Source organism: Tauraco erythrolophus, chromosome 3, assembly GCF_009769465.1.
Source record: "Tauraco erythrolophus isolate bTauEry1 chromosome 3, bTauEry1.pri, whole genome shotgun sequence".
NCBI classification, from domain to species: domain Eukaryota; kingdom Metazoa; phylum Chordata; class Aves; order Musophagiformes; family Musophagidae; genus Tauraco; species Tauraco erythrolophus.
Window position 1 is genome coordinate 79,725,692 of NC_141467.1, and position 70,838 is coordinate 79,796,529.

At 41.2% G+C, this 70,838-nt stretch overlaps 3 protein-coding genes across 6 annotated transcripts; 1 reads left to right on the forward strand and 2 right to left on the reverse strand.

The window, feature by feature from the left end:
- Positions 1–15,136: 15,136 nt before the first annotated feature.
- On the reverse strand, positions 15,137–19,919 carry UQCRB (ubiquinol-cytochrome c reductase binding protein). 3 transcript variants are annotated; one of them, XM_086609477.1, is made up of 5 exons: positions 19,875–19,911; positions 18,653–18,749; positions 18,504–18,575; positions 16,557–16,723; positions 15,137–15,378 (listed from the first exon to the last, which is right to left on the reverse strand). In XM_086609477.1, the coding sequence occupies exons 2-5, from the start codon at positions 18,663–18,665 to the stop codon at positions 15,301–15,303; spliced, it is 330 nt and encodes a 109-aa protein (XP_086465603.1). In that variant the 5' UTR covers positions 18,666–18,749; positions 19,875–19,911; the 3' UTR covers positions 15,137–15,300. The 3 variants fall into 3 exon arrangements, with proteins under 3 accessions (XP_086465603.1, XP_086465602.1, XP_086465604.1); XM_086609476.1 differs by lacking the exon at positions 18,653–18,749 and having other exon boundaries at positions 19,875–19,919; XM_086609478.1 differs by lacking the exons at positions 18,504–18,575; positions 18,653–18,749 and having other exon boundaries at positions 19,875–19,919.
- Positions 19,920–23,650: 3,731 nt separating this feature from the next.
- Positions 23,651–39,321, reverse strand: MTERF3 (mitochondrial transcription termination factor 3). Its single transcript, XM_009977366.2, has 7 exons — positions 38,985–39,321; positions 36,651–36,803; positions 35,447–35,636; positions 30,415–30,562; positions 29,097–29,168; positions 26,168–26,329; positions 23,651–23,864 (listed from the first exon to the last, which is right to left on the reverse strand). The coding sequence occupies exons 1-7, from the start codon at positions 39,313–39,315 to the stop codon at positions 23,670–23,672; spliced, it is 1,251 nt and encodes a 416-aa protein (XP_009975668.2). The 5' UTR covers positions 39,316–39,321; the 3' UTR covers positions 23,651–23,669.
- Positions 39,322–40,219: 898 nt separating this feature from the next.
- Positions 40,220–68,226, forward strand: PTDSS1 (phosphatidylserine synthase 1). Of its 2 annotated transcripts, none has more exons than XM_086609479.1 (13): positions 40,220–40,398; positions 45,711–45,802; positions 47,354–47,398; positions 49,494–49,618; positions 52,890–53,048; positions 55,549–55,700; positions 57,705–57,846; positions 58,747–58,859; positions 60,383–60,448; positions 64,769–64,868; positions 66,052–66,120; positions 66,651–66,720; positions 68,073–68,226. In XM_086609479.1, exons 1-13 carry the CDS (start codon positions 40,220–40,222, stop codon positions 68,183–68,185), a joined length of 1,425 nt encoding a protein of 474 aa, XP_086465605.1. In that variant the 3' UTR covers positions 68,186–68,226. The 2 variants fall into 2 exon arrangements, with proteins under 2 accessions (XP_086465605.1, XP_086465606.1); XM_086609480.1 differs by having other exon boundaries at positions 68,076–68,226.
- Positions 68,227–70,838: the final 2,612 nt, after the last annotated feature.

Sequence of the window (70,838 nt, forward strand, 5' to 3'; positions counted from 1 at the left end):
TTTTCCAGAATCAACAAATGGAACCAAAGAGAGACACATGCAAAGTGCAAGGAGGTTAAAAGGCCTTGTATTGGAGCAGGAGGTGGCTGACCAGACAGCAGAAGAGACCTGGGAGTAAGCACAGACTGGGTGACCACAGTGACACCCACAATGTACCCATGGGGATGGGAAAGCCAAGGGCTCGGTGGCAAATTCATGGCGCTGGGAACTTCTCACCTCAAGTGCTACATCCAGCGCTGGGCATCACCTTTTAAGAAAGATGGAAACAAAATAGAAAGCCCTGAGAGACCAACAAGGGTGTTAAGAGGTTTATAAAACCTGACCTGTGAGGAAAAGCTGAAGGAACTTCGGGTTGTTTAGTCTGGTGAAGAGAAGATGGATGGGACTGGAGGGAGCAGGATAACAGCTTTCAGAGATTACAGTAAAGAGGATGAAAATCTGTTGCTTTCATGTTCACTGAGAGTGGGACAAAGAGTAATAGGTTTAACTGGAAGCAAGGGAGATTTAGATTAGATATTAGAAAAAACTTCCCAACTATAATCAAAAATAAGCTCAGGAGCAGGCTACCTATGTGGGCTGGAGGAGCACAGCCATTAGAGGTTTTTAAGAACAGATTAGATGAACATCTGTCAGAGGCAGTCTGTTACAGCTTGTCTCACCTCAGCACCAGGGAGTAAGCCACACAGCCCTACCTTGCTGAGATCGCTTTATCTTTTCCTGCAGTAACTTGCTGGACTTTGGCAGGAGCTGAGGGAGCTGTGTCGATAGCTCTTGGTCTGCTACTCGGGAAGCAGAGCAGCTCTCGGTGGGAGGAAAACCCAAACATCTACCTGGGACACGAGTAACGTGAGCACGTAGTAGATGGCACTTTCACAGGCATTAGCTACAGCTGTATGTCTTTGCTTATAGAGCAAAACATTGCAGAGCTCCATTTAAATTCAAGCTGTCCTTGAGCTTCCTTGCTTAATGGAATCCTTAACATATCTCCTAAGGCACCTGAAGGCAACGATGAAGTTCTCTAAGCCTCATTCATAGAATCATAGAATCACAGAATCATCATAGAATCATAGAATCATAGAATCATAGAATGGTTTGGGTTGGAAGGGACCTTAAAGATCATCTAGTTCCAATCTCCCTGCCATGGGCAGGGACACCTTCACTACATCAGGTTGCTCAAAGCCTCATCTAATCTGGCCTTGAACACTTCCAGGGATGAGGCAGCCACAACTTCTCTGGGCAACCTGTTCCAGTGCCTCACCACCCTCAAAGTGAAGAATTTCTTCCTTTTATCTAACCTAAATCTCCCCTCTTTCAGTGTAAAGCCATTGCCCCTTGTCCTATCACTACAGGCCCTTGTAAAAAGTCCCTCTCCAGCTTTCTCAGAAGGTCCCCTTTCTCAGAAGTACCGGAAGGTTACTAGAAGGTCTCCCCGGAGCCTTCTCTTCTCCAGGCTGAACAGCCCCAACTCTCTCAGCCTGTCTTCATAGCAGAGGTGCTCCAGCCCTCGGATCATCTTCGTGGCCCTCCTCTGGACTCACTCCAACAACTCCATGTCCTTCTGATGTTGGGGGCCGCAGAGCTGGACACAGTACTCCCTGATTTTTATGCAGGTCTGGTACTCGAAGGTGACTCTCACAGGGACCATCTGACATCACAGTGCTGAGATTATAAATTGAGTTAATCTCCATGACACAATTTCTACTTAAAGTGCTAGAAAGTAAAATATCAAAGTTGCAAATAGCAAAGTCAACCTTACTGCTTAGTACATCAAACCAATTGGGCACACGGTAACTCATAGTCTTCCCATTTCCCTGCCTTTTCCAGTGTGATACAGCCTGTGATAAAATGTGCTTTAAAAAGCAGATGGTTAAACAAGATGTGCAATCTGCTTACTATTATAGCTTCTGCCCTGAGCTGTGAATCAGTGCTTCTTCACTGCAACAGTCCGGGGTTATTCCAGCATATAGGTTTGTGTTCTAGGAAACAGTAAAAATTGTCTACTCAATGATAAATAATTGCTTCTTTTTTAGAAGCACTTGTTATCACCTCCCCATACTGAATATTTTTAGTACTAGCAAAGTGTCTCCTTTTCAGCTCCCTTGAGACATCTGCTCTCCATATGGCGGACTTGCCTCTGCTTCCACAGCCTATTTCTGGGAAGAAGACTCCTGATATGACAAATTGGAATTATTTCCAGGTCTTCAAACACTTCACTAGTTCCTGACTCATGTAATTGAGCCTAACAAATTCTACACAATGTACATATTTTAATCCCTCTTGCCTACCTAATTTTTGTCATATTGCTTCCACTGTCAGCAAGCTGCCCTTAAAACATCGACACGAGGTTGTTGGTGGCAGAGAGCCACTTCGGAGCCAGCACCGGTGCTGAGCCCACCTAGGGTACATTGACTCACGGAGCTGTCCTGCTCCTCTGCTCCTCAAAGGAAACCCACAGGAAGCAGCACGGTCACCCCATCCCGGCTGTGATGGTGAGGCTGCTGGCATGGGAGCACGGCCCTGTTGAACATCAACACCAGCTTCTCAGCACCCCGACTCATGCAAGCAAAATGGGGCCATCCCATCACAATGGGCCACGCTGTTTGCTTTCTGTGGCTTCTAAACCTCATTCTGTGGAATGAATCTGCAATCACATGGAAGGGGGACAGTATGTTTTTTTCTTTGATTTGGCAGCCAATGCCAGAGGATGGATCAAGAGCTAAAAAATAATCACTCGTGTTTATGTGTTGTGCATATAGCTATAGTTACCCGCTTATTCCCTATTGTAGCCTGTGATGTATGTGTACTCTCTGACCTCACACTATAAAACACATGCATGATTCAAATACGTTTCCTCATGCCTTACTATAGGAACTGTCAGTTTGAATTTTTCTAGGAGTTGTTACAGTATGAAGACACACAGAGTTCTGTCAAGTAATTCGTTCCACACAACGTGATATTGCAAGTAACAGTGGAGGAAAACCACACAGCTGAAATTTTAAGGGCAAGACCTTCGCAGAGAATCAGTGGACAGCACTGAATACTGGTACCTCTGACTTGTAATGTTTGCTTATTTTATTAACACTGAAAGTATCCCTTCTCCTTCCGTGCTCACAGAAATCAGGGAAGTGCCACACCAATCCATGGGAAGAAAGCTGCGTGCGTGGGCAGGAGCAGCACCAACGTCCCGCTGAGCTGCAGAGAAGTGGGGAACACTCCGCATCAGCGGACCCCCCATCGCGCTGACTCCCCGGCGCGTCGCCGGTCTTAGGTAGTTCTGAATGAGCTGCACTTTTGTCTTGAAAATTTAATGGTTTAAAATTACCACACAGTATTTTTTCCAAGATCTATAGCTAAAACTCCTAGGATATAATACGTAGCCATGAAAAATGCATCTAGCCATACTATCTTTTCTACGGTACATATTAAATTCTTCTTAAAGAAATAAGAGAAGTCAATCATTTTGGCAGCTGAGTGTCACATTCAAAGTTCCTGAAGAAAAGAGAAGTACTCTGGACCCTACTGAAAATACTGAGGACAAAGTAAAAACAGAGTAATCCAGGTGGAAAAAAAAAAAAACAATGAGAAAAATCCCCGATGTTTATCTTAAATTTTTGGTTAGTGAAAAACTAACCTACCTGTCTTTTTATCCCTTAAGTAAGATCTACTGAGCAAAGATTTTGTTTCATGCAAATTAAAATAATATGTGTACTTGCTGTTTTGAGACAGCTCAGAAATCCGTGTTTTATGGAGAAGCAAATAAACTTTGCATGTGAAGCAGCAGATAGGGCACGTTCAGCAAGCATGTTATCGCTTAGCTTCTGCATATAAGACAGTTTCTGCAGCTAAACGATATTAAATGTTTTAGTAATTCATTGCATCATTAAGGACCTAGAGGGCAAAGACGTGTCAAACCAAGCATGCCGCTTTGTCTCAACTTTTCCTACATCCAAGGTTACAGCAGGACAGTTCAGTGGCATGTTCCCAAACACTGAGCCACTGCCAACATTTTCTTAATGGGATTAAATAGTGCCTTGTTACTGTACAAAGACATGTTTTAAGTATCCTTGGCCATTTATTTGATGTATGATTCTCTTTGGCTGAAGTATTATCCTGGATTTGTGAATAGTGAAGTCTTTATTTCACTACTTGCTGTAATTCTTCTAAAATTTATCCAATTAGTGTTAGAGATATTAATAGAATGGAGAAGCAAGATAGGTAATTTAGAAGTTTTTCCCTTCTGTTACGATCTCTTTCAATAATTAAATAAATACTAGGAGAAGCACAGCACCTTGATGTATGTACAATTAAAAAAAATATTGAATTGATAATCGACTGTCTGGAAGGACTATCCTGAGATGACACCCTGCCTTGCAGAACCAGAAGAAGGAGTGTATGGACGGCAGCAATACTAACCACAGCTAAAACAAGGCACAGACGAGTCAGGGACAGGGCTCAGAGGCTGGGATGGGGATGGGGATGTGACTTCTGCCAAAATGAGCCTCTGGCATCTTTCTGCTGCAGGCAGTAGAGCAGCAGGGATCATCACTCCAACCAGTGCCATCCTTGGGCTGTGATACAGGCAGTAGCCACAGTCACAGCAGATTAAATATGCTGAAAATATTTCTGATTGCTGCAAATTCTAAATTAAAACTAAACTATAGTTTAGTAACTATTTTATAACTAAAGGGCAGTTTTCCCTCCCTTGAAGCTGGCCACACAAAAGTCCACGGCACACTCAGGCTTACCAGGCTCCTCTCCTCCCAGCTCACCTGTCTCCCACGAAGGCAGCAGCTCAGCCTCCCAGCCCAGCGCGGCACAGCCTGCTTTCCCTTGTGCTGCTGAGCAGCCGGAGCGAGCCCAGGCACCGAAGCCCTGCACCTGGTACAAGCCCAGCAGAAACACGTCCCCTGCTGCAAAGACCATGTTCAAGGTCTGGTGTGAAACAGTTGGTCAACCGCTTCTTTGAGCCCCTGTAACAACAGTGTGCAGAGGGGACTATTCCTTGCTCCATCACTCCTCAAGTGCACCTCATCTTCAGGTGAGGACACACCCCTTCCCTGGGCAGTAATGTCCAGCCTGGTGCAGGACAGCACGAGTCCCTGCCACAGGGGCAGCGGAGACTTATATCAGGCCAAGCAAACCATGCAAGTGCTGCCTGCTGTGGAGGTGGGGTGGAAACTAGAAAGCTGCAATCAGATGTTTTGTGTGCAGATGCTATCTCCAGGCAGGTGACCCCCATGCAGGACCTCAGCCGGCAGCGCTGGAGATCTCTGCATGCCCACAGTGGGTGGCTTGCCAGATAGCAGCAGCGTGCTGAAGCCTTATGACAGCCACAATCTGCATTAATGCAGGCATGAGCTCTTGCTGCAGAGTTGTTAACCACCATAAAATGTGTTCTACAATAATTTTTGGGAACTCAACACTCACTACAAACATATTGTGACTGGGACTCTACACCGCTTGGTTCCTGCAATTGTTCAGCAGTTGAAGTCCTTCACTCGTTTAAACGTTGATTTATTAAAGACTTGATTTTGATCTTATTTCACAGCTATACAATTCCACTGCTATGATGTCATCCCAAATGTCTTCAAAATACAAAGCATAAATGTGGAAAAATTAGGAGGATTGCCAAAAGGTGCATGGACAGAACATTCATATATTTGATTCTGATGCTGAAGACCATAAGCCTGATTCTCCCTTCTTGAAGTCTGGTAGAAACCACACAAGTATATTGCAGTTACGTTGGTAAATATGACAGGATGATTAAGATGATGACTTAGATCACAGATCAATGTATTCTGTCTTTTCTGTCTTTTGTTTTATTCTAAAACCCTTTCCATTTCTGTGTATGGTCACTAAGGGTGAGCACTGGTGACTAATTATGCTTTATAATGAAGCAGGGCTGCTCAGCGCCTTCCCACAAAGGATGCGAGACAACACTACCCAGGTCTGCCCTGCTAACAAGGACTGCATCTCTCCAGGTGCAAAAGCCACCACTGGTAGAATTAAACCAAATTTATGGCAAAAATTAAAACATTTATATTTTAACATCTCCAGACTTTATTAGGTGTTCTTTATACAGTCATCTGGTATGTTTAAAGAGTGAGCAATCATATAAAAGGAAATATGGTCATAACTGATTGAAGTAATAAAACCCTGAAACTAAATAACATCTCATAACTCATTACACAGCATATATTAGATTTCATTACATCAGTATATGACTTAGTAGTAAATTCTCCTGTTGGTCATAAACCTCTAAAGTGTTGTCATCCTGAAAAATGAAATTAAAAAAGAGAAGAAGACAATGCCAGGACGCTCCGGCGACGCTCGTACTGTTACAGCACAGCCCCACCTTGCGTCGGGGTGAGCTGGCCCTGATGGGCGATATGGGGATGGGCAACACGTTTCTCCCCGCTGCTGCCATCATGTCCAGGACAAAACTGCCCCTCGACAGGGGGGACTGGCATTGCCACACATTTTTGTGTGGCTGACCTGCTGCTGCTGAAGCTACATCTTTCTCTGCACTGGGCAGCTCCTGGGAGGGCAATGGGCAAGCGCACCCTCCCAGTGCGCACCCCGCTCCGCTGCTGCTCTGTGCCTGCGGTTGGCAGCTCCGCCGGGCTGGTGCTGGTAAAGCAGCAACGTGCTGGTGGTAGAAGCCAGAGCCGTGGGCTGAGTGCCTGTGTTCCCCCTGCACGGCACCTGGCAGCGTTAGCTGCTGGGCTGTCGCTCACCACCTCGGGCAGGTCACACGGAGGAATCACTACCCACCCGACCTTGGAGAGGCATCTCATGAACCCACGTTACCCCATGGAAACAGCAGCACAGGGCCTTTCCAACCTCCCCTCTCTCTCTCAGGCTGAAGCATCTTCCAACACTTGGGCTGCTGAGTTCCAAAGGCTCTTCAGGGTGCTGCTACCTTCCAGTGTCCTTCCAAGGGCTGAGGAGAGGGTTGCTGGTGGCCTGAGCGCACCCCACGAGGCCATTGTCTGGCTTGTGGGCGTGAGGGGGTAGCACCCAGCCTTGGGGAGGAAAGGAGCTGGGGCTCATTCCTGACACCAGCTCACCAGGCATCTTGCTCCCTGTGTCCACAGCTCCTCTACACTACCAACAGCAAATACTTTGCAGAAATTACACAAAAACACCTCTTTGAGCTGGGGACAGACGCCAGTAAGTGTTTGAGTTGCTCAGCTACAGCATCAGGGACCTGCTCCCTGTCTCCTTGCAGCCCCTAAAGTCTTGAACTCTTGTGCTGCAGCACAGCACCGACACCTCACTGGGGCTCTCTCTTCCAGCTGCACAGCCCAGGTCCAAGCAGGGGAGCAGCCCTGGGCCCAGGTAAGTTGTTTCCCCCCAGGACCAGCAAGGCTACAGCTTTTCCCCAGGTCCCCCTTCCTGTTTGAGTGTCAGGGCTGGCATCTCCTGCCTCAGGACGAGACAGGCTTCTGCTAGCAAGGTGGGCAGCAGGTCCCTCACCTTCTCCCAGCTGGGAGATGCTGCCAATGTGATTTCTGAGCCGCACTAGGACCACCTCACAGCAAGCTCCTTTCTGGGGCGGGCTCATCCCCTCCACACATGATGCCAGACCTCAGGAATAAGGTAACCTCCAAGTCATGTCCATGACACCAGCCTTGAAAGCCAGGCATAAGCAGAGGCTATCATGACTCTGGGTGTCAGATGTCAGGATCTTCTCTTCAGTTCCCCAAAAGGCTTTTTTTTTGTTTTATTTTTATGGTTTTTTATGTTTTTTTTTTTTTCCTTTGAGAACCAACCTTCCCTCCTCCATTTGAGTTTATAATTACACAGAGCAACCGATGGGCATCTGTGCCATTTGCAACATCTGGGAGATCTTAAGGCAGATCCCAGTCCAAGCTGCACTGATGTAATTGTTTTGCTGGGTGAAGGATGATAACTCTCCCCACGTGTGTTTATAGTCCTTCAAAATAATCCAATGGTTTTTTTTAAGCTCACTTATGTCAACACGTGCTTTATTGTGCCTTATGTGTTTTTAAAGTGCTGGAGGAGAAGTCACCTTTCAAAGTATAACTCTTCGTGTTCTTTTTGAAGTAGCTTGTTGAATCACTATAAAGTATCAAGGATTTAATGGCTGTTTAGGGGGTGTCCAGCCACACCACTGGGTTCAATATACATACGAAAAGCTAAGTATAAAAATTCATGAAAGAGATCCCCCAAAGCTCCAGGGGTGGATGTGGCTACACCCTCCTTTCCATGAGAAACAGCAAGAGCCTGTGATCAGAGAAGAAGAAGGCTGTGCAAAGCCAGGCGCCCTGTACCCCAAGCTCCGCACCAAGAACCAGCTCTGGGGAACAGCTGTAAACCTACAAGTTGTCCAGCAGAAGATGTTGCTCCCACCAGAAGTTGTCCTCAAGAGCTGGGCAACAGATGGGGTGGATAACAATACTCTTTGGGGCAAGTCAGGTGAACCTGGGCTACCATGTGCAAACAAACTACAGATCTAAACATCTGATCTGTCATAATTGTATCACCAGCCTTATAATGGGATTAGCAAGCTGTCCATAAGACAGCTGTACTTCTGAAAGGAAATATGCTTTGTTACTTTTTCCCTGGAGTTTCTTTCATTCTGGTTTTTTTTTGGTTTGGTTCTGTTTTCCCCTTTTTTTTTTTTTTTTTTTTTTTTAGGAAAAAATAAAAGCATCTCAGGCTGCTGCCAGTGCAGACCCAGGTCCTGACTTTGCCCTGCCACAGCCTAAGCACTCCTAGGCAGGGATGACTGCCTCCATAAATCTCTGAAATGCTGATCTCACCCCTCCTGCGGTACCTCGGCTTTTGCAACGTGCGGAGCAGAGCTGAGCCGAGCCAAACCTCACCTGGCAGCAGAATACATTTTGCTTTTTATCAGAGCCACCTGCATGCTGGCATGACAGTTTCCTGAGCTCCAGCAGGCAGGCTGGGCGCCCAGCATTGCTGGAGGTTGGCGTAGGCACCGATGTAAAAATCAAAGTTTTCTTCTGTCTTCTTCAGGGTGAGAGACTGCAGCTGAGAAACATTTAGGATTCAGAGAATTTTTAGTTAATTGAAGTAAACCAAACACATCTAGCTGCTTTCATGACTATTTCATAATAGTATCTTTTTAAGCTAATACTCCACCAGGGAACACAACTTGCAGACAAAAAAAAACCCACAACCCTCTGAAGTGCCTTGAAGAGATCTGAGCTTTGGACTCTGAACTGTGCTGCTTATAAACAATCATTTCAATCTGCCGGGGCGCAGCGGGAGTATGAGGCTTCATAAAAGAGCTTAGGTGTTGTAATACTGAGCGCAGCAGCGCTTAACTCCACGTCTCGCTATCCAGCCTCCCCGTGCAGCCCAGAAGATTTAGACACAAAGAACCAGATCCGCACAGGCCAGTGGGGAAACGCTTTAGGAACCGCTGAGGACAGCACAGCCCAGCTGTGCTGAGGTACCTCTTTCTGATCGGATTTCAGACCCCAGGTCCCTTCCCAGAGCAGGAACCGAAGCAGCACACTCTCATAAAAGAGCAATTCCAGCCCTTGCTTAGGGTTTGGAAGAGAAAGATCCAGTGCTCCTCTTTCGCTGCAGAGATGTGAGCGCCCCAAACCCAGACCTGCCCTGTAGCTGTTGGGGCAGCCTCTTGAAGCCCTTCTGGTTTCCAAAAAAAGAAACAGATGAGGTCGGGCCAGAGGAGACAGGCACTTAGGTCACATCCAGGCACTCTAGAGGCAGGACAAGAACAGCTTGGGCTCCACTCATGATCTGCTTCAATGGATGATACTTAAATACTTTTTAGGGAAAACTCAAGCCTCAGTGAGTGCCATGAACCTGAGGTTCCCGAAGTTAGGTCACACAGGCATTACCCTCTGCAGTGGCCTGCAGAGCACCTTGGTCTTTGCCAAACCACCACATACCTCTCTTTCCTCACTGTCCTACTCAGTGGTTCCATTTCCCAGAACGTGTTCAATCTCCTGTTTTTCTTTCTCTTCCTTCCCAGTGACCATCTTTGGTCTGCACAGAAATGCCCCAACCTCACCTCATCCTCACCACACACCCCCAAAGCAGGCAAAGGGGATTGAGGTCAACTTATCTTTCCTACATTTCTTCCAAATCCCTGCATATGGTTTCCTAATCTTGGGTCTACCTCAATCCCTCATGCACCCTGTGTTGTTCACTCAAGCCCTTGGTTTATCTCCTCAGTCCAGGTGCCAGGGCTGGCTCAGGGTTAGGGTACCACAGGAGAGACCTGAACAAGGCAGAAGCCATGAGTGAAGACAGCTGGTGGGCAGTAATTGCCCGGGCAAGTGCCTCTAGGCAGGTGGAGTCAGGCATTGCCCTTATTTTGAAGCAGCTTGTAAACCAGCCTAGCAAACAGCTCTAACCAACCTAATGGAGTCACAGTTTCTCCCAGTGTGGCTAATTACACCTTTCAAAGCAGAACAAAGTCAGCCAAAACAACTAACAGCCCCACTGGCACTCCAAAAAAGATGTTAATTAGAGAACTAAAGCATTGGCAGAGAACAGAACTGTGAATCCATACCTTTTTGGAAACAAAAAGGAATTGAGCTCACTGCCTGCCAGCATAAGCTAGCATTAAAGCAAGCAGAAGGTATTGAGGGCTCCTTCTCCAGACATGCCATGAGAACACCCACCTTGCCAGGGAAGCTGAAGAGCACATGATTTCTGGCACTCCGGGGCATCAGACTGTCATCTAGCCCCAGCACCAGCAGCACTGAGGTCCTGGGTGAGCCAGAGACTACTTGACACTGAAGGATTTACAAAACTGTACCGAAGGAAGCTTGCAGCTCCGCATGGCCTGCAGAGGAGTTTGAGGAAACTGAGTTTTGGGACCAGGCCCAGTTCTTCAAGGATACTTAGATGCTAACCAAAATTGTTTACAATGGAGATAGTTGCTTATAGATATTTTCAAGGCCCTTTGGGCCTTAGACCAGCTAAAAGAGACTAAGAGAAGTGAAGTCACCCAAGGCGTTCAGGTCAGCTGCATACCAGGTGGGACACCAGGTTCCAGCCCCAGTCTCACCCTGGAGCAGGAGCAGCTCAGGTTGTCTCTGCCTGTTCTAAACTACGAGGGCAGCCCTCACCCAGCCAAAGTTTTCAGTCCACAAAAACTGACTGCAAGAGCACAGCAGCACTGTGGGGAAATCCTAAAGATAATCTTTGACCTTTGCTATCTAGAGAGAAAATGCTTCAAGTAGGAATGTGTTTACCATATTAATGCTAAAACAGTTCCATTATAATGACAAGCATGATGTTTCATCAAAATTCTTAGGAGATTTATATCCGCTGTAGCTCTCCTTCAGATGGAAGTTGGATGTAAAACAAGCATATGTTTCTTGTTACAGTGCTGCAAAAAAATCCATTGTTTCTGGGTTGACCGATTCAAAATTTAAAGAAATCAATCTGCCATAACAAACACGATCTTCAGCAATCAAAATGTATTCTTGTATTTCACTATGTATTTAATAAAAGAACTTTAAGTGAAGCGCAGGTTTGCTTAAAAGTGATGAAAAGTAATTCGAGCTAAAAGCATCATCAAACTGCAGGATTAGCAATATCAACTCAGACTGTCTCTCTCCTAATTTGACATGCATAATTTAGATGTGCCAAAGATGTTGTGAACTCAAACTACAAAAAGACCTCAGTAATTTATGGAATCTGTATAGAATTTACATCCAAAAAACTACATGAATGAAAATCAAGCTTTCAAAGTCAAGTTAGGAAGTGCGAGATGCTCCGTTGTGCATTATGATATGACCTGAAATCGCAGGTTTGCATTTTTCCCTATAAGAAACCCCCTCTCATTCAGGAACTCTTTTCAATCCTCTTCAGTGCACAGCTCAACCTTGCCTTCTGCACTTTGTACAGGTCACAAACATATCAGCTTCTTGATAAACAGTTCTGCACTCACCATCAGAGGAATAAGGATTGTGAGGTCTTTTTCAAATCTGTGAAAATCCCTGTGAGATTCGCTCCTGGTACCACAACCTGTAGTATCCATTGTGTGTGTGGATTAATACCAACACTTTCACCTAATATTTTCAGAACAGACCTACTGAACCTAGACATACATGTGACTACTCTGCACTTCTGCAGATGTAGCCCCCGGCACCATATATTAAGCATTTAGCAAAGTACTTAGTGAGTTTCTGTGAACCAAGTGCCTTGCTCAGCATTACAGAAGAAACTTGTTGACAGCAGCGGAAAGAAAACCCAGTTCTCCAAACCACAATGCTCTTCTCTTCATCATCATACTCTCTTTTCAACTCTGGCAATTTGACCCCCTTTACTATTATCAAGCATTTCCTTAAAATGAGGCAATTTTGCAGACAGCAAGCTCATGGCTGCACAGTCCTGGATCATTCACAGAGGAGCACCCAGCCTGCATGAGGAATATGCCAGGATCCCACAGAGAGGAGCACAGGTGGAACAGAAGCATTACAGGGAAGTCACAGATCTGAAAATACCTAATTTTTGCAAGTCCATTCCTTCTCATCCCAGATACTTTTAAGGATAAACACAAGGATTCAAAAATGGGAATGACACTGACCCTCCAACTTGCCACCAGCAGGATTCAGGTCTTTCATACAAGTAAACTCCTGTTTCTTGGATGAGGCTTTGAGCAACCTGGTCTAGTGGAAGGTGTCCCTGCCCACGGCAGGGCGGTTGGAACTAGATGATCTGTAAGATCTCCTTCCAACTCAAACCATTCTATGATTCTTCTAGCTACAGGTTAATGCCAGTAGCTCAGTGTGCACAGAGGGGAATACTAGAGGGTGAAATATGACGTCTTCCAAGTTACTCATCTATTAGCCAGCAGCACAAACATCCAAATCTCACGCCACATATTCTAGCTTAGAGTTTAGTCTCCAGCACAAGCTGCTACAGCTCCTGCTACCCAGGCAACAGATCTCTCTCTCTCTTACACCCATCTCTTTCCTCTCTGTTTCTCACTATTTTTAGATTCTTCTAAACATCTCAAAGAACATACGCTCATCTCTGCCAAAAACCAACAAATATATTTCCCTTACTAATATCATTCTAAGATACAACTAAATAGTATCCACTGAACTTTTTCAAAATACTTCAACAGGAGACTACTGCACATTATGATAACTTAAAAATGATCAATCCAAGTCAGAACCATCATACGTAAATGAAAGCTGTCAACCAACCAGTCTCAGTGAACAGGCAAGCTCTTAACATGGCTTCCATTTCTCTCTTCCCCTTGAACTGCTACAAAGATCACTTGGAAAGTCTCTTTTATTAACTTCTGCTCACCTCTGACTCTTAAAATGCTAAATTTGGGTGTAAAGAGGTCAGTGATTTCAGGTGTGTCAGGCCAATTGGAGCATGGCTGCTTTGCATTCCACTCAAAGGTCAGCCTATTTTTAAGTGCCTGTTGCCAACAAACTCCTTTTCTCTAAACCAAGTAATTTTTGAGAGACTTTTGAACCATGTCAATCTTAATTCAAGCCTATCGTCAAATAAGCAGATGCTGTCCTTCTACAAAATCCTAGCTTTTGTAGAAGTTTGATCAGCTATGCTTTTCAAGTGCTACTTCCAATTAGACAAATAAGTCTTCTAATATTATTCTAACAATGAAATAGTTCTAATTCCATTAGAAAAATTAAGTATTCTAATAATTCCATACAGAAGTGTGAAGCTTCAGGCCTTACTTGTCTCTTGGAAGAAAATAAGAACGTTCTCAAAAATACATCAAATTACGTATGCTTCAATCATAAGATTTTACTATAGGAGATAAAAGAAACCTCATATTCTTAATACAATCTCCCCACAGACTTTTAAGGAATATCAGTGATGTAGACATTTTTGCAGCATTTTGTTTTACCGCATTAGGTTGTGAAGTTTTGAAATAAGTATTTCACCCAGGGATCACTGTATCCATCCTGCAGATGTAAGCAACTGAAGCAAGCAGATGAAGAACAGAGTGATAACCAAAGCTAAAAAACTGTTTCCATTCTAACTTCTAATCCAGTATTGCATTTATCTGGTCATACCAATTCAAAACTACAGCCATAGTTTGCTCCATATTTATGTGATTTTGGTTTTTTTTCTAAACCGCTCTATTTGGTCAACAGATTCTTGCATTTGGCAGACCAGCATGCATAACAAAAAGCCTCTTAGGACTACCACACAAGATTGTGTACTTCACACAGAGGGCTATATGATAGGCTTTGAATTTCACATGAAATAGCGAAATCTGTCTCAAATTAACAGTACCATTAAAACTATGGAAGACTAAACTTCAGCAAGCAAGGGCCAGTATCTTCTGGATACAACTGAGTTCTTTCTGTTTTTAAGCACAGTCTGAACTCCATGTGTATCTCTAATGTCATTAAGCCTGATAGTTTAAAATACTTGATACCAAACACTGTAAACAACAGCATGCTTTAGGCCATGAAAAAAACATATGAGAAATTATGCTGTTGAAAGCACAATAGAATACCATTTTTACCCTTTAAAAGGACAAAAAGTCTCAAGAAGCTGAAGTGAGACAGTCATTATGGTTTATAGGAAAATCAACTTTTAAGTATTAACAACATATATGGTATAGAATCAATCATAGAATGGTTTGGGTTGGGAGGGACTTCAAAGATCATCTAGTTCCAACCTCCCTGCCATGGGCAGGGACACCCTCCACTACACCAGGCTGCCCAAAGCCTCATCCAACCCGGCCTTGAACACTTCCAGGGATGGAGCATAAAAGCTAGCGAAACATTTCCTGATTTTGTGATTAAAGAATCAACTATATTTTCCATTATTGTAACATGTATGTACTTAGATGCACAGAACATTACATTCTGCTATCTCATGATGCCATTGTAACATCAAGCACTGGTCCAGTATTGTTGTCTCCAGGCAGAGGTGACGAAGGAAACAAGCAATTCTTTTAAAATTTAACAGAGCAGCTAGCACCAACAGCCTTGCATGTGTCTTACCTAACCTTTCAACTACAGAAAACAGCTGTACTATGAAAAGAGTAAGAATCAAAAAACTGGAATGAAGACTGCATACCACTGAACAAATATGTAATGTATATGCTCATAGGAAAGATCTGAACGTTAGCTTGTTAACATTTACAAAGAACTCTTCCAAGTAGATTTTATACTTTGACATGTTTATTTTAGTTGGATGAACAGATTCAACGAACGAGTTGAAACAGTATTCCTCAGCCTCACATTTGCCTCCCTGTAGACTTCTATAACCAAATGTTTAAAAATATCAGAAATATGTGGCTATTTGCATGAAGCAGTTCAATAGTTACTTCTTGTTCCATGCTTCTCTTTCAAGTCTTTCACGGATTACTTCTTTTAGGTACGGCTCAAGATAACGCTTATCCTGAAAAAGAAGAGAATATATTTCAATTTATATGGAGGTCCAGAAACATCTCAAGCCATTCCTACACATTACTTGTCTCTCATTCTTCCACAGATTTGATTAAAACCCAACCTAAGAAGAAAAAAGAGAAATCAAACATTACTTACTCTGAAAAGGTAAACTTTGTATCTGCCAAGCCTGCAATGACAAGTTATTCACTACGGCAACATTAATTCCTAATGCCGTGCCAATATTAACAAGCAAAGTGATGCTTCCAGCTATACCTTTAGAATCAATGTTCTTCTGGCAGATACCCAAATGTGAAAGATCCATTTTAATTCATTCAAAGTCCAACTATAATACTCTGGAGAAACTAATTTTGAACTAAACTTCTAAACAGCACTGTAAACTTGGATTCGATGGAATGCCTTGACCGCATTTAACACTTATAAACCAAACTGCTCCTTAAGGAACTATGCTATCAGTTATTCAATGCAGCAGTTACCTAAATATGACCAATACGACCACAAGAAACAGTCTCTGCTTATACAGAGAAACGCAATACCCTTATGCTATCCTATAGTCAAAAGTTTAGTGACTAGACTCCTTTCTGCTTGATAATTTGCAGAAAGCCAAGATGGACAGTAATGCAAAGCCAGTGAATCAATCCACCACAAAAAAAAGAATAAATTTAGTTACATCTGAAAAGGAAGGTATAGTTTCTTTTTCAAATTACAAGACAACACTCATTTTAATGCAAGGTTTCCTTTAAATTGTTCTTCCTTGGCACCTTTGTGAATAAAAAGCTTTGAGTTGAGATTTTTCTACAAAATTAAGAAACTTATTAGGAAAGCAAGAGACTTTTTACAAGAATTTCCAAGCTAGCTCCAGTGTGTTTCTTTATCTGATACCTTAGAAGAAATATTTTATCTGAATACAAACAACGTGCTATGGCTCTGAACTGCAGTTTAAGCTTTTGTCATATTGAGCAAAATTTTATCGTTTCCACTGAAAAACGGAGATTTTTAAACAGCAGTCGAAAGATGTGTTTTCCAGAGGTAGTCTACGAGATACACATGCATTTACTTGATATAAAGAATATGTAGCATGTATATCTTTAGAGACTGAAAATCCCTAAGACCAGTCATAGCAGTGCCATTTAAGACCTCCACCTCGGAAACACCACTCTGTACGCATACCTCTTCATACTTCACCCACTGGTCTTTTGGAAGGATCTGATGTTTCAGGCTTAAGTCGAGTGCTCGCTTTATGCGAAATATTCTTTCATTGTAAAGATGTTCTGGAAGTCTCTTCAGTGCTTCTTTTACATCGTCATCTTCATACAATGTATCATCTCGCATTAATCCTGTACCAAGAAGATTTTACAATATCGTTGAACAAACGTTCTTAAGTAAGATTTAGGATTGGCACAGGTGTTTCTACCTAACATGGGCAAAACATTTCCAATGCAAAATTATGAAGAAAAACCAAGCCAATCTAGGAAAAGAGAACCACTAATTGCTCACAGCAATCAAACTCTAGACACTGGCTTACACATACTCTGTTTACTTGTTTTTACAACTTTTCTTAAGGAGGAATGGGGAAAATGGGTATTTGATTCAATGTGCTTCATAAGAGTATATATATACAGAACAATAACTATTCTGGATCTGAAGGGTGGATTTACGTTCACCTAATTTTATATCTGTATTTAAGATGACTGTCTAGGTAAAGGGTTTAAGAGCTCTGAATCCATTAGAGTCAGTCAACTACAGATGTGACTACTTCAGTACCGAAGAAATATTCCTTAAACTCCACTGTGCATAGATCTCCATTGACTATATTAAGCTATAGAAACCTGAAGGTAGATGTTTGTGCCTGAGTTGGATCCCTCCAACCCCGCCCCAAATCAGAACTTAAATCAGGGAGAAGTACCTAGTCTTCCCAAAGCCAAGAACACCCCCATGCTGTTTGTGGAACAAAGGATTCCTGAAATTCAACCAACCCTGCTTTAAGTTTCAGTATTAACAACACAGGACAAAATGTTACTTCTGTAACATTCCTTCCAAGACTCATGTAGATTACAAGAGTATACCTACTGACTTGCAGTTAAAGGTTTTGTTCTCATGTGACCCAACTGGCGGCAGTCTCCCAACAAAACAGAAATTTCTTTTGAGCCACATATTCTTGAATTCAGTTTTCTCATTTATTTCAAAGGCACCAGAAGTATGGCTGCTAGTTTAACCAGTAGATTAAATTTGGTGTTTCTTGTCAATTTTTAGTTGCATTCCCAGAAAAGCAGCAAAAAGCATTAATGTCTTTAAGACTTTCAGCAGACAGACATAAAAAGAGGGGCTAAGCACTGCATCTTTGGAGGAAAGACCGAAACTTATTCCTCTACAGTTGTCTTGCAATTTTCTTCTAACTTCCCCAGGGCAGGCATGTTAACTTCCTTTAAACGATTCACTCATATTGCAGTCAGCACTAAGTTATAGCCTCTGAATATTTATATTCTCTTGTCATTCAAGAACAGTTCTGCCATCTAAATAGTTGAAACAAACTTGGTAACAACTCTGAACAAATTGAAAACAGTATCATCAAGGCAACCTCCTCCACTTAAGGAAACACTATTTTTACACCTACTTCACCATTGCTCAGGCCAGAGAGACATCAAGTGAAGTTACGTGATACAAAGTGCAGAACTAAATCCTTTTTGCCCTTTGGATACTTTGCATGAATATTGCTGATAAAATGACTGCTCTCATTGGTAATCTCTCCAGTTTCAAGGGCAGCCTTTGGGTTAGAAGATGCCGGCCAGTGAATGTGACTTGGTGGGAGAGGATAAACAATCAAGCTTTCAGGACCACTTTGTCAAAGTTTTTTCAACTGCTCCAGCTTAACCTCAGCTGTCATAGGTTATTTCACTAAGAACAAGAGCAAACAAATAACAGAAAAGCCACTGATTCATTACTAGGCAGCAATCATGATGACTGAAGCTATTGCTAACTTTTCCCCCACAAGCATAGTAGCAAATTTTGAGCAAGAAAGACTTATGCCAAACCGCACATACATACACCAGTTATGAACCATACCTAGTTCAAGGATTTTAGATTTGCAGAGTTTTTAAAGCTCAGTGAAACACTTACCGAGTTTGTTGAATCCAGCTGCATTATAATACCACTTGCGAATCCTGTCTAACAGGCGACCACCTCCTGCAACTGAATGTGACCATCATCAGTTGCACAGTGAGACAAAATTCAACATTTACACACTATGACAGCACACAAATACTTACTGGTCTCCTTCATGTGCAGTAATGCAACACTACATCAAGTTTGAACTTGAACATACATGACTTGGCCTCTCTGCTTTTGGGTGTCCTTTAACTGACACTGAATAGGTAGAATGAGTGCTTGTTAGGTACAATAATTTGACCTCTGTTTCAATAAATTTAAATATTAGACTGCTTTAAGACTTGGAACAATGCTAACAGTTCGTTGTCAAAGACAGCACCAACACTATTAGGTTCGGTAAGCCTTATTTGAGCTGAAAACATAACGCTCTACATAAAGCAAACCCATTTTGCTTTTCAAATCATCTAGGTTCCACAGTTCTCACTATGGGCTAATTCAATTTCAAGGCCAGCATATTATTATGTTGTTAAACTTCTGCTCTCCTCTCCAGTAACTTAAACACTATTCCAGAGCCTCCTTTTTCAAAGAGCTGCCAAAATCAACTGGGAAGTCAACACTGAAACCTCAAAAAAAAGAAAAAAACCCACTGATTTTGAAAAGAAAAAATAAAACACACCACATACAGAACGTTCATCTTTTCTTAACTCTGATTTTGGTTACATGTAAAAACACCTTTGCTATACAAGTACAACGCAGTACCAAATATCATTAAAGTAACTCAACTAGGGGTCTAGAAATCCCTAAACAGCACGAGAAGGGCAGTGCAGCCAAGGCAAGCTATCTTTCATGGCTTTAAGTCAGTTGTCTTACTAGGTCACTCCATAAAACCAGTGCTACACGTGATATCAGTACTCCGTTAGCACACTACTTCATCCTTATTCCTTCATACTTTAGGACTCGAGAAGGAACAACATTAAACCAACTACGCCTGGAGTCAGTATCTGCGAAGGACAGCGATGCCCGAGGCCCCTCCGGAGCAGCCCAAAGGCTCCTCCAGTGCTTCCGAGCACCCTCTGCCCCACCGCTCCTGTAAAACCTCAGCACCGGAGCCGGGCTCCCTCCGCCGAGGCCCAGACCGAGGGGCCGCCGGCCAGGAGGGACGGCGAGGAAACCCCGCGGAAACCCCGCCTAGGCTGTGCCAGCGGGACACTAGCTGCGGGCGCTGCCCCCCGTCAAGGGCACACGGCGCACACCGGCCGCCGGCTCCCCGTTTCCCTCTCACGGGCAGCCTCGGCTCCCGGCGCGGGCCGAAGCGAGCTCGGCACCGCAAGCGCAAGTGGCACGACCCCACACGAACACCCCGGCCGCCCACCACCGCCTCACCGGGCGCCCTCGCCGCCATCTTGACCTCGGAGCGGCGCGCTACCTTCTGGGTAACCCGCAGCGTCCCCGGGGGGCGGGGGCGGGCGCGCCAATGGCGCCTCAGCACTGGCGCATGCGCGCCGCCGGGGCGGGGGCCGCGCAGCGGGCCTGCCCGGTGCTGCGCTCCGGCCGGGGCTCCCCGCGGCTTGCCGCAGGCGGGGGGCGAACGCCCCCAAGGACGGAGGCTGTCCGTCGGTCTCCGCCGTGGCGGCCTCGCCCTGCTTTGGCCTCCCGCCAGGCCGTCTGCTGGCGCGGGAGCTCCGTGGTAAGCGTTGCGGGCGCTGGGCTGCTCCGAGGCACCTGCCCGGGGGCGGGAAGAGCGACAGGAGGCCAAGACCGGTGTGGTGAAGACCGTGACCCTTAACGATGGCTTTAACTCGTGCGTACAGTGCTGAAGAAAGGGTAGTTAAGCCCAGATTAATTAGTGTTCAGAACAACATAACAGCCGCCTCACAGCCCTTGTGCACTGCAGCGCCTCTGCAAACCGGCAGCGACTCAACGACCAAACCATTTTGCCGCCGCCACAGTCCCAGCTGCGGCCTTCGCCAGCGGTGCCTCCGCTCCCACCGGCAAACCGGCGCGGCCGTGGCCATGACCCTGACCGGGAGTCTGCGGAGCGCGTGGGAACAGCCACCGGCCTCGGTTGAAGGTAATCCAGCTGTCAATCAAGGCAGATGAACTGGTGGGCCAGTAACAGCAAACTGAGTAAAGGCGAGTGTTTGCTAAAAATTTGTTTGTAAAAAAGCACCAGGTCAATCACAGGAAGGAGCAGAAGCCTCTGTCTGCTCAGGTGTCGTAGCTGCCAGGCGAATGGCTCAGTTTACCAAGGCACAGGTCGCTGCCTCTCCCCAGCAACTTCTTCAGGCCCAGGCCACTGCATCTTTAAAGAAATAAAATAAATACGTGGAATTATTCTAGAGATACAGCTACAGTAGGCAATTTCAGTCAGAAAAGCATGCAGCTGAACGTGATACCAGGGCAAACAGCACAGCTCAGAGTGTGTGTCAGCAGACCACAAAATGTCATTGTAGCCAGCACGCCTGCTCAATCCAAGGCTGCTAGCCCATATTGACAGCAGCAGACCACAACAGGTTTGGTAATTCTAGGCTAAACGTTTCTTGTAAAGATTTTTTTCATCTTAAAACCAAAAAGTACTTGACTCAAAAAGTTCTTCTATCCTTTCTCCCCTTTGCTTTTAGCCCTCCCATAAAATCTTTTGCTTCCTTTCTTTGTGGTATGTTTGGGAAGCTATTTTGGCATCTGCTCACGCATTTAACATTTCAAAGAAACTGGTTTAGCTCTGGTGGCAATCATTTTTACATTTAAAAATATTAAAGGAATTAAAAGCTCAAAGTTTAAGACATTCAAAATACCACATGCATTCTATAATATAATTTATATTTGTCGCATAGTAACACAGATCATAAGGACGGCAGAGTAAATCTGCAAAAGCAAACTCTTTTGGCATTATGAACCCACATACTTTCTATTAACATTACTTTTTACTAGATTGTTTGAAGTGTCTTATTAGCATTTAATACAGTCAAAAATCAAGTAAGCATATTGAATTAACTATTTCTATTTGAAGGGAAGGAATGGGTGAAAGCATTTAGCCATTGCATTTCAGCCACCACTTTAGATGAAATATTATGCATCTCCACCAACAGTCTACTCAGAGGTTTTTAAGTCATCTTCCCAGGTCAATGGAGTGGGAAACATGAGAACGAAAGACAAAAGATAAATATTGCAGGCAATGAATGTCGCTTTTTACTGTGTGTTTCAAGTGAAGATGCCCCAGTGAATAGTTTTGCACCCTGCTTGTTCTGACAATGCTCCTTTTCTTGGTTGTTGTGATTCAAATTCTGAATTTTTATTTTAGATGAAAGACCTAAGTCATGATCCACATTTTTATTTTGGATAAAAGACCCAATTTGTGATCCAGAGATCACTACTATTCTCATTCTTTAAATGTACCTTTAACCTTACTGTATTTCACAGCTATTAGAGCAATTTAACCTTTTGAATTTTATTCTGCTGTCTGCATACAAAGCCTTCTTCAGGCTCTTATACTTCTGTGACTCAAATTGGTATTTTTAGCTCCAACACTAAGCTTTTAAAACACAGACTTTTTCATTAAATAAGCTTAAATTCAAATGAAAAGATCTGGATTTCAGTTTCCTGCACTGTTTTAACTGAAAGAATGAAAACTTCTAAACGACAAGCTATCAGACAGTTTGCATTTGGGTTTACGCAGTTTCTTCACTTTGACCCAATACACCATGAAGCATTTGGTAATTTCGTATTAATGCAATTTGTTTACTGGTAGGATTAAGTACTTTTAATACTCCCACAATTCCTAATGTTAGCATTCACTGCAATTGTTATAACTGAGCAAGATAACTCTGCCAACTAAGTGTATACTACAGCGTCTTTTCGTATGGTTACTTGTATGCTAAAGCCATACAACTCTCATTGGTATGAGGAAAAACTGCTTCCCCTCCTTAACAAGGGGAAAAGAAAAATGACTTAAAATAAAACTATACATGTCTCTGAAATCTAGGAGGAGCTTATTTTCTTTTTGTAATTTGCCTACATTCAGTTTGCCAGTCACAGAATCACACAATGTTAGGGATTGGAAGGGACCTCAAAGGATCATCTAGTCCAATCTCCCTGCCGGAGCAGGACCACCTAGATGAGATCACACAAGAACGCGTCCAGGCGGGTTTTGAACATCTCCAGAGAAGGAGACTCCACAACCTCTCTGGGCAGCCTGTTCCAGTGTTCTGTTCCTCTTACTGGGAAGAAGTTCTTCCTCATGTTTAAGCGGAACCTCCTATGTTCCAGCTTATATCCATTTCCCCTTGTCCTATCATTGGATGCCACTGAGAAGAGCCTGGCTCCGTCCTCATGGCAGTCACCCTTTACATATTTATAAACAGTAACGAGGTCCCCCCTCAGTCTCCTCTTCTCCAAGCTAAAGAGACCCAGCTCCCTCAGCCTTTCCTCATAAGGGAGATGCTCCACTCCCTTAATCCTCTTTGTGGCCCTGCGCTGGACTCTCTCAAGCAGTTCCTTGTCCTTCTTGAACTGAGGGGCCCAGAACTGGACACAATATTCCAGTCTTTAATACATCAAACCAAGCTTCACTGCGCAGCTTTTAGGATATTAACTTCAGCAGCCAGCTTCACAAAGAAGCACCTTTGTAACCTGCTGAAAAATGCCTTTTTGTATGCAAGGCTTCACATAAGTAATGGTGTGCTTCTTTCTACCATACGAGGAAAAGAATAACATTATTAGCTCTTAAGATAAGAGCAGGTAAATGCATCACTTCTTCGCTACTACATTACCTTGTTACCTTTTGGGAGGAAGGGTGAGGGGAGAAGACAGAAGGTGAGACAGGGAATAAGTCACTAGCCAGTTTTTCCATCTCCCAAAACTTTGAAATTACAGAAAGAAGAAAAAAAAATCCACTTTAACTTACTTTTCTGTTAGTGTGCTGCATCACTCATTCCGAATTAAGTTAGCAATTAGTTAGAAGGATTGCATCAGTAGCAAACAACACATTCACTTAATCATTCTCAAATATATTTTTAAGTCACCATAAAGAATATTACTGTGAGCCTTTAAATCCTACAGATGTTTCATAAGCAACAACTTATTAAACTAGTAATTAAGAAGTTAAGAGACCATAAAGGGGAGTAGTTTTATAAAATATGTTTATTTCATAACTTTATTCTTTTTTACATGTGTTAATAATTAAAGTGTTTTTAAGAATTTTTCAAAGTCCTGTGTAGAAGCTTTGGCAATCTCTGTACAAAACACCTCATCGGGCAAGGATACTAGCTGGTCCAGAGAGATGTAGCTGGGTTGTGCTGGGTCATACTGGGCTCTTCCCAAGAATGTCAGAAACATATGTCTCTCTCTGATTCGTAACAGCTTTGAGTTGAAAACCTAAAAAAGGGAAGAATCTTTTAGGTTGTCTAAATTTCAGACTCTGATGAATCTAAAATAAGAACATTTTTAGACAAACTGAAGCTCTAGAAAGAAAAATACTTTGCATATTTTCTTCTCATTTATATCAAACATCAGGTAGGTCATATTTATTTAAAATTTAGATAATTTATATATAAATGCTTCAATACAGTATGCTGAGGTACACACACAAGGGAAATCAGGGAGTGATACAGCTCTCAAGCACGTTAGTGTTTTTGTTTATATATGATTAACTACGTTACTTTTGTGTAATCACAGCCAAGAAAGTGGAGAGGAGACACTCACAAACAGGGAGCAGGAATACCTAAGCATTTTCCCTGCACTACCAGAGGCATTAACTTATACAGCCAGATTCCGCTGAGCATTGTTATAAAGAAGAAATGAAGAGGTGACCACATGGCATACCACAAACGAGCGACTTGCACAGTGGCAACAGGAAAGGTGAGTGACATGACACAGCCAAAAGGCACAGTGCAGTGGTTCAAAACCACCACTTGTCTTCTGCTGCACAGCAATGCCTACCTTTGAAGATATCTGTCACAAAATGAATTGTAGACAGTGAAAGGCGAGAACAACGGTAAGGGAAGCATGAAAGAAATCAGTGAAACATCTAAAAAGAGGGGGAAGTGGGGAAGACAAGAGATGCACAGTTAAGAAATCTTGAAAGCAGAGATCTAAGTCTGCATTTCTGAGCAGTACAACTGAAGAGACACTGCTTTAGAGAAGGTAACAGTGAAAACAAGACTGCTAGAGCAATGAAAGCAAGCAGAGTTTTTACTGAAAAGCAGAGGCTACACTCCTGAAAGAAGGATTTCATGAGTATGCAAACTAATTTGAACTAGGACAGAAAGCAAAACTACTGTTCCTCCTCTGCCTTCCTTGAATGTTAAGAGGGAGTCAGAAGATGGGGAAAAAACCTTAACCACCATTTATGGACCTAGCTGACAGGAAGGACGATTACAACAGCAGTGGTAACATCAGAGAGGATTTGACCAAAAAATCCTGTATTCCACTTCTTTTCAGCGTTACTGCCATTCAGGATAGAAGCAAGAACAGATGGAGACAAGTATGCATTTGTGAATGCACATATTAATGCCCAGACCACATACAGACCGGGTTGCACTAGCTATATCCTGGAATTCACAGTTTTTGAGGATGGCAGGGAAGAACAGAAAAGAGAGAGGGTGACTGCACCAGGAACAAGGAGTAGAGGAAACTCTCCACTTCCCTTCCAAACAAAGGGAAGAGAAATAATGAGGTGAACCACCAGGAAGCAACAATAAGACAGCTGAGAACGGAGTGAGACTTGTGGTCACTTACAGGTCAAGGACAGCAAAAGTGACACACAGATTGGAGTTACAGCAAGCATCCTTGTTAAGTAAAGATATATTAAAGAGCAAGATAAGTCATCAAAATCTGGGGGTGTAGTTTTATTTCCCCATTTAGTTTTGGCTTTTAGACAGTTAGATTAGACAGTTAGATTCCCTACTAGACTTGCTTTAGGAAGAAAATTATTGCATTTCAGAAGTTGTAATTTGTGCTTTCTTTTTTCCTTGCAAGAAGCTGGTGTGACTGCACGTCAACATTGGATGAAGCGACAAATGCTTTCAACTTTCGATTTGTGAGGAAATAACAGTAATGAGGAGATAAAAAAAATCAAAACAGTCATCAAGAAACTCATCTATTTTCACTCTTGTGATTTTTTTTTTTTTAGCTATTGCTGCAGCAATAAGAAGGTAAATGAGAATCTGCTTGCCTAATGGACAGAACTTCTCTTACTTTTAAACTATATTTTCAGATTCTGTAATCTATAAAATTTATTTTTAACTAGAATAAATATAATAAAAATAATAAACTCTATATACATAATCTATATTTATATATAAAATAATAAAAAATATTTTAACTGAAATAAATGTATTTACATATATGCTATCTAATGAACAGATCTTATGCATAATCTGTCTTCCATTGTGTCTCTTAGCTATGTAGGATTTCAAGACAAGGAATCCCTAAGCAGGCAGTACTCTCTCTCGCATGAAAATTCACAAGACTGGGAGTGGTGTTGTCACATATGCCAATGTGAGAGGGGCATTTCCACACTGGAATCCTTACAGGTTGCTGAATTGCTAATAAAAAAGCCAGACAAGTGGAAGAATTCATACGTGTCCTGCATGCAATGAGGCTCCACCTTCTGCATCAAACTAGTGAAGCAGCTGTGCAAAGAGCACTTACAATTTTTTCCCAGATAAACACCTTACCTGAGGAAAGCGAGTAAGCATGTGGTGGGGAATGCCCATTATATTGTGTAAGTAGTCAAATGTCTGTTTGAGTCTTTTTTTACTTGCAGTTAAAATCTTGGGGGTTTTAAACACGATCTGTTGAATTTCATTACGTTGAAAACCAAGTTCAATCTGACAAATCTGAAAAGCAGCACAATTTTATCTTCAAAAGTCAGCTACAGCAAACATAGCTTATTTTAACATGCCACTGAAATAAACTAATGCAAAATTCTTCTAGCCTTTGTCACACAGCAACAAGAATGCAACCCACAATAATATCTGCCACTCCAGTTCTTCTCAAGTCAGACAATGCAAATTATTTATCATTTTAGATTAAAGTGTAATTCGTTTATAGAGTGTCCCTGAAGTAAAGATGACTTCTGCTACGTATTTTTCAGCTTGTCTGAGATAGGAACAAAAAAGCTGTGTCTCAGTATGCATGGCAGTTAAAAGCTTAAAAATTCTCCCCCGAGAGTCCTTTTATCAGCTGCAATACCAAGCTGTCAAGAGAGACTGACTTTATAGTTTTGGAGCTGTTGAGTTCTGAAAAACACAGCAATCAGATAGCTAGTGACTACTTTTGTTAATGTGTTCTTTCTTTTGCTAATGTATCCAAGTTATATTTGTATATAATTTCAGTCCTGTAGTCTTCATCCAAAGTCTGTTGAACCTGAGAGAGATGTGTAGAATATGCAGTGTATTCAATTTATTTTACAGTTGATTAATGTCTAAAGTAAGATGTCTTTTTCAGAGACTGCCTTGACTTCAATTATAGTTTCCCAAAAGGAAAACAAAACACATTTTTTCAATAAAATCATGAGCACTCCTCCCAAAGTGCAGAACGGCAAGCAGCTCATTGAGTTGTTGAGAAAGGAATTCAGCATACAAGAGTGTCTGGTAACTCAGCCATTTCTTCTATCCTCCAGTGACATTTACAAGAAGCTTGTTTTCAGACATGAAGTGAGCGTGCTTGCCAGTCAATATAACCAGACTTTCAAATCTAACTCAGGTACTTCTTCAGTTAGCAAAAGGTAGTGCTTTTTGTTTTTCCAGTTTGATGTGCCAAGACTGCAGCTCTTTTCCAAAACTGCCTGGCAAATACAAAGGGAAGGGCTTAGAATCTGGGTTCTCAAGCTACCTTAGGATTTCCAGATCCTTACAGGGAATTGTTTCTAGAGGTGACTAGAATCAGTTCTTTCACCTCTTGGTTCTTCCTTATCTGCTTTATAAATATTTGTGTATCACAAGAAATACTGACCAACTAAGACAGCATTCAAGTATGACAAGATATATATATTTGCACTTCAGTGGTGTCTTCCACGGATCTGAGCTGGCAGGAGTAACTTACCGCACTAAGATACACAACCAAGAGTAAGACCTGATGTTAAATCAATGGAGATGTATAGCTGGCCCCACCGTATAGGTAACTGTGGCAAGAATCTTGAGCTTTTCTTTTCTACTCTGTGAAATGGAACAGCTCTCTCTTGACATGAATGGCGAGCTCAAGTGTAAGTTGCTTCGAGTGTACTCAGTTTGACAGCAAACATATTTAATATTCAGTAACTCTCTAGACCACATACACGAATATCCTTCCTGTGTAAGCTCCAGCAATATTCAACATACTCTGTACGATTCCCACAACAGGCAGTGGTAATGCAAGCTTTCCAGTTTTACCTGATCAGTGAATCTCTAGTTGTGCTTGACGAAAGCTTCAGAGGATAGAATAAGCCAGCCTTCAGCTCATTTAGTCCATGACTGGTATCTTTTGACAACCAATATCAGCTGCAGCAGTTGTTTCTAAATAACAGCCCACTCAGAATGAGGGATACCACCAGATCACTTCTGAACTGCTGGTATATTGTTTTACTTTGAGTCCTGCCTGCCCACCAGCAGCTTAGGACATATAGGTCTGAACCCAGATTCTGAATCTCAGACATCCGACCTCCTGAAAGGCTGGCACTTCTAAGTATCAGTAGATTCTAATAGCGAGGACCTAAAAATCCTTCCCTTCTCTCTAGAACATGTTAAAAATAACGATGTTACACTATACACTTTTTGGTAGATAAACAAGATAGTCGCATAGAACTGAGGATCTTAAACACACATTCATTATATTGTACTGAATCCTAGTCTGTGGAAACAATGTTCATTAAAAAGAAAGCACTATTAATTGGAACAGTCTGCTACTTTCCAGTCTCCTCCCTTACCACACACACACACATTTCAGATTGCAAGATTCCCAGTGTTTAATAGTTTCAGAGCAGTGAGTCTGAAAATTACGAATTTTAATTAATAGTTATGCATTATAGGATAATGGGATTTCTCAAATTGTTACACTACATCATGCTGTTTGGCCTAGATGGCTTTACAGCACAATAATTAAACCAATACATAGTTATATTTTCAAAGGGAAAGGAGTCCCTGTGGGTTTGAAGTTATTTACCCAACAGTTGTTAATAATGACCATCTGCTATCAGACAATAGGTGTCAAATGCACATTTTGGCAGACTAGCTACCTGCCAAGAGGAAAATAATCAACTGCACATTTTTTGCTCCTAAATCCTCATGGACAATCCAAGTTAGCAAAAAAACATAATTAAGAAAAAAAAAAAAAAGGAGGGACCAGGCCATATTTTTCACTCGTAAAGAAATGGGTAACAATTTGTGTCACTGGATAACAACTTTTGGCAGGAACGCACCCAGACTAAGTTTCTAACCTACATGAGAGAAGAAGACAGAATAAGATACTGCTCCATGTATGCTGTAAGCTCGCAAGCTACAGAGGAAAAGAAATTGTTTAACAAAATCCTCATTTATTTTATATCATTACTAAAATTATTTCATCTTCTGTCAACACTTAAATTATGTGGATACACAGTACACTTTTAGTATTTACTAATAAGCTTACCTGAAGATTTTCTTTTACAGGCTCTAATTTGCCAGTTAGTAGCCTTGGAAGACGAATTACCAGATCCTTTGTCTACAATTAGGGAAAACACACAAAGGAAAGACTATTACTGAAAGCTTGTTTGTCTGTGAAAAAAAAGACAGATATATCATATAAACTTCCTCCCCCCCCCAGTTGGAAGAAGGGTGCACTTTCACTTGTGTTTCATTTTATCTCTACCCTAAAGATGAGTTTGCATGAAGTAACAATATATTAAGATGCAAATTTACCCAAAGTCACTCAAATATGTTCGTTTGGAAAACAAAAAAATAACATAGCTGTTGTAAAACAGACAGGAAGAGGGATTAAAAGCATATCCGCAAAAGTAGAAAGCATGCTGAAAGTGCCAGATCTCTGTGTTTAAGTTGTTTCTTCCCACCTTTTGAACAAAAGTAAACAAAACACTACCTGATAAGAGGCTATAAAAGGATTTTTCACCTGCAGTGGAATTTGTTTTCCTCAGGATCTGGTTAGACCATAGTATTGTGGCAATACAAGAAATTACTCCACATCCTCTAAGCCATGCAATTACTTGTAATCCACCCTAAGTACAAGGCAGTGACTAAACCCTTTTCCAGAGAGATCTCTTACTTCAAGCCTGGAAAGGCCAGGAACAGGCACTGTGACAGCTATGACTGTTCAGCAGATAGAAGCCAAGAGAACAACACCAGATTCCACTTGGAAGTTGACATTTACTGCACTCTCCAGCTACTGCAGGAAACAGCTAACACTTATTGCAGGAAACTCCAGGTACTCGCTCCTCTGGAGATTCCAAAGCATGGTGCCAAATACCTGCTTGTGGTAAGCACTCATGAGCAAAGCCAGGGGCTGCTCTTGGTGAGCTGAGCTTATCATTTGGCATTTAGTTTGATACGATATTTGCAGATTAGACTATTTTTCATCAATGAGTTAAGTATGTTACAGTATCTCGAAGCGAGCAAATTATTTTCTAGAAGTTAAAAAAGCTGCTTGCTGTTTCAGCAATGGATTCAGTTCTCTGACCCACCTCAGATAACAAAACTGGACATGCACGTTTGTTTGACAATAACCTGCAGTAGATCATCTTTGAGAACTGTACTTCAGGACCTTTGAATGTTAGAGGTCTATATTACTTCTTTAGACAGTTAAAATCACATTATTGTCCTCTAACCCTCTGTGTTACCATCAGTAATGTCACTCAATGTTTGTGGATAACCTCCAAACACTTGAAGTATTTGTGTTTTGAGGCCTAACAGTTGTCCCTGACAAAGTACCTAAAGCTTCAGTGTATAGTCTTTACCTTTTTTACACTGAGGCCAAGTGCGTTTTTGAAGAAACCCAGTCTGTTATCCAGTCTTTCCACTGAAAACAACAGCAAATATGGAGCTCTTGAGACCATCTGAGTAATTTCTGCCTTACTAAATTTTTTTGATTTTAGGTAAGCCACTCTAGAAAGAGAACAAAAACAAAATAAAATCCAGTGATGAAAATTTTATTGCCTCCATTTATTCAGTACTTGCTTAAATTCCTCAGTGATATCTTATAAACGGACAGATGTTCTAGCATTAACATGCAACCCTGCCAAAAATAATTAGGTGGAAATCTGCAGTTATCATAAAAGCAAAATACCATCCCTTCCAATTAATTAGAAGTAAAATAAACCTCAGAGCAGAATGTCAATACCGAAGACAGATTTTAATTCCTTCCAGCTGTACTTAAGCAGATAACTATGTTAACCTGCGTTTAACTACCAGTCTGTCTCCTAGATTGCAAACACATTAATAGATCATCATAGGGTATGGACAAGAAGATATATACAGCCTTTTGCTATTTTAATGAATTCCATTTCTACTGCTGAAAGAACAGAGTACTATACCTCATACATCGCTGTTTTGCCAATAGTGCTGGAGTAGAAATATCATACGACAATGCTATCTGTAGAGACATTGTCCAAAAAGACATTTCTAGATCAGCTGAAGTTACTTTTGTTACAACAGGTCCCTACTTTCAGTCACTGGTCCAAGGATTTACTTACAAAACATCTGGTTGTCAGAAAGGAGAGGAAGCTGACTAAAGTTTTTATGTTTAACAGAGCTTGCTTTCTTTCTTTCCAAGTCAAAACTTTTTCCAAACTTTCTTGATTCCAGTGAAAGTGAAATCCTATTTCAAGTACTACTTGCAGTAGATTCTGACCATAGCTCCCAGAAAAAGGAATCAGGGAGGAAATACAGCACACAAAGAGACACGATTAATCCACGAGCCACCATTTACAAAAAAAGTCAACTAAAATTTGAAGAGGTTCCCTTTGGTTATAGATAAGCATACACAGAATGATGAACTTAAGAGTATACGAGAACTGAATTTATCTGGCAGTAATTAAGATACTAAATATTCTGCAGAAGCAGATTTTCAGCAAAAAATGGTCTGTCTGTTAAATCATGTCTTATGGAGATAATAAAAATACCTTCCAGTCATTACAACCTCCCTCTCTTTCCACAAACCTCAAAAATGAAGTCACCACAAGCCAAAAACCTCTAGACAGAAGATCTAAGAACAAGCTCTAGAGGACCAATTCTAACTGAGCAGGCACCCCAACACAGAAGGTAGTAGCACAGGCTCCAGATAGTGCTGATGGAACTGGCTGCCAGAGCCTCAGAGACAAGGATGTCAGGAGGGGAAGAAATGCAGAACACAACAATAAACAATTGTTTATTGTTTTGTTTTTAATCAAAAATTAACCCATTATGTTTTGATTGCTGCAGCTTGGCTACACTATACTTCTTCCATTCAATTTTTCAAGGGCACAACTGCCAAGCATAGAATCATAGAATGGTTAGGGTTGGAAGGGACCTCAAAGATCATCTAGTTCCAACCCCCCTGCCATGGGCATCCTAGAAACATAGCTAAATGAGTGGACTAAAAATAAAACCTTTTGGTTGTCCTGACTCCCCTCCACTTGCTTTCTCTTAACAAGTCATTAAGACTCACAGCTGAAGCATTTCTTCGCATTCTGCAGCTTAAAAGAGGGATGGCAAGATTGTAATAACCTGACTCTAGAAGCTGGTATATTAAAGAAGCACAATCTTCCAACCTGACCAAGGTCTGAGATAACTTTGTGAGTGTTGGCACCAAGGTTAGCCCTCATTCTGCTACAGGGGTCAGCAGTTCTATGTAGCATGTTAACAGTTTTAAGTCATCATTAACAATACCATAAAACAAAGCATCTGGTGCAGCTGCAGTACAGACACTGATTTGCAACTGTCAGAATTGTTATGAATTATGGAATGTTTTGACTTTTACAGTGTTTATCTGAAGTCAAATGCCAAATCTATTGAAATTTGTGTTTTGTTTCCTGGCAACGTGGAATCCATAGCAATAAAACATTCCAGAGTGATGTAACCAATCCCATGTCCATCTGCACCGAAGTGTTTATGCAAAGGTGATACTCAGCTTTCAAAAGACAGCTATCTGAGACACATTCACTTCAGAGCCTGCCATACACTCTCTGCATCACACTTACTTTAAAACTTGCAGGAAAGCATTCACCAATGCCAAACAGAGAAACTTACTGAAAAAAATCAAGCTGTAGAAAATGAAGAAGAAATTGGAATGCCCAGTTCAGCATCCCACTTCACTAACCAGGCAGTGCTACAGGACAGTCACTGAGAAGCAAATCTGACTTCACAGGAGTGTTAGAATGTTTATCATGGCAAAAAAACACACTATTTAGAAGAGCATTTGCAACTCTGACATCTAGACTCAAAACTACTGCTGAAAAATGACACAGGTTCTTTTTGGATATTGTTTCTGAAAGGCCACTACTGAACAGGAGGATGGAAAAACAGAGGAGAAGGAAGAGTCAGGTCTATGTTAGAAATGAGTCCACTAATGTGCCCATTTCCAAAAAGCCATATTTTCAGATTTCTGTCTTGGACAGCTACTACGTGCAAGAGCCAAGCAGAAAGACATTCTTTTCTGGAACTTTTATAGACCAAGACGTTTTGAGTTCGTTACAAAGCATGCACACACACACACAAGTTGTTCTATGAAAGAACTACTGAATTAATGCAAGCCTATCTGGAGTAACTTTAAGAATAAAAGTCCATTTTCCTGCAATTTTTTCTATAATCAACACACCTAATGGAAGTCTGAATCAGAGTAATAAAGCAATTCCATTTCTGAATCAAACTTCTTATAGGTAGACACCAAACAAATACAGTTGAGTAAAGAAACCTAGGAACTCTACGACTGCAAGACAGATAAGTGTGTGTTGGGTTGTGTTTTGTTTTTTTTTTTTAAAAAAAAGGTACAACTCCATACTCTGGTGCTGGTAACTTAACTCTCTCATGTTTTAATGAGATCTCACTTGGCAAAAATCTGAAAGGAAGTGCTACAGCAAATGAACATAGAGAAGCTCTTTGTATCCATAAACCAATGAGGAGGAAGAGTGGAACGCAGTTACAAGTCATCACACCATCCCTAGGGCAAAGCACCTTTGCAAAAAGTGACTGTGGATTCATGAAAATAAGGCTTAAAACCTATGTTCAGTTATTTCAGATAAATGAAGAATTAAGCATAGCTTTTTTTAATAGATTTATATTATTACAATACATTATTTCAAAGATCTGGAATATTTTAATTCCAGTTATTTAACTTTTTCTTTACAAGTGAAAAGCCTTCTGCCACAAATACAAACCTCATCTTCAAAGCACTGGAACTAATCCTCCCAAGTTAACTATGCAAAAACACTAAGGTCAGGCTTCTGTGAATAGATATTAACAGTTAAAACTGTAAGACCTCAACTTGACCAGCATCAGCACAGGTATCTCAATCGCTGCAGGATGCAGTCCAGCATCCTAGCTTAAGCCCACTGGAGGAACAGTTGAAATCTTCACTCATGCAGCCAAGGTACACACACGTGAAAAAACAGTACAATAACGGTTGATTTCCAACACAGGGAGAAGGGACAGCTGCTATCAGTAACATCTTAGACCATGCTGGGTAGATCTGTTACGGCTCCTCAATATTCTTGTTTTGACCACCTTTATCCCCCTTTAACTCAGCTACAGGTTTTTAAAGCTACCTTAAATACCAGTATTATCCCATTATACCTCTAACAGACAAAGAATTGTTAGTGACATAACAGCCACCATTAAAGAGGAAGTCCCACTGTTGGCTGAGAACAAGAGATAGAATTACACAATTTGATTCAGACAACATTTGAATTACTGAAATCAGCAGACTTCACTCAACTTATGAGAAATTCCATCACTTTCCAAGTCATGCTGCTGGAGAAAGAGGAGTATGTGTATGTAGTTATCTTATTTCTTCAGTTCTTACTTTCATTCAAGCAGCCCTTACGTTCAGAATGCAGCATTTTCTGAAGTTACTGTTCTCTAACAAGCTAGACCACATGAAGTACAGTCTGCAGTACACAGCACCTAAATTTAAGATGTTAAAAAGAGCAGAGAGGAGTAGGAGACGGCGATACAGAAAACAGAAGTTTGACAGTAAATGGAGAAAATAGCTTGTTTCCCCTAATCTCAGAAGAAAAGCCCATAAACACGATGACTTTTCTTAAAAAAAAAAGAATTCCACTTCTGGTGTTTTTAGCATGCACACAAATAAGCTTTAAAAAAACCCAAAACAAACTCCACAAGGCAGCTAACTAAATAAGCTTTGGTCTAAGATATGAAATCTTCTAGAGACTGGTATCTACCTTTATGCACAGAGAAGCTGAGTGACACTAAGGGAACAGTCTAGGGCCATAAAAGTGTGAACATGCACTAAAATTAGTTCATTGTAATTTCGTGTTCAGTTTGGGCTGGACAACAGAAAAAAACAAAAAAGTCACCAAAACCTTCTGCTGCTATTAGGGTAAACACAGAAGAGATCTGGTCTGCTTCTTTTACTGCCGAATTCACAAGGTATGAGTAGACGTATCACCTAGAAGAGCGCTTTCAAAGCATGACTGAAGATGCTAATATTGTTCTACGAATTCAGGTAAAACCTCAGGGACTGACATTTTGGAATCTAAGCTGACACAGGTAAAGCAAGCGGCCTAGGATAGCAAGCAAATTCCTCTGCGGCAGAGAGACAGGGATGAGCAGTAAAATTCGTTAATGGTCAATTTTCAGGTAGATCAGGGTGCTGACTTGACTTACGATACCACCACCACACGTTTACTGATGGGAAGGCACAGAGACATGGAGCCAGGGATCGAGTGAGAAAGGAAGCAGCAGCAACACAGGCTCAGACAAACTTAAGCAAATTGGGAATCTAGATCTTCAGATCAAGAGGCTTAACATCTTGCTGCTATTTGAAAGGCTTACCTGGTTTCTAAAGCTTCCAGATCTTCAGCAAGGATGTATGGATTTTTGGTCAGGAATGGTCCCAGCTGATTGTCTTCTATGCCCACGTCCTTAAGAAATAGAAGTATTTTTCTTATATCTTTTTCAAAGTCCAAGGTCAGTAAGAGTTGACCTGCCTTTTGACGTTTCTCCACTTGAGATAAGTCAACTCCTACAACAAACAAAATTAGATATTTTTAATTAAACACAGACCCTACTTCCTATAATGTTCCAGGAAGGCATGCTGAAATTTATAGGACTACCCCTTTTTTACCCTGATTTAGCATACTTCAATTGCTCAACACAGCAAGGTCACAACACCTTGTATATTGTGGAAAGATTCCAGATAAAATAAGCAGTCACTTTAGATGTTTTTGCTAAGTTTATTTTTTGAAGGAAGACATTTGCAGTGAATCCTACATGCGAGGAATCAAGTACACTAGCACATGCCACAGGCAGAGACCTACTTTAGTTGCACAGAAGTTATGTGTGCAAGGAATTCCCAATTCCGTTATACAAGGGAAGGGGAGAATTTTGCAGCAAAGTGCCTCTGGATAGTGGCTCACACACAGCAATTTGTTACTGCATGGGGTCAGATCTCCCCCTCTCAAATATTTATTTCTCCTAGAGTTGCTTGTGCTTTTGGGAAATAAGGAGATGGTCAGTAACCTTGAACTGAGCTATCCCTGCACAGTCTGAGTGCTTTTTGATGAGAACTACAGTTCTCTTCCATCCCTCCCTCCTTGCCTCTCCAGTTTACTGTGCCCCACTTCTAAGGTTCTGCACAGCCACCACTCTCCTTCCTTCCTTTGTTCCAGGACAGAGAGCTGCAATTTCTCTTGCAGCAAATTAAAGCATCCTTAACCAGCCCAAAAGAAGAGAAACCAATCAAGTTTCACAAAGCGCCCCTCACCTCCGGAAGCTGTGGCAGATGCCTCCTTCTAGCATCCACAGCACTAAGGGACTAAAGCTAGCCAGCCTTGTCTTCAACTAATACAGCATTGCTAGTGAGTCATGCAGTCCCCTCTCTTTTTCCATTTACCCTGGATAACGTTCCACTGCCCTTAGCCATTGGTCACTCTTCCTATTTTCAAGTTTACAAGGTGACCAGTAAGATCAAACCACAAATTCCAGAATTTCCAAAGCTCCAGATATAGGCAAACCACATAAACAAAATCACACATACCTAGGTGGACAAGTTTCGCCAGGGTTTCCGAGTGATCAACATAATCTCGGAGGGTTGAAGATTGAAGGGGAAGAAGTGGTTCTGCAATGATCTGCACGGCTTCTTCCTCAGATATCTCCTCCAAAGCAGATGAAGGTGGGACATCATCCCAGTCTAAGAAACAAATACAGAAGACCCAAATGAATTTTGTGAAAGACAAAGCTGCTCCCATCAAATGCTATACAGACCTCTTAAAATCCATTTCAAAATGCAAGAACATTTTGCGTGAGATGAGCAGCCAATCTATTATTATTTGAAAAAAATATGAAAACATAGACTATACTCCCAGTTTTTGTTTCTGTTCCATCTCCTTGTCACTGCCCATCAACTCTTGTTCATGTGGCCAAACCCACACATAGTACCCAGCAAGCATGCCTTCAGTCTGCTGCCTTGATCACTGCAGGCAACAGATCACAACACCTTCTTGAAAAAGAATCTTCTTTCATGTCTTCGCAAATGCATTCTTGCCTGATCACATCCAGATCAAAGGCTACTACAAAGATTATTATTCATAACCTGACAAGCCCACTATTTTGTGGCTCTTCTGAATCTGATGCCTGAACCGCAGTTTTAACTTTCAAGGTATTTCACAGCCAACTCCAACCAAGCTATCTTGTCTTAACCATTACAGAACAGCTGCTGATGCCACCACCTCTAACAGCTAAAAAAATAAAGCTTCATTTCCTACTCATTAAGGTTTCCAAGTGAACATCATTATGCTTGTTTCCACCTAAGTGTTCCAAGTCACAGAGCTCAGTGTCTTTTTAAAAAAATATTTCTCTAAACTGATCTATTTTTCCATTGAGCTCACAGCAGCTAGATCAAGATTACTGTTTTGCATGCTATCTACTAGCATCCACCTCATTTATTAACCTGATTACTGATCAACAGCCCTAATTATACACTCTTCAGGATGGGGATTTTCTGCATCCTGTAGCTTCGCACAATGACTTCCTAGAGACTGAGGTAACACTCTTCCATATCAAGAAAACAAAGCCACACCAGAACTACCAAGACTGGTTCCAAAATAAGTAGGATGATCCTAATGTTCCAGGAATAGACTAGCTCAATAGCTGTTGAAGGTCTTGCCACATCTTTTTCTCAAGGCTTCAGAAACAAAAGCACAGTAAAACATTTTTAGTAACCTTAAACAGTAATAAGAACTCCCTAAGAATCTATAGGCATATCAAGTATTTCCTTTCAACTTGCTGAGGACCAAACCAATATACACCAAGGTCCATTTTAGAAGAATAGATCCCCTTTTTTTGCCACTCTAAGTTCTTTAAACCTCCTATCAGGAGGATATAACACACTTCAAGTCACAAAAAAAAAAAAAAAGTAAGTTAGCAATTATGTTTGTTTCATTATATACACTGCCAACTGGGCAAAATGCTCCACACATACATAGACAACTGTAAGTCTGCTGGCAGATAAAAATCTGGCACATAAATAAACGGCACCGCAGGTGCAGACACATACGAGCTGGCTGATCTGCCAGTTCTGATACAGCACTGTTTCCAGAACCAGCTGCACAAACACACAGATCTCAGTTGCAGCTCTGAGCCACCCCAAAAATAAGCTCTGTAGGATCCAAGTTGGCTGAGCTCAAAGTGAAAACTGAATCTGAACATACAGGACTGCTTAGTAATCCAGAGCAAGTTTCCTCAGTATGCTAGAATTATTTTCAGAGGGTGGTTTTGTTTTTTAACCTCTCTTAGACATAATAGTAGAGAAAAATGAGGCAATTTCCTCAGAGCAACGACACCAGGGCGATCTTCTATCTATCTCCTTTCCTCAGGAGAAAGTTTGACTAGCCTTTCTCATCGGGGCGGTGCTCAGGCAGGCTTCACACTCTGCTGCCTCCTGTTGTCCATCTCTGATCATTCAAACAGCTGTTTTGCGCGAGCTACTTCAGGGCTGGCATCCCTCACTCCTGCTCAACCCCCCCCCAAAAACCAACAAACCAACCCCTTTATTTTGTACCAGCACAACTACGAGGGAAAGACACATGCTCAGCTGCTGCAGGTAGAGCCGCAAAAAGAAAAGCTCTTCAAACAGCAGCTCCAGACCAATATTCCTACGCAAAACATTGTATCTTTATCTCAGCTTAAAGACATTTTTTATATTCTAGAGCAATCACAGAAATTCTGCATTAACTATGGGACTAAAACCAAGTGAAAGTCAGGAACTTCAGGAAAATATTTCAGATAAACAGGCCAAAAAAAAAGAACAAAGGGTAATACTGAAAGCATGATTTGGAGATTAGGGAGAAACAGTACCCCTAAGGCTTCTTACCTTCATAAAGTATTTTTGCATTCAGATCAGGTAATGTTTCCGCTTTTGCTTGTTCCTGTTTTACTGGTGAAGGCAAGTTACTTTCGGGAGAAGAAAAGGATCCATCCTTGGCACTGTCAGGCGGAGAACAGCTTCCTACAGCTACGTGCCTGTACGCTAGCAATCTCCACGGAAGAACGTCATTCCTAGAGGGCAGCAGAGCCAAAAGGGCGAACCCACGACATGCCTGTGCGGTGCCGCCGCGGCCGCTCAGCCTCGGCGGAAATTCAGCAGCACGGGCCGTTTGCAGCAGGCGATGCCAGCGGGAGAGCTGCCGAGCCCACAAAGCCATCTTCCACCTCAGCACAGCATCCTGCTGGGAGAGAAGGGGCCGAGGAGTAACGCCGGCGCTGCCTCACCTCGCCCGCAGGGCCGGGAGTGGGAGCGTTAATTCTGCGAGCATTAAAGCAGAAATTACTCCCAGCAAAGCACTCAGTAGCCGCTTTGAGGCTTTAAACGCGAGACAAACGGAGGAGGCATGACTGAGGGGAGGAGCCGGCTCTGAACGCCACCGGCCGCTGCCCTGTGCGACAGCCGTTCCCCTGGGAGCACGGGGGAAGCCCAGCCGGGACCTAAACCCTCCCCGAGGGACGAGGCCTGCCGCACAGAGCCACTACCTCACACTCCACCACGGGCCGAGGGGAAGCCGAGCCGCGCTCGTCGCCCCAGGCCTGCCGCCTCTGCCTACAGCCCGCGTGAGGCCGTGCCGTTCCGCACACCGCGACCCCGGCCCGCGGGAGGGCAAACGCGGCCGCCCCGCCCTGCCGCGGCCCCCGCCGCACAGCCCGGCTGGCCGAGGGTCCCGCCAACGCCTCACCTGCCCCTCACACCGCTCCCGCGCGTGGCCCAGCCCACGTGCGTGCCCCCCACCCGCGGTCTCAACTCGGGCGAGACCATTCGGGAGCAGAGACGGGGGGGGGCAGGCAGAAAAAGGTCCTTCCCACTGCTCGCTAGAAGCGGGCGGCGCGGCTCCGCCTCCCCTCCGCGCTCCGTTCCTTCCTCCCTCACCGCGTGGGCGCAGGGCGCTGCGGGAGCGGCCGGGCGAGCTCCGCCCCTCAGCGAGGCGGGCGCGGCGCTTCTCTCCTCAGCGGCGTCGCCTCAGTGGGAGGCGGCGCGGGTGGCTGGGGTGGTTCGGGCCGGGCCGCCCAGCCCAGGGAGAACCGGAGCTGTGGCTGAGGTGAGGAGAAGGGGGCGAGATGGCGTCGTGCGTGGGGAGCCGGACCCTCAGCAAGGACGACGTGAACTACCGTCTGCACTTCCGCATGATCAACGAGCAGCAGGTGGAGGACATCACGCTGGAGTTCTTCTACCGGCCGCACACCATCACCCTCCTCAGCTTCACCATCCTCAGCCTCATGGCCTTCGCTTTCACCAGGTGCGCGGCCTCCGGTGCCGCCGCGGGGGTCCCCCGCCCCACCCCTGCGTGCCGGCGGCGCCGCGGCCGCGCGTACCCGGCCGTGGGGCGAAGCGGGTTCCCGGGGCAGGGGATGGGGAGGGGGCCGATGCCGTGGAGGCGAGGACGGGCAGCGCGGCTCCGGCGGGCGGTGGTTCCTGCTGGAGGCGGGTTAACGGGAGACCTGCTGCCGGGCCGTGGCTTGCCGTATGCAGTGTGGGCAGGGGTGTTGCATCTCTCGCTGGCTGGAGAGCGCCCTGCTCGGGAGGCCCTGCTTTCGGAGAACGGTTATTCTTCTTCGCTGTAATTCCTGGGAACTTGTTGATCGTTTTGTGGCTCTCTGTTAAAGCCTTTACCAAAATGAGTGTGTGTTTCAAGCAGTTGCTAAAAATGGCTTTTATTAGACTATCAAGAAGCATAGCAATGACATCACTCAAGTAGATAGTTTACCAAGCATTCAGTGGACAGGAGTGACTGTTTTGTGTCATTGTTTTTATACAGCATACTTTGTGTGTAGCCAGTCACACGTTGGTTTAGGCCCTGGTACTGATATGCTTAGCCACATCCTTTCCCCACCACAGGAACAGGTCTGTGGACTTCGCCACTGCAGTCATTCATGGAAAGAAAGCTAAGAATGGACACAGTTATTTTCAGGAGCCTTATTTGTAAACAAAGGGTATAGCAGTGCAGTCTGAAGGATATCTTGCAGTATTTTTCTAAGTTGTTCATACTTCTTATTGCCTCCTGAATGGAGCTGTGAAGATGATAACATGATCCTCCTCTGGGCTAAATCGTGCAGTCTGTGGGCAAACAGTGATTCTGAGAGGTTTTGGCCGAGTTGTGCATCGTGTTTTGGGCTCGTTTACACTTTTATGACATTGTATGTACACAATCACAGATTTCAAGGGCCTTGTGATTAAACTCTGCATTTGACAGAACATCGTTGTTTGTTCCTAGACCTGACAATTCAGTGTGTAATCTTCTATCTTATTCTAAGAATCCAAATGTATAGTTTTTATCAGCAAGAAAATAATGATCAAGCCTGGGTTGAGCTGAGAAAGGAGCATAAAGAAACATAAAATAGTGTAGTTGTAAATGATCTGAGGTATGCCTTTTCTTGTTTCAACTTGTGTATGGCCCAAGGAAGATATTTTTGGTGAACGTATACCTTGTTCTACTCAGGTAACAAGATGTAAGCTAAGGTAGAATGTTCCAGGGGTCCCTTCTTCACTCTCAAATCAGAGACATGTTTCTGTGCTTTCGTACGACGTTTAATTAGAGACCTTTGCTACAGGTGCTCCTCTTGTCCCATCTCTCCCTGCCTGATCGCTTTTCTCACTATAGGGCTAATTTAGGTCAAACTGAGGGATTCTCATCCAGACATCATTCTGAAGGGTTAATGGAATTGATCGCTCACCTTTGGGGAAGGAAAGGAATTTTGCCATTAACTCTTTCAAGCAGAGGATGAGCCAAGCAGCAGTTTCAGAACTATGGAGTCACTTGGGCCCAAAGAATATTGCTTCACTCTGGGATGTTTGTTTGTGGTTTTCCAAGAGGATTGCTAGCTTTTCTTTGTATTTGTCTTGCTAGCTTTCTAACTTCTTCAGTTTCATTTTCTTCCCCGTCTGTCTCTGCTTTGCCTCACTTCCTGTATTTAAATACCTGTTGACTTCTCTTTAACTCTTCTCTGTTTTTCCTCTTCTCAGGTTGTGGAAGCTACTCTGATTTTTCTTTTTTCCTTCCCTCAACCCCACCTTATACTATTTCTGACTATTGCAGGAGTTTCCAGCACCAAAGTGCTGCCTCATTTGGGATGCTACCCAAACCATATGTACTCTTTGGAAAGCTGGGAGGGAGGGGACATTTCCCCCACATGCTTACAGTATGTGCTCCCAGGCCTGGTCCTTCTATTCCCATCAGCTTATTGCATTGAGTCTTCAGTGTCAGTGTTCACATTTCCACCTCCTGGGCACAAGGCGCTGTAGACTTCCCAGTAAGGTGTGACAAGTGATTCTTTGCTTCCCCTGTGCTGTCAATTGTTCCATAGCTCTCCTGGTCATTTTGTCAAGCAGGGGATTTTCTATGATACGTTCCTACTGATGTTGTTAAGTAAAATTTATTTTTTTCAGGAACTTCAGCATACATAGAGGATATTCTGCTTCCCTTAAAGTCTTTCTTGTGTCTTCTGTAATTGTTTTATATCAGAAATATGTGGGAGTTCAGACAAACTTAGAAAATGCTTTTCCCTGGGATGTACCAAGCCATAACATGGAGTCTTCCTTGACATCGCTGAGAGCAGTTGCTACTGGCTTTCAGCTGACAGGTAAAGGTGAAGCTGAACTTCAGATAGCAGTAATCTTCAGGTAGAAATAGTAATATAGAAAAAGAAATGCGAGTGTGTTTAACTTCTCCATGTTAAAGTGGGGAGTAGAAGGTATTCTGTTTTCTAAAGCAGATCCATCTAGTGCTTCTGACAATGCCTGCAGCTGCCTTGGCTATTTCCTGCTGAATGAGCCAGACACAGGTGCTTGCAGGCTGTGCCCTGGAGAGGAGGCATGAAGTGGCTCTAGCTTTCCCTGTCCTCTTCCTCCTTGGAGACAGGGATGTGGTCTTCTCTGATGAGCCTGGAGGCAGCCAGCAGGAGGACACATGGATGCTGGAGTGGATATTTTGTGGAGCTCAACAACAGGACTGAGGAAGGTGACAGATTGGTAGCTTCTGGTGTGAAGTTGCAGGCGTTTATGGAAGCAGGAGTAAGACCTATAAGGGTGTAGGGCTGTTGTCTTTCACATCCCTTGATTAATGGAGTTGATTAAACTGGATTATTGTGCATTTAGGTTTGATTTAGGGAGTTTATGGAAGGTTTTTTTTTTTCCCAAACATGCTCTAAATTTAGTGTGCTAGCTATTTTTTCCGCAGTTGAGCATCTTCATTTTTTTTATTCATGATGTAATAACTTACTAGTTTACACTTGGTAATGTAGTGCTCTGCAGCAGGGAGAAGAGCAGGAGAGAGGAAAAGGTTATACAGTTATTATGTGCTTTGGTGTTTTAAATTATTTCTTCTCCGAAAAGCTACAGAATTAAAAAATGCACTGGCAAAGTGAGTTTAAATTGAGAGAATTTTCATCTGTCCTCCTACACAAGCATTAGAAACCTTGTTTTTGCTGCATGAATGCTTATATTTCAAAGTCGGCATCAAAATTTCTAAGGCTAAGTGGGGAGATGATTTAGCACATTTTCCTGCTTGTTGTGATTGTGTCTTTCCTCCAACAGTTATTTTGCTTCCCTGTTTCTTTTGGCATTCCCCAAAATAGTTCTTCCAGGCAAACACTGTAATTCTCATCCTAACTAGCGCAGAGTAGTGAGTCTCTTGCTCGCACCTGTTTTTACCTGCCTCTGGCGAGAAGATTGGATAATCTATCCCTTTTGAAAGGTATCTCCAAGCCAAAATGAAGCGCCTCTACCACTCACTTGGAATGAAATGCAGTTTAACACTGCATACAACATCTTGTTGATTTTTGGGGGAAGCGGTGACAACATGACTAGGACAGCTTTCCTGGATCTGAGTAGTACTCGGAATCCTGATGTGCAAAGGTGAGGATCTGCAGCCCAGCCCATCACAATTAAAGTGATCTGATCACAGTGTCTTTCACTTCTTTCTTGGCCACGCTGAATTGTACAGTGATGTCACTCTAGTAATGTATTCTCTCTTCAAAAGAAGAGAAGTTCTCCCACTTGGTGACACCTGTGACAGCATGTGTGTGTGTATTATTTGCATGTGTTAAAACAGGAATATGGCTTTGCTGTTTGAGCCATCCGAGCCGGAGGCTCTGGCTGGGAGTGGCTGAATGGTGAGAGGCTCTTGAGATTGCCAAGGGAGCCAGAGTTAAGCTCTGGAACTTGGGGTTCATGAAAGCGTCAGCCTATGCAGCATGCCTGCAGGAAAATGATTGGTAAATCTGTACTGAGCTGGTTTAGAAAAAAAACCAAACCCTCTGTGGGGAGTCTCTAAGGCCTGCAGAGAAACCATTCATGTTTAATGTCCCTTTTCCTGCCATACAGTTAAAATAACGTAGTGCTTAAATGCCTACAATGATGAAAGTCTGCTGTGGAGCTGTTAAGGTTCAATTTTGAGGGTAAGGGAAATAATTTGGCAAAGTGAGAAATGTTTTATAACTGCAGCAAATGTCTAATGTGGAGCACATTTATGCAGTCACAGATTCTTTACTGATCCGTCCAGAAGTGTGACAGATAATCTGCCAGGAAGAGCTTTATCCCTCTAAAGTTTGCTGAGAAGTTTTTGGTGTCATGGGTTGGGAATAAATAAAGGAATATATTTAAATAGATTAAACTGATCCTAAGTACATGAAAATTACCCAGATAGTAAAACTTTGTTTTGAGTTGTAGTGGGTGATGTTATGAAATACTAGCTGTGCATATTATGATGATCTGAAGTTTATTTCATTCTGTATTACTGAAGTATCCTAGAAGCTGATGGCTGGGTAGAGGCCTTGGATGGGCTTTTTTTTTTGTTAATCTTGCTGCTTTCTGCCGTATTCTACCTGCCTGCAAAGAAAGTAGAGCTCAGTCAAGTTTGCTGTGGCATTCCAAAATGAATTCTTAGGTCTCTGTTCTGGCCATAATATGACAGTAGCACAAATAATACCTGGTATTTTATTCAGAGCTTTGGCTTAATAGATCTAAAAGGAAGTTGATATTTTTCCCTGGTTATTTTAAGTTTTGCTGTCTCTCTGTTATACACAGATTCTAAATTGTGTAATCATTTCCAAAGGCTGATTGTAATCATTGTTTCCCCCCTCTCTGCACTCACCTCGGGCATTTTGCATTGGGAACAGCCCAAGGGAAGTGAAGGGGATTTCGAGCAGCACTAAAACAAAAAAAGGAAACCTAGGAATTGCATCCAGGCTTCCAGAGTTTTTGGTCTAGATCTCTGCTGTGTAAAAGTACTTTTGATGATGTTTCTGTGAATGTTAAAGCAGGAAGATTTTTTTCACCTTGCATTAAATTTAGTCATTGCTTCTGCATTGACTTCTAACAATGCTTATGGCTCGCATGTCTGGATTATATGTTTAACTGTCTTGTGAGAAACGAACACCCAGAAGTGCAGAGTGAAAACCATTCAGTGCAGCTACTATCTTGACCTGTTATATAATGAGCATGCTTATTTCTTATTTTCATGTAGTCTTTATTTAAATAATATGATATCTTCAGAGCCTTTTCACTTCATCCTTATAATGTACTTTAACACTTTGATGTTGTCTGTCTCTTCAGGGATGATTCTGTCCCAGAGGATAATATTTGGAGGGGTATCCTCTCGGTGATTTTCTTCTTCCTAATCATCAGTGTTCTAGCTTTTCCTAATGGTGAGTAAGGTTTATACTGTTTGAACTTCACTTTTTGTAACATTTGAATTTCTCTTTATTGCCACTATATTTATTTTGGTTTTTATTAAAGTACCACTTTTAAATGCATTTTTTTTTTTCTTGACTCCCTTTATGTTAAGGAACAGTCTAAAAATGGGTTGCAGTCATACTGAGCAGAGATAACGGTAAAATGCAAGTTATTTATAGCTTGTCTGTATCTAACAAGGAAGTCAAGTTTTCAAAATCAGTGTCTCTATTTGCAGGTGCGTAGTTGCAGCTCAGATTGCTAGGTAATGATGCTGCCAGATCCTTACATTATTTTTAAAAGCAGTCTGCCTCTGTGCCTTAACAGAAGTGTCATTCTACAAATTCTCAGCAATATAACCCCTTACATAAATTACCTTACCAGAAGCTGGTGTTAGTTAGAAATGATCATATTACAATGTAAAACTGCAGTTGCTCAGTAGAAACTTAAATTGGACCAAAGTTTTGGTAATTGTTTGAGGAGCAGAAAGTGCAAAAAGGTAAAAACACTTGCGTAGCACTTAATTCCGTGGAGAAAATGCTGTCTTCCTAGTGTGTCTGTTTTGTGGTTGTTTTTTTTAAATTTATTTATTATGTATTTATTTTTAATTCTTATGGCTGTCAACAGGAGTATAATTTTTGGATCAAGTCTAAACTGTCTCAGGGTTGGCAGTGTTCAGGAAAAAATAGTGATTGTGCTCAGGGCACCTTTGTAGTTCAGAGTTGGGACGTATTTTTCTCATATTTTACAAATCATTAATCCATAATTTTCACAAAGCACTCCCTGAAAAACTGAGTGCCAGAGAAAAATGAGCTTTGCGCATACAGTGGTGCAGTCAGCAGCGTGTGCTGAAAATTTGTTCAGGCACTTCTTGCTACCTAAATGTATGATTCATGTTTAGAGATTTTCCAGTTTCACCAGACTTACATTCTCTGCAATTCACATTAACTGAAAGGTTTTTAATCTGATAAAGTCCGTTTAATCACTGGCTCTAAGTTAAATAATATAGACACTGGTAAAGAGCATAGGTATCTTACTTCTTGTCAGATATATGATATTCAGTTTTAAAGTTTTAAGAGGCCTGTTTGCTGATGTTTCATGGTCATCTGAAGGCTAAGCAACGTGTTTCTTTGCTAACACACAGAAATTTGTATTTGATGACTTCGTTAGGAGCAAGCCATGTGTGAGCTGTGGTCTAGAAACCAGGTCAAGAGATCTTCAGGTGACACCTGAGATATGGTGTCTGCTGAGCAAACAGCATATTACTGTTCTAAAACAACTCCATAAAAATGATTTAAAATTTTATCTGCACCCTACTAATTGGCAGTCTCCTTTTCCTCTCTGAAACCTGCTGTTAACGTTTGGTTTTTTTTTAACATAGAGCCCCCGCTTTTGGGTATATTACATAGTTTGATGGAGAACTGATCCGTGCTAATGCCAAATCCTCATATAGGATATACTAAAATATAGATTATGTGCTTCTTACTGACGTGTCTTCTAATAGGCTTCTTGTTTACTGTCCACAGGACCCTTTACACGTCCCCATCCTGCAATATGGAGGATGGTTTTTGGTAAGTTCAAGTTGTGTTTCTGACTTTTTCGGTGCTTCTGCAGGACCGGCTGTTTTAACTTTCAGATGAATGGAATTGTCATGAAACATAATTGTGCATCAGACTTGCGTGAATGTCACTTCCCTCCCACTTCTGAGCACTAGCTTATAATCTGTTCTTAGTTATGTTTGGGAATGTCATTGTAGTTAGTTACTCTGTGTCAAGGTGGTGTAAACTAAATCACCAGAAAGGGATCATTTATTCTGATAGTGTTTAAATCCTGTTTTGTGTTGCTGCTTCTTAATCTCCTTCTCCTACACCTTTCTTACCTACTGCATATACTGTCTGACTTCTAACTAAATTCAGTTTAGTAGGATGCTTTTCTGTAGCTTAACATACATTTATTAATATTTTTAACATGTATATATTCATATTCTCAACTTAAAATTTCAGCAAAAATACCTGTAAATATTAGTTGCATTCATAGTTTGGAAAATAGTTCTGTTTACTACCAAACTTAATAAGTGAAATTCTGCTCTTTAAATGTCTGAATTACATGGCAAAAACGTTAGGAGTTTTATTTTTAAATAATTCCAGGTTCACAGCATACCCTAGACTTTAAGCACATTTGCAGAGAATTAGACACATTTGATTTAAAAACTGATCTGTTTCTTTTTAAGGGGACTGAATGTTTTTTCTCTCCCGCCATCTTATATAGCTAAAAATAAGTAGCCTCCCAAAGTAGTTGATTACTCATCTGTTGACATTGAGAGGATACTGCTGATTAGATAGTAGTCCTTAAAAAATCCTTCCCCTTGTGATGTTTAGGAGACACGCATCCTACTGCTCATTTCAGGTTTCAGCAAAGGTCATTCTCAATGTTGACACTGTCAGAGCTTGACCCCCTGTACTCCTGGGAAAAGAGCATGCAAAATCAAGAGCAACATTTTTCCCTGTGTAATTCTGCTTCTTCTGACATGGCTTATTTAGCTACGCTTGAGGTCTCAGACCTGTTCAGTAGATGAAAGGCAGGAGTAGTGTGTCCTCAACGTTTCAGGGTGCACCCTTGCCTGCAGGCTGTACTTTTGTAGTAGTTTGGCATCTGCTTACCTGATGTGGTTTTAGGATGTACTGCGGAGGACAGTATATATACTTTCTCTTTATGTGTGTGTATTTGAACACAAGTTGTTCTCTAGTGTACACTGGGGGTCAATAACATGTGAGTTCTGGTTATAGTTTAAAATATCTTTTTGTGATTGTGATAGTTTATTTTGGATGGCAGATACTAAGTTTATTCACATTGATCTTTCTGCCTTCCATGGCGTTGCTGCAGGACACAAGTAAGTTTGAGTGCTAGACTATGGAAATGGTTTTAGTGTTTATATGCCTCTTCCAAATGTGGTGTTAGATATCTGTGAACTTGTGAATAGTGTAAAGATATGCTCCCAGTAGCAGCTTCATCTGCCCACAGGTCTACACCTAGGACTCTTAACGTCTTACAAGTTTTTCTTTTTTAAAAAAAATTACAATGGAGTGAAAACAAATTGTGATCATCTTTATCTTTAAAAGCTTTAACAGCAAATTTTCCAATTCACAAAAATAACTCATGCATGCATTAGTTTATATTTATAACTACTCTTTTTTGCCAGCAGAGCTCAGAATTGCCAAGTGGGATTATTAAATTGATCTTTGTGTTGAAATCTGCATGTAGACTTAGGAACCTGCAGTAGTGAAACCAAGAATACTTAAAGCAAAGGGACAGAGCTAATCCAAATCTGGGGTCCTAATGTATCTCTTTCTAAAGAGCTTCCTGATCACAGCCTTGCGCTACTCATGTCTAAACTGACTAGACTGATTTTATTTTGATTGGGTTCATGCAGTCAAGCATATATTATATCATTTGAAACAGGCAGTGATATGAATTGCTGAGTGCTTAGAGATTACCATCTGACTTGTGTCTCTTAAGCTTTTTTGCATGTAGCCACTGTGTGTAGAAAACTCATTTGTGCAAACTGGGCATGCATAGTTTTATAGTTACAGTTTGAAAGCAGCTTTTTGGACTATGTCCCAAGGAGTTTTGTGAGTAACGTGATTCTAAAGCTGAGTCTTTTTGCAGGTCTCAGTGTGCTCTATTTTCTCTTCCTGGTGTTCGTGCTCTTCCTTAACTTTGAGCAGGTGAAAGCAGTGATGTATTGGCTGGATCCTAATCTTCGATACGCCACAAGGGAAGCAGATATTATGGTATGTATCCATGGCACGTTATTGGACATTTTGGCTACTTTAGGCATGTTTTACATGAATTTGCTGGCATGAGCAGTGCAAGTTTGTGCCTATACTTGGGAAAGTCAATGAGCCTTTTGTATCAACTGCTGTTTCCTTACATTGAAATCAATGTTAGAAACAGTCTTCTTTGTAGCTTTCTAATGCAGATATTTAAATGGGTGTGCAGTTGCGAGTTTGAGATATGTTTGCACTGGAGTGGCTATGGATTCCTTTAAATAATAGATATGAGCCTGGATACTAAAAATAGACTTAGCAAGGTAGTATCTAAATGAGGCCTGTATGGTGTGTCTCCGCTAGGTCAGGTTTTTTTGATGCCACAATGCTGCAGTCAAAGAACTTTGGTCTTGCCTTATTACTCTGAGATTAGTACCTAACTGGCATGCTACTGAGTATGTGGAAATCCAGTTACAGCAACTGCAGGGCTTTGCTGCCTTCTGGTCACCCAGCTAAGCACTGGTGCTGTTACCATTGGGAAGTTACTTCCATAGACTGTGATCTGGAGTGGCATGGAAAGCCAGGCCTGTTGTTCTGCCTGTTGAGCAGCTTGCAAAGAGTTTTCAATACAGAAAACGTCTGGTTCAGGTGAGGACACTAGCATAGGGAGTTGAGGTAGTAAAAGGAGGCCTGAGAAGTATGCGAGGTATGTTGGGAGGCAGGCAAAAGAGGATGTGAGTAGTTGAGCACCAAGCAGAAGAGGTTTACTGCATGGAGGGGCAAGAGTGGCCAGTCTTGTCCTCTTCACTATCGCATCAAATTACTGCCCACCACGTGACCAGCATGCTTTCTTGCCCTTAGGTTTATGCATTTGTGCACCATGGTCATCTGTTGTATAGTAAGTGCTGTTATCTTGCCTCAAGAGTAAGGAAATGCACTGATTGTCTTTAGCAAATAGCAATTTACTGCACATGCAAACTACTACGGCACCTCATGAGGAGCGGCTGCAAACTCCTGCCCCTGTAGCATGTCAGAGGGAATGGAAACCTTTACTATGCAGTAAGCTTACAGTAGTTGATTGGCAGTGAGGGCTGCACACAGGGTCCTTACCTGGAAAACTCTGGATACTTCAGGTGTTGCACCTTAGCTGATCGGCAGTACATGTTGTGCAACTCCAGCATCCCGAGTAGGGCTGTGACTTTCTGTTCTGCAGGAGATGTGGTGGTGGTGAGGCGTGGGCAGCCTGCTGTTAGGGTGGTGGGAGGACACATTGCCAAATGGAGCATGAGCATGAAGGTTAGTGATGTTGCTGAGCAACAAAAGGGAGCTGACAGAAGAACTCTGTTGGTAAGGCAGAATCACCTGGCTCTCCTGTCATTTAAGTTAGAAATAAATAGATTCAAGTCAGAGGGCGGACTAGTATTACTACTGGCACAGAACCACAATTCAGCAGATTCCCTGACTGTAGCAGTCAGTGGAAACTTTCTCTGTACTACTTTGCAATCCTCATACCATCACTTAAAAGTTGGAGTAAATTTTTAAAGTGCAACTGTAATGAAGACTGCAGCTTGGTATCTTGCACAGGCCTGGCAAAGTTGCTTGAGTATAAAAAAAAGTTCAACATAGTTCACTGTATTACTGGCAGAGCTGCAGCTGGAAAGATGAGATAGAGGGGGAAAAAAGCCCCAGTAAAAATAAAACCAAAAAAGCAAGAGCCCTGAAAAAACTTTACTTTTGGAGTAACCTCATTGTGTTCACTCATCACAGAATTTCAGATATCATGGTGTAGCTAGGAGCCTGCACCTTCCATTGTGCATTCAGTTCTTCTCATGCTTTTTGCTAGGAAATGAGACACTTGGCTATAAGACTTTGTGTGCATGTAGATCAAGGTGCCAAAGTGACTTCAACTCAGACCTTCCTGAGCTTTGAACCTGGTTGTTTTTATATATGTGTGTATGAGGAAAAAGAAGCAGAAACGTGAAATGAAACTTTAATGTGGGTGGGTTTGTCCACCATTCTGCCGAGGTGTTCCCAGTTGTACTGGGAATACAGCAAATGAGTCGGTTTCAGATCTCTGTGGGTATGTGCACTAAAGTTGCAGCTTTGCCATCCTTAGGACAGGTGGTGCATCTTTCTCTGAAGGACCAGCAGCACTGGCATGTGTGAGAAGCAGTACTTTTCTTTCACTTCAGGAAGCACCAGCAGCAGTATGGGTTACTTACGTTTTCGTAGTGGGACTTAAATCACCTCCTGATGGGGAGCATGAGAGATAGTAGAAGTATTTGTGTGAAATGGTGCATCCTTCTCTTTATGGAGACCAAGATTTAAATCTTTCTCTGCCATTGCCTTTTCAACTTGATCATGATTCATTTATTCAGGATTAGCAATAGCTCTGATCTGAAAGAGAAATCCTTTCTTAGTTCAACAGCAGTGAGCAGTGCTGTGTTGTCACCTGCAGGTGGCAATGTGTATTTCAGGAGGGATTTTTTTAAAAGTGTGTTTCCAATAGGGAATAGTTCAGTTTGTGCCTAGTGATGAGACAGACCCCACAGCTGCAGCCTCCTGATGGCGTACGGATTTTTTTTTAAGTGGGTAGTGATTTCTAGCACTTGCTGTACCACATTATGAACACATTTCTATTGTTGGTGACTAGAATATTAATTAATAGTCTTAAGGAATCTGCCACTCATCTTGACAGAAGAATTGCAAGTTCTCCTTTTTTTCCTTTTTTTTTTTTCTTTAGCTTGGTGACCAAACTTTTGCAATATGAATGTTCTGGAAAATTGCTTTGATGAGGAAAATAAAACACAAAATATACTCAGATGAACATTTAGATGAGTAACGTAACATCACAAACTGGTTAGGATTAGCCACTGACGAGCCACATCTGAACACCAGACAGCATGAAAATGGGGAAAGGTGGTTATTTCAAATCAAGACCCCAAAGAAAAGCAAAAAACGGTCTCCTGGAGTACTGTTTGCTGCTTTTATTATTATTGGCTATATTGTTCCTGTTGTTGCTCTGTCGCATAAGAAATACATGCACCTTCAGGCACCAAGGTCTATTCTATCTCCTTCTAAATTAGGGGTGCACTGTGATGACACTGAGTCTCAATAATGAAACTTTTCCTCCTGAGTTTAGAAGGACAAGAAAGCAGAATAATGCATACTTTAATATCCTTACAATTTCAGGCTTGTTGCACTGGATAGAGAGAAGTTTCTTCCTTCTACTGTACCTGAAGTTGCCTGTTCATTGAGGGTTTTTGTTTGTTTGTTTTTAATTTTTCATTAACAGGAGTATGCTGTGAACTGTCATGTTATCACCTGGGAGAGAATCCTCAGCCACTTTGATATATTTGCTTTTGGGCATTTCTGGGGCTGGGCTATGAAGGCTTTGCTGATCCGCAGCTACGGGCTCTGCTGGACTATTAGCATCACTTGGGAGCTCACCGAGGTAGGTCAGCCATTTGTCTTAATTATAAGCCAATCTATGAGACATGAATGGTTCTTGAGGGGGAGTGTGAATGTTACTAGAAGCATGACTCGCTAGTTTGCAGTATAGATTTGCATTTTAAGCCTTATGAACCAGATGCTGAGCAATTGGTGCAGTCGCATTAGTGGACAACAGCAAGATAGGATTTAGGTAAGTGACATACTACTACTTGAATAGGAAGGAAGTCTAGGCCAGCCTATTGGTGCCATCTGTGTTTTGGTTTTCTGCTGTTATGGGAGTCAACACTCATATTCAGCCTGGAGAAGAGAAGGCTCCGGGGTGATCTTATTGCAGCCTTCCAGTACTTAAAGGGGGCCTACAGGAAAGCTGGGGAGGGACTTTTTACAAGGGCATGTAGTGATAGGACAAGGGGCAATGGCTTTAAATTGAAAGAGGACAGATTTAGATTAGATATAAGGAAGAAATTTTTCCCTCAGAGGGTGGTGAGGCACTGGAACAGGTTGCCCAGAGAAGTTGTAGGTGCCCCATCCCTGGAAGTATTCAAGGCCAGATTAGATGAGGCTTTGGGCAACCTGGTGTAGTGAAGGGTTGGCAGGGGGGTTGGGACTAGATGATCTTTGAGGTCTCTTCCAACTCTAACCATTCTATGGTTCTATGATTACTTCAGATGTTGGCTAATATTCCCTGATTCAGAGCAATTCCTTTTTCACTTTTTAACGTCTGTGATCTACTGTCATGATCCCCTTACCCCAAATACAACCATATTACACATCGTGTGTATTCATGCATACTGTACAGTGAAATGAAGTTGAGGGATCCCTGAGGAAGGTGTGAGGACCCATGAGGAGAAGTCTATATGAATAGCAAGACACCATTTGATGTGTTGTTTTCTGTCATGAGGCCTGAGTGCGTAGCCACTTCTTTTGTTAAATTGTACCCCACAAGCCTCGTTTATTCATGTTCACTGATATAAAAACGTGATTGTTACTAGACCTGAATCTAAGCTAGTTCACATGCAGTGTAGTCCCCTGCACCATGGTTTGGAGGACCACTGACTTATTTTTGTTACTCAGTTTTACCACAGTTCTCCCAAGCACATGCTTAAGTCATTTGACTGTAGACACTTTCAAATCCTGTTTTGGCTAACAAAAAAAAATACAGATACTCAACTTGATTCAGTCACTTGACTGTTGCTTGGGCTACTGGTCCTTACTGTTAGATCTATTTTAAGAATTCAGACTAAGTATTTTCATTTGCCTGTAACCTAGAGCTTGATTAATAGAATATGTGTCACCTAAAATCCAAGGATGCGTTTCTATAAGAACGAGTTTAATTTCATTATATTCTTTGATTGAACACTTCATAGAAAAAAAAAAAAATCCCATTTTTATCAGCTTTTGGGACAGCGTAGTCTAACCTGTCACACTTAAAAAAGCTAAATGTAGATGTAAACACCTGAATTTAGTCTTTAAAATCATAGTCTTCCATAGAGCTTGCTGTCTTGAGAATTCTTGGCTCAGCTGACAAGACATTTATAGTTCAGAAACATTCGTAAGAATTTAGTTGTTTAAAATTAAACTTCTTGGTTTGAAAATACCGATGCTGTGAGTTCCTTTTCAAAACAAATTTTTGTTCTGTGGCATTAAAGGATATGCTGTTTTCTAAGCTATTTTGAAACTGCTTAAGATTGGGATTTCACAAGTACTCATCCACAAAAAACAACTTTGCTGGTTATTGGACTCATTTTTTCCCTCTGGAAAAGAATACATTTGTATTTGTTTCACATGCACTCTTATCGTTCAGTCGATCATCACACGACCATCATCTTCAATTTGACACCGCATGGGGTGTCTAGTATTCCCTGTTACTGAAAGGCAGATTATTGGAACAGACAATGTGTTGGGTAAGGTTCAACATATAGAGAGATTATCAGCACTCAAATGGATTTTTAATGAATTAGTTAATTCAGAAAAGTCATAAGAAACCTACAGAAGTTATCAGGGCAGTTACATAGGGATTTAGCTGAGCATCTCCTGTTAGCATTAATGGATTTCAGCTGGCTCTCTGCTCTGAAATGGGACACTTGGCTTGTGCTCCATACTATCGGATTAAAGTTGGGATGCAGGTAGACCTTCAATTTATTTTTTTTAAAGCACAGAACACCTTTCCCCCAAGAAATGCAATAGTTTTGCTTGTTTCATGCATTTCTATAAATGTTCTGAGTATCATCTTTGAAAGGCCAAGAGTTGCATGATATCCTTATATACAACATAGCCCCAACAGGGAATGGTAAGAAGGAAACCTCTGTCTTGTGTGGTTTTATCCAAGGCCTTCTGAACTTAATAGAAGGATGCCTATCAAATTTCAGTCGTTGTGGCTCATGTCCTTGAAGTATGACAAGTACTGAAAAGCTGATTTTTTTTAAATTTGTACTTAAAAAGTGAATTTATATTAATTTTGTGCTGTTCCTCACCCAGAATCTTTTTGCTCTGTTCTGTAGCTCTTCTTCATGCATCTTCTGCCTAATTTTGCTGAATGCTGGTGGGATCAAGTCATTTTGGACATCCTGCTTTGTAACGGGGGTGGCATCTGGTTGGGCATGGTAGTTTGTCGTTTCTTGGAGATGAGGACCTATCACTGGGCAAGCTTCAAGTAGGTCTGAGTTAAAGCCTGGTAAACATTATGTTTAATGTTATACTATTAAATTCATTTCCTTGGGAAATAGACCTTCTTTGCATATGTAAAATCCATGTGGTATAGAAATAGCATGCAATCTGCATGCACTAACAGTGCTGTAAATTTATTTTAACTGTTAAAAATCCGTCTCCTAGTAATGCTACTGTACAGCATATATTTGTAAATATGATTGCATAAAATTTTCCTTTGCAATCTAAGATACAAGCATTGATGCCAAATGAAAATATAAAATAGTAAAGCTTTTTGTATTTTCAGTTTGTTTTGTACAAGTAAAACTTTCAAGAAGGCAGTGAGCAAAACAAATTGTGATTATTTTCTCATTATACAATGTTTTAAAACTAGATTTGGGCTCACCTTGATGAGGCATTAGTCAGCACTACTTGGAATTGCAGAAGAGTCATCAGGCTGATTGTGCCTGTGCTGTGAATTGCCTTACCCCATTGCTGACCCTGTAAAATAAATGGAGTAATTGCGAAATAAAGTAGTGTTTGTTGTGTAAAGGGGCAACAGCTTGTTTCCTAGTAAGTGTCAGTTCCTAGCTGTCCAGGTACGGTTTCTTCCTTGGTCTTTTGCACCTCTCCTGTCTCCTTCCCTGCCAGTTGGTGGCAAGTGTGGTTATCTGCATGTTACCAATGGTAAAGATGAGACAGGATCAAATACAATGAACTGCCAAAGGATGTTGGCTTGAGAGATGAAAAAGGAGCTCAAATCTTGACTTCTAAATTTGTACTCTACATGAGCTTCTGTACTGCTTTCTTTTCTTACTCTCAAATTTGTTAATTGCTCTGATGAACATCCAGCCTTTAGTCTTAGTTCAATTTTCCTGCATTTCAATTCGGGGGGAATAATGACCATTAAAGAGCTGATGGTCCTTCTGTTTTTAGAGAGTTCACTGAAAGGTAGAACTGCGAATATCTATGGCAGGACTATTCTTTACTGTCTTTGTGAAATAATTTTTCTTCACGTTCTTTTAAATGCATGAGTAATTTTTTTTTTTCACCTTTAATATGAAGAGAACCTGCATAGAATGAGAAGCTTTTGCTTCTGCCGTTTTGTTTTCTTTTTCTTTTTTTCATTGAATAAACAGATCTTAAAGATTAGAAGGTTCCCCCTAACCTAAGATCTCACTAGGCTAAAAGAACACAAGAATCAGAAATATCAAATCTGAATCTCCTTTTTTGTCCAGAAGGGCCAGGGAAATAACAGGGTGGAAACTGACTTCTAGCCCTGCTAGTCTTCTTTCAGAAAATGAAAGTCTGACTTTTTCTTAGGTTACCTGTCCTTTGGATGCTGTTGCTCATCTGAATTACTGTTATAAAAAGCAAGAACGAGTAACACATCTGACAGATGAACCTCCATTCACATCTTCTTTCAAACAGAAATTTAAAAGCCTTCTAACTTTTAACAGTGTTATCACATCTCCCCAGAAGCTTCGCATACATCTAATATCAGGACAGCAGGAGTTGCATGTGCTGGAAGTGCAGTATTTTCAACCTTGTGGAGCCAGCCACTTATGCAATTAATGAATAACAAATCTGACAGATTCTTAAAGGATTGATGTCAGTGAGCTCTAGAACAAGGAGTCTTTGGGATAAGAGCAGTGGCAGCATAGACTAGGAAGAAATATCCTCTAAGTTTTCCAAGGGGGGTTGCAGAATCGTAATCCTTGTTTATTTCCTTTATGGTAGAGATGATAGATATGTTTTGTAGTTAGTTACTGACTGAGAATAGAGGAGGGTGGGCTTTCATAGCAGAATGCACCCTGACTCAAATGCTTAATAGATGGTATTTCTTAATTCACCCTTGCCTGGTACACATTTGTGTCTGTGAAGATCTCTGCTGTCTAGTGAAAAAATGTGATTGTGCTGACATCAGTAACATGACTATTGCATTTTTTTTTTTTTTTCCCTTGCATATTCCTTGTATTTACTCCAGCCATTCTCTTTTTTTTTTTCTTAGGGACATTCACACGACCACAGGGAAAATCAAAAGAGCTGTATTACAGTTCACCCCAGCCAGCTGGACCTATGTCCGCTGGTTTGACCCTAAGTCTTCATTTCAAAGAGTGGCTGGAATCTACCTTTTCATGATCATTTGGCAGGTAAGAAATAAGTTCTGTGAAATCAAAGCTGCCATCAGCTCAGTTACTTATTGGCTGTGTTTGGCTAGAAGATATTCTAATGCAATGTATGTCCGCCATTGAAATACACAGTTAAACGAATTGATAATACAGAATTGGTCAGGACATTGTTCACGAGGGTAACATGATAGTTCAGGAGTGTAATTACAGAATCTGTGGAAAAAAAACACAAATTGCTCTTTGCAATTGATACAGTTCTGAAAACTGCTAGACAGTGGGGTTTTGGGATGTGGGGATTTCTTTGTTTTGGTTTCATTGTGTGGCATTTTTTTTATTTGTTTTGATTTTTCTTTCCCATTGACTGTGGTATAGATATTCTGATACTCAGAATTCTGGCCTTGATCCAGCAAGACTCCATAGTATGTCCCAGCTGCTTTGGTGGTACTGCATGAAAATACTAGCAGACTTCATTAAAACTTTTTTTTTTAATTTGCTGAATTTGTTTTTTAAAAGGAGAACCATAAGTGTTTGATATATTTTTTTTTTATATGACCTCTTCTACTCCTCTGACAATTTTGTGTCAGTCATTCATACCTGGTTTAGGATGTGAAAGTTCTCAGGAGACCTCTGCAGTGTGAATTAGTGTGTGGTGCCATAATGGGTTTCTGGAAAGAGAGCAAATACTTTCATAGAGGTGTCTAGAGGAGAATTATTTGTTTTACTAGTATATTCCTTCCTTGTCCTATAGTGGGAATCTTAGACTCTTTAAATCCTTGATCTAACCAGCAGGGCGATAGTGTGGCATAAATAGTTCTCCTTCTGTGTTTTAGTTCCCATATTAATCTTTGAACATTTTCTGTAGTAAGTCATTAAGACTTACATAAGTTGAAAACTATTAACTAACTTTTTTTTTTCTTTCAGCTGACTGAGTTGAACACATTCTTTTTGAAGCATATCTTTGTGTTCCAAGCAAGCCACCCTTTAAGCTGGGGGAGAATTCTCTTCATAGGAATCATTACAGCACCCACTGTAAGGTAATTTGTTTTTCTTCAGTTTAAAGTAGCTTGACTTCTAGGCACCCAAGAGCTGCATATACTTTGAGAATAAGTACAGCACATTTCAAGAAATTTATGCTTTTGCCACCATGAAAAGCAAAACAATCATCACTTTTCAATAAAGTGTATTTTCTGACAAGAAAGCTAATATGGTAAAGTGTATATAAACATCTGTGTTTCCATAGGGATGCAGAACCAGTCTGTTCCATCTTCTGTTTGTATAGCATCTCCCTGTTTTGTAAGTTAGCATATGTTATCCTTGAGGACTGCATGTGAAAGTATCCAAGTTGATGAGTCAGATGCTCACAAAAGTGCAGATGAGGCAAAACAGAGCTGTTCATTTTTCTAACTGAGCTCCTTATTCTGTTTGTCTGCTGGAAATGTTAGCATATTGTAAGAGAAGATAGAACATTACCGCATTCCTAGTAATAGAACAGTATATATGCAGTGTTAACAGTTGTATGGAAACATTAACCTCCTTTGTCGTGCACACTATTTCATTTTGTAAGCAGAGTCCCTTTAATTTTTTTTTTCCTGTGACATAGCTGGAGGTAGGTAGAATGTACACAGCTGTGAAGTTAGAGGAAGGAAATTTTCAGTTCATAAGTAAAGTAAAATTACTTTGAACAGTTAAGTGGCGGCCACATTGATTTATTCCTGAAACACAGCGGTTAAGGTCCCAAGTTGTGTGCAGTGATTTCACACTGTTAATTAAATCACCTTAAACACCCTATAAGCTTCTGTATTAGGTGAGCTTTTAAGTATTTTTATGACAATTGCCAACCTGTAGAAGTCTTAATTCTTAAACTATCCTTGTATTGTTGGATTAATAACACTTGTCTTGCCCATCTGTCAGTGGAAATCAGATAGAGACTGAGTAAAGGAACTTTGGTCCCACTTCTTTGGAATTGGCCCTCTAAACTCTTTAAATTTAGGAGCATAAAGAGCATAAAGAACAGAGCAGAAAAGTCTTCAGACTGTTTTCAAAATAGTGAGAAATACTACTCTGTTTTTAAGAGCAAAACATGCCAGTGGTTAGAGCACTCACCTGGGATATGGAATAGCCATATTCAGTTTCTTGAAAGATTCAAACCCACGTTTCTCAAGAAAATGCAATTGTTGATAAATTGAAGACAAACTGTGGAAAAGCGGGGGATTCTTTAATTCTTTCAAAGCTGTTGTGCTTTGCCTAAAAGAAATGCAGATTTAGTGGAGAGGCAGGAGACAAACATGTAACTTTGTTGTCCTACTAGTTTGGGTACTTTCCCAGTCCTTGCTCTCAGGATTGTTTTCTATGTTGTTTCAAGCTATTTGATCTATGTGATAATCTGTCCTACTAGAATTGAAACCATGTGGTAGACATCCAGCGTTGATTGTGTGTGACTTTCAACATCAGCACTTCATTTTCAGTATAGATACATTTGTAACAAACTTGTTTTCTACATGTAAATACTCTGGGGACTTTCAACTTGACTGAATAATTTTCTTGTTTCCTTTCTCAGGCAATACTATGCCTACCTCACAGACACGCAGTGCAAGAGGGTGGGAACTCAGTGCTGGGTGTTCGGGTAAGTGTTCTTGCCGTGTTCTTGAAGCACTGGAACAAGTGTTAAGTATGAGTCCAGCACAGAAGCAGGCTTTGCATGAAGCCAGTCCTTGTCATGTGTTGTTTTTAGTATAAAGAACAGTGTGGAGAGATTTTACTTTGGTTTGCAAGTTCAGAGGAAAGGAGAATTCTGGATTTGGAGGTAGAATGTAGGAAGTGATGGAATGAGTAAGAAGAACAGAAGGAAGAACTAAAAACTGCTGGATAAAGCTAGGCTCCTTCAAAGTAGCTTGGCCTTGCTGCCCATATTCTCAGTCAGGTGAGAAGGATAAAACTTTTGCCTCTACCACTTGCTTGTCATCGGAGCAATGTTTACCTGGCCATCAAGGTGGGTGTTGCTGCTGTTAACGGAATCACAACAGAAGACAGTGAAACAAACCACAGTTATCAACTATTTCTATTCTATTCTCAAAGAGGGAAAGGAATAATGCTATGAATGTTGTTTAGCTTGGCTACAATCTCTTTCAACGTGTGTCTTGGAGGAAACCTTTAAATGAAGAGTTGGCATGATTGTTTCTGGTGAGAACTTCCTTCTTGAGATGGCTTGACTAAAACGTACTGTTCTGGAAACCAGATTGTGTGTTATTGTAGTATTGTAAAAGCTTCTTGAAATAAGCAGTGTCATAGCGTCCCCTTTGATTTATGACTTGGAAACTTAAAAATGGGAAAACATAAAAGATCCTAAGCCACATCTTAAAGAAAAAAAAATATTTTAAGAAACTATTCAAGAAGCTAATTTCTGATGGCAATGATTTTAAATTAAACCAGCCATTTCATTCTCTTTGTCAAGGTTAGCATATGTCTTATTTCCAGAATCGTCTGAACCGTTTTCATGTTTAATAGAAAAATCTATTACTGTTTTAAATTGGAATAACATTTCAATAAGCCATAAAATACACAGAACTAATTTAGAGACAGGGCTCTGGCAAACTTATCTCACCTTTACTGTTAGTCTCAGGGATGTTAGAGTTTTAGGAACAGTGCTGGCCTGGTAGGCGTGTTTTCAGGTGCACTACACCACCGTAAAGAATACTCCTTTCTCAACATTTAATTGAGATGAGAGCAGAGCATGCTGCAATGTAATTGAAGGGATTTCTACTTGGTTTAAATGTACCCTGGAGAACATGACACATGTCTCCCTGGGTTTGGCTGGGCTTAAATATTCATCTTTTTCACTGATTTATCACCTTCCTGAATAGATCTATTACTGTCTTAATTCATGACTGTAACATCCAATGGACATACAAAAGGTAGTAACTCTGTTCCTGTTTGATTTTATGGGTGCTGAGTAGGAGTTGATGTTTTCTTTAAGCCTAAACCTCCATACTTAGGGAGGATCCCACTCCTTGAAACATGCATTTTGATTCCTAAAGAGCGGCTGTAACACATGCAGTCCTTAAAAAGGCATTGGATTTTTTTAGTGATCATAGCAGAGTAACCTGTCTTTCTAGGTTTGGTATGGATGATGCTTTAGTGTTGAAGATACCTAATTAATCACACAGTTAATATGACTACTTAATTTATAATTAGATTCAAATAACCTTGCTCTGTTTGTGCATAAACATCTTAGTAGTTTCAGATCAACTATGTTGATATTTTGCAGATAGATATAGGTATGTTACTGAAATCTGTATTTAAATGATTTAGGAGTTGAGATGTTTATAAAAAATGGACATTTTCTCAACTATAGACAGTAATTTTGAAGTCTTAAAGAAGGCACATTAAAACAATTTCATAATTTTGGAGGAAGAATTTTCAAGTTCTGCATTTCAAAGAAAGATGAACTTCTCTGTGTTTCATCCAGGGGAAAGAAAGAATGTAAACATATTCTTTTGCAAGCTGAAGGGAAATACGATGCTGAATGTTTGCCTCTTGGCTCTGAAAAATTGTTAAGGATTGCAGCAACCACCCTTGGTTCAGAGCTCTCACTGAACATGTTAGTGTAATTTATGTCAATAAATAGATGCTCAAATATCTCTTTATGATTGCATAATAAGAACTGCAATAGAATACTCATCTACAGTCCAATCTAACTGTGGGAAATGTGCATGGAGTAAGTATTCACCTTGCTACTGCTTGCTTCTGTAATCTGCTACAAAAAACAGAGCAACACTAGGAGTTCCTGTTTGTTGGAAAAGCAGCACTATTCCAGTAATTTAACTAAGCAGAATATAATTTCTGAAGTAATTAAAGGCAAGTACATGAAATATTCATATCTATGGTGATCAGGAAACACTCCTAAAGGCACAGATTGAATTTGCAACAGCCTAACCATGGGAACAATTAAAACCCAGTGCTTTGCATTAATATGAAACTGTATTGTCTGCAGCTTAATGTGTACTGTAGCATCACTCTCAACAGATGGACAGTAAGTGCTGTAAGGCATGAATAAGGCCATCACAACAGATCTCCTGGAAATGGCACCATTTTAGTTAAGATGAAGCCTTTCAGAAAGGAATATCTGTTAGGATGTTACAAGACCATTTTGATTGAATGAAAACTTACAGTGTCTATAGTTCTGTTGAGTATTCTCATCACCCTTTGGTAGGACACTAACACCTTTCACTTGTTAACATTCTTCTATCTTTCGATTTACTGCTTCTTTAACTGTAATAGCTGTCGTATTGTACGATGCACATAACCCAAGTATTCTTGACAAGAGTAATGGAAAGGACCTATAAAAGCAGCACAAGCAGCTGTATAATTTTTTGAGTTCTTGTTGAAAATAGCCTATTGTTTTGTATATACCTTTGAGTATATCATACCCTCATATGTTTGTTTCCTGATGGTGGTCTTTCTTTTCCCACTGCTGTAGTTCAGTTTAACTATTTTTAAATCTGCAGCTGAATCAGTAAGAATAATATAAAACTAATGGAAAAAAAAAAAAAAAAGTAGTTGGTGACCCAACAGAGTAACGTTGGTTTTGAGTTTTTTACTCATGTGCACCTCATTAATTTGCAATGTTGGTCAATTAGATGTTACTTCTACAATTCTAAGTTTCATTCCCACTCATCATGCTGCAAGTCACATCAGATGGTAGAGAGAAAGCGGCAATTTATTACTGTCACCAGGACCATCTCTGCAATGCCAGTGGTTAACTAAGGCACACACCTTTGCTCCCTCATTCACAGAGGGAGCTGGGTCCTGTCTGCCAGGCAGCAGAGCTGGTTTCGGCAGCTCTCTGTTTGTGGAGAGTGGTGCTAGGGGATGTGTCCTGCAGTGTTGAGGTTGGGAGACTGGAACAATTGACCCGATGTTAAGTGTGCCTGCACGCCTTTGAGGAGAAGTGTTCATGCATGTGCTCATGTGCAACCTCAAAGTCACTATTGAATGAATATTAAACTTTTATAAATTTAATAGTTTTCTTCATGATTTGCTTCAGCTTGAGAAGTCAATTTTTCACACTTTTGCTGCACCAGTCATGTTTCTGCTTGTTAAACACATTTCCATATGTTAAAAAAGTGTAATTTTGTATCCAGGACCTACACAAAGTAAATATATTTCCATGGCAAATGATGGAAGCTTTGGATTTGTAACCCTTTGTTCCCCACCAAGTGGTGGACAAGCCTCCGTAGCTTTGAGCCTGAAAAGATGTAAGCGTCTGGTAAAGAGGAGAGAGCTGAAGATGCTTGTTTTGATTCTTATAATGCCAGAGAGAGAAAAGTAACCATTGCAATTTTTCCTCTTCCATTTCTCCCCAAATCCTCTGATACTGTAGCATGGACTTGGGTTTACACATAAACCAAAACAAATGTGTGGATTCTCAGAGAACTGGAAATGCTGCTTCATGTTAATTTTCTCATTAAAATTCATCTGAAGCAAGCAAAGTAGCCTATTTAGAACTGTAGTAAATTTACATCCAGTAGAGAAACACCCAAACCATAGTTCTAATTCACCCAACAGGGAGGCTGTTGGTTGTTCAGCATGGAAAAGAAATTTATATCTGGTGAGGGCTGAAGCACAGTGGTAGGTATTAAGAGAAATTCTCTGCTATTGGCACTCGCTCCTGCTGGTTCCCTGAACAAGCAGAGGCTTGCGGAATTGTGAACTGCCACTTGATCACTTTTTGTGTGCTGTTTATGCTGAATAAAAATATAGAAGGGAAAATAAATTTCTCAGAGAATTTCAGTTAATAGTGGTGTTGAGGAGGCGTGTGCTCACTAGAGAGTAGCGCATGTTTAGAGCTGACCGTCTGGGATCTGGGTTGTGAACATGTGAGTTAAATCCTTGGTGTTTGTAACCCCTTTTTCACTCCCTGTGTCTCTCTCGCATTTGCCCACAGGGTCATTGCTTTCCTTGAAGCTATTGTGTGCATAAAGTTTGGACAGGATCTTTTTTCCAAAACACAAATACTGTATGTTGTGTTTTGGCTTCTCTGTGTGGTAAGTGAGATTTCTCATGTGAAACATAAAGCATGGCAAAAGGATTGAAAGCATCTAAATAGCTTCGTCTCCGGAACATTGGCAGCAGGGGATCATTGTGGGGGAATGCTGGTAAAGAGCTTTGTGCACGTCCTAGAAAAACCAAATGCGAGACCGTTTAGAACACACTTTGGAGGGACTAGAATAACTTTTATTTCTTATTTCTTGGCATAGCAGAATACAGCCACTTTACCAGTGCTTAATGACGAAACAAACACTAGTTATAGGGCTTTTTATCTTTATGAGAGAAAATGTCAGTTCGAGTGAGGCTAACTTTGGAGGTGCTTCCTATAAGCGCCCACTGGAAAGGAACAGGAGTTAATGAATACCGTTAATAAGTAGTGCATGTTGTTTCACACTGAAGTCTTACAACTACATGAACAATCCTGCTTTATCAGGCAAATCGTTCTCACTCAACCTGCAACTTTCTGTACTTCAGTGTGATTACTGCAAATGCAGCATGAAATGCCCATTTTATAACAGTAAATGGATGTTTGACTTGCCAGACTTGTAACTCCGATGCCAAAGACGTTTTTAATGGTCAGTGAAAAATAAGGCATTCATAACGGGCTGACAGATAAATACTTCCCTTCTAGTTGGGAACGCAGTTTGAACAGGTGATAGGGAGTCAGAATTTATTGTTCTCTTACTTAGCATGACAATTTTATTCCTGAAACTTCAGAGGAGAAAAGTATTGAATTGCTTCCTGGATCAGAGCACCACAAAACCAAACATGTAACCCAGCCTGAAGCATGGGGCAGGAAGAAGGAGAATTCTTTTTCTCCCAGACTGGTTGTTCCTGATAATATACCTGCAAGTGCCTACCAACTGCCTTTGTATGATGACTGTACAGGGTGAGGACAAAAATCATACTGACAGTGTATCCTGCATGTGTGTGGGTGATCTGTATGTATTCTCATGCTCCCATTGAGAATTGGTCTGCATACCCCATGGTGACACGATGTATATGTACTTTGAAGTTGAAGCACGAGTCTTACTCATCCTGACAAACGATGCAGAGAGAAGCAGAGCATAAAAGTCTCTGAGTGCAGAATCTCCAGGGACTCTGAAACCTTGAGTCAGCAAGGAATTTGGAAGAAGTTTTACAGGTTATTTTTTCATTTTCTTCTCCTCCCTTGTTTAGGCCTTTACAACTTTCCTGTGTTTATATGGTATGGTTTGGTACGCAGAATACTACGGCCTCCGTGAAAAGGTACTTAATTAGGACGCCTGGTTTTGTTTTATACCAGAGTTAAAACTGCAATGCTCCTAGATATTAGAATTCTTTACCAGAGCTAGTTTAAATGGGGATGAGGGGGGGATGGTCCAGAGCCTAAGTGAAGTCAATAGAAAGAACTCCAAATTCAGCGGTCCTTGGACAAATCCCAAATTACATTGTGGTTTCTAAAGAATGCTCTCCTCTGAGTTACTCAGAATGAGGCTGTAATTTTAGCAAAGCGTTCAGGGATGAATGGTTGGCTGATGTTCCCATTGTACAGGTGGAACGCTAAGGGAATATTAAGAATACTTGGTTACACAACAGACCACGTGGCAAGGGGTGAGTTCTGATTGTATCGTCTATGTTGTACCTTCTAACTAGGAAGGGAAAAGTCTGAAGTACTGGCTGAATGTTTTATGAGGACTTCTGCCACAGTTTGAATTTACAAGTCTAATTGCAAACAGGAGAAGTGCTGATCACAAGAGCCAGCATCCCAATGACATGTGTCCTTCTTGTTTTTGCAGACCTTATCAGAAAGTGAAGACAGCCCATACAGTCCAGATGCTTCCTGGCTTCATTCTAAATTCAGCAGAGGTACCGGTGCTTTTACTCGTATATTTTTGAAGTGGTAGTGTTAAGGCTCAGCACTGGGAAATGAGGATTGAGAAGCTTATCTTGGAGACAACTGGACTTAAACATCCCTGCAGGAGCTATACAGATAGATCATCTGCAAAGCCACTTGGCTTTACCACGTTTTTTTCTTCTAACTCTTGGAAATGTATTCATTTTTTAATGAAGCAACTGAGTTTTTCTGCCTTTGTTTCAGGCTGTTCTTGTAGGTTTAGGGCATTACGTATTCCATAACTGTTGTGAGCAGGTTTTCTCACTGAACATGGCATGTTTGATTTGAAACGTATGAATGTACATTGTGCTTTTGTTCCTGCTTGGTAAGAAACAGTTAAGAACGTGCCCTAGAGCTTGTGTTCTCACTGACACGTGCCTAGTCAATGCAGTGCTGATGGTCTTAAACAGTGTTCTCTGTCCTAAGCAAAGGCAGTCTCCTTCTCTGACTTCTTTTTCCCTGCACTATAGGCCAATTAAGTTACCTGCCTCCTCCATTAACTCTTTAGTGTGGTCTTGCTTATTGAACAAATATCAAGATTCACATCTGGAACTTGTCTCTGTTAGACTTTATGCTCCAGATGTTTGTATCATTAAAAATATTTCTCATTTATCATGTGCTTGAAAAGCACCTACAGGAGAGCTTCTTTATATTTCATACATGATTTTTCTGGATGCTGACATTAATTTATTCTCAGTTTAGTAAATTTGTGGATTTTTATGTTTTGGAGAAAAATTTCTTGCACTCAAAATGTTTTTCCTGTTTATATATGCTGGAAAAGTTTGGCCAAGTAAATCTTTCTCTGACTTTCTGTTATTTCATTAATTACAAAATTCAGCATCTTTCATGTTTTTCTCTTGAATTCTTGTTTCAGTCCTCATTGTCTCCCTTTGCTTTCTCAGAGTCAAACATGGTCTGTCATATGAAAGACTGAAAACAAGAAATGTACCCTTACAAGGATCTATGAGCTCACATCCGTAGTTCTTAACTGCTGGTAGTAGTCTCTGCCAATCATAAAAATGTGGAGCTTTAATTATTTATGCCATTTAAAATGGAGGCTGTTTCACCACTATATTCTGCTATAGGGAACTTCTGAATTTTTTTGGAGGATTTTACGCAAGTTTTTTAAGAATTGCTTTTTTTTTTAAAAAAAAGGCCACTAGATGGAGTACAAGTATCAACCAGTTTGTATAAGCCTGAAATAATCCATACTGTAAACATTGTAGCTCTAGAAAACCTTACTGGCTTTTAGACAAGAGCTTGACAATATTAAAAAAAATAAATGTATATGTATGTATGTAAAAAAAAAATATTTATTTCTCAGCAGGTGCTGACAATAGTCCACCAAAACATTCAGTCAATAGTGAAAGCCATTCATCTAGAAGGAGGAATCGGCACTCCAAATCAAAAGTAACCAATGGGATCGGCAAGAAATAAGAATGGTCTCTGAAAACATCCTACAGTGTGACCAGAGGTGACAAAGAAAATCAGCCTTGGCTCTGAATTTCCAAATGGAAGATTGGGTTTTCAATTTAAAAGTTAAAAAAGGAGGTGTTGAAGAAAAGGATGATCAAGGTGGAGCGTGGTGCAAATCATTGCCTGCTGGCACTTGCCCTTCACTGATTTAAATCTAGTTTCTTCAGCATGTGGCACCAAAAGCTAATGAAGAGTATGTTGGAAAGAAAAATAATTTTGTCATAGCAGGTACACCCTGTTTTGTGTTCAGGTGTTGCAAGTGCATTTTTAATATCTTAGTTGAGGACTTAAACACAAAATTTAGTAAACTGATAATCAGTTGGCATAGTTGTTTAGATTTTTCAGTTTTGTTTTGTTTTACTGTATTTTTGTTGTTTTCTAGAAGAGTATGCCATCCTTTGACTAAAAGCAACTCTGCCCTTCTTTCTCAGTCTCACAACTAAACTTTTCTGTACAACAGTTAGTAAATATTTAAAATTGCCCTACTTGTATCCAGCTGCTTGCTTTTAGGTAAAGGCTCTTTAGACCTGGTGACAGAGTTTTACCAGCGAAGAAATGAGTCCTGGTTTCTTGTAAAGAAACTGACCTTCAAACATGATTCTTTTGGTCTGCGTTGTCCTTCTGCTTGATTGTTACATGTCCTATTTCTTTTAAGTTTTTTAAATACTTATATAAAAACCTGTTGCAAAGTAGAAGGCCATGTCTCCTGCCCTCAGAGACAAATGTCCTGTTGTTTAGTTGTTTTTTCCTTCCTTACTGCAGGGAGTTTTGCATCTTCAAGTGCAAATATGTCAGTTTTTCAGCCATGTCACATTGTGTATGGTGTTCCTTCCCACTTCCCTCTAATTTGCCTTTTCCTCAACTGGAACCAGAAAGCCCATCATCTTCAGACTGATATCAGAAACTGCTTTGAAGGCTCTGATACCCTACTAGGCCTGGTGATAAGGCAGTTTTTTGCTGAAGTTGAGTTGCTTACTACTTCCATAAGCATAATTATTTGTGAAGGCTTGCCGTAGTCTTTGCTGTCTGAGAAGGCAGCATGATATTACTATGATATGTTTACCCCATTGCTTTGGTATTTCCTATCATGCAGTCAGATACCCAACAGCAAAGTCACTCTTTCTTGCAGTTTTTTTTTTTTTTGCAGTGTTTTTTTTTAAATTTTATTTAAATGTATTAATTCTGACATCTAGCAAAGTGGATAATTCTGCAGCAGTGAACGTAATGATTAAGTCAAGAGGTAAACAATCAAGAGCAATCAGTTCCTATATTAAGTTATCAAAATGTTTTTGTGCCAATTAGATTTTGGGATTCATGGGGGGCTCAGAGGGGTAGATAGCTCAAGCAAGGATAAGTAATACCTGTTAGTCACTTAGTCTTCATAAGAAAATGGGATTTTCCTTTTCTATGAATAATGTTACAGTGATTCACCACAGACTAAGTACTAAAAGAAAAAATGCAGCAGAGACTTTATAGAAGTGTATGATACTGTAAATAGAAAAAAAATATCCTGTGTAATCCATTAATTCCTGTGTGCCACAGATTATCAATGTTTTCAATGCACTTAAGTGTTGCTGCTGAACTCCTGAGGCCCTTCATTTCCCACCCCCTCTTCAATCAAATGTAAAGTGTACAACTTGGGAGGTAACATAGTAGAAGCTGCTGTGTCATTATTGCTACAGTGACATTAAATGTTACATGAGAAAAAATGTTAGGAAGACTTCCAGGCTTTCCTACAACTACTTGTTTTTTCTTCATACTGTAGCAATTCCATGTATTGTCTCCTAATTTGTAAAGTACTACATATTGATGAATGTATTTGTAGCTTTCTTTGGATACTTAAACATTACTTTTTTATTTTGAATGTCATTGTAAATTTTCTATCGATTCAATACCAAAGCAAGATATTAGAAGTCTAATGATTTAGATATTTTAAGTACTGAGGTTTTCAAAGGTGGGAGCCTGTTTTGTACTTGCTGGGTGGATACGCACCAGCTTTGTATACAAAACTTACATGTGTAAGCAGATGCTGAAGTACAGTATCTACTTGCCTGTGCGGAAAGCACACATTTTGTAAATGCAGACCTGGTGCTCACACTGCTCAACTGCACCCTAAACATATTGGAAAGGCAAATATGAAGTGTCGTCTTGTTGGAAGCTGACTTCAGTATACTGCTACAATGGCTTGGCCTTGAAGAAATGTTGTTTGACAACACCTTTAAAAATATTTCCCATGAAGTCTTTTTACTTTATTTTTTTTGTGTTTGGCTTTTGTTTTCTTTTGGGTATTTTTTGTTTTGGTTTGTTTTTTTTTTTTTTTTACTACTTTAAAGGAGGCATGGCTAGGCAGGGGAGCTATTCAAGTGCTGCTTGGAAAATGGCCCTTTGCGTCCTCTGGCTGGAATTCACATGTGTTCTTACAAGTCCTCTGCTGACTGACAACTGCATTTTCAGCCCCATCGTCTTTGGACGTGAGCTTTGCACTGGCAGGCGTGGGAAAGGTGCTTTTGATCACTGCTGTAAAATTAGTGATCTCGATTTTATCATTTACTGTGCTATTGCTGAATTCTGTGTGTGTGTAACACCTACAGTGACAATTCACTGAGCTATTTAG

What these genes read in the sequence shown, in the direction of transcription:
- UQCRB (XM_086609476.1), bottom strand. An exon ending in AGCTGGATTCAACAAACTCG is followed by an intron (nt 16,724 to 18,503) that starts GTAAGTGTTTCA and finishes TTCTTGGTACAG; the next exon opens with GATTAATGCGAGATGATACA. An exon ending in AGTGGGTGAAGTATGAAGAG is followed by an intron (nt 15,379 to 16,556) that starts GTATGCGTACAG and finishes CTTCTTTTTCAG; the next exon opens with GATAAGCGTTATCTTGAGCC.
- MTERF3 (XM_009977366.2), bottom strand. Translation starts at nt 39,315, where the DNA reads ATGGCTTTGTGGGCTCGGCAGCTCTCCCGCTGGCATCGCCTGCTGCAA. An exon ending in GGCGAAACTTGTCCACCTAG is followed by an intron (nt 35,637 to 36,650) that starts GTATGTGTGATT and finishes TGTTTGTTGTAG; the next exon opens with GAGTTGACTTATCTCAAGTG. An exon ending in TGCTTACTCGCTTTCCTCAG is followed by an intron (nt 23,865 to 26,167) that starts GTAAGGTGTTTA and finishes TCCCTTTTTTAG; the next exon opens with GTTTTCAACTCAAAGCTGTT.
- PTDSS1 (XM_086609479.1), top strand. Translation starts at nt 40,220, where the DNA reads ATGGCGTCGTGCGTGGGGAGCCGGACCCTCAGCAAGGACGACGTGAAC. An exon ending in AATATGGAGGATGGTTTTTG is followed by an intron (nt 47,399 to 49,493) that starts GTAAGTTCAAGT and finishes GTCTTTTTGCAG; the next exon opens with GTCTCAGTGTGCTCTATTTT. An exon ending in ACTCAGTGCTGGGTGTTCGG is followed by an intron (nt 60,449 to 64,768) that starts GTAAGTGTTCTT and finishes ATTTGCCCACAG; the next exon opens with GGTCATTGCTTTCCTTGAAG.